Source organism: Daktulosphaira vitifoliae, unplaced genomic scaffold, assembly GCF_025091365.1.
Source record: "Daktulosphaira vitifoliae isolate Bord-2020 unplaced genomic scaffold, ASM2509136v1 Scaffold_1, whole genome shotgun sequence".
Taxonomy (NCBI): Eukaryota; Metazoa; Arthropoda; class Insecta; order Hemiptera; family Phylloxeridae; genus Daktulosphaira; species Daktulosphaira vitifoliae.
Window position 1 is genome coordinate 49685602 of NW_026099572.1, and position 57355 is coordinate 49742956.

The 57355-nt window shown below is 27.4% G+C and overlaps 2 protein-coding genes across 3 annotated transcripts; one reads left to right on the forward strand and one right to left on the reverse strand.

The window, feature by feature from the left end:
* The first annotated feature begins 382 nt into the window (after positions 1-382).
* Positions 383-18189, forward strand: LOC126895705 (protein gone early-like). The gene is made up of 13 exons (XM_050667885.1): positions 383-983; positions 13311-13446; positions 13546-13856; positions 13925-13987; positions 14063-14263; positions 14329-14456; positions 14522-14846; positions 14942-15123; positions 15179-15295; positions 15361-15613; positions 15680-15775; positions 16807-16883; positions 17291-18189. The coding sequence occupies exons 1-13, from the start codon at positions 603-605 to the stop codon at positions 17379-17381; spliced, it is 2361 nt and encodes a 786-aa protein (XP_050523842.1). The 5' UTR covers positions 383-602; the 3' UTR covers positions 17382-18189.
* A 1179-nt stretch (positions 18190-19368) lies between these two features.
* LOC126894768 (uncharacterized) lies at positions 19369-50464 on the reverse strand. 2 transcript variants are annotated; one of them, XM_050666014.1, is made up of 7 exons: positions 50289-50464; positions 21527-21924; positions 21275-21472; positions 20420-20481; positions 19976-20252; positions 19539-19737; positions 19369-19481 (listed from the first exon to the last, which is right to left on the reverse strand). In XM_050666014.1, exons 2-6 carry the CDS (start codon positions 21645-21647, stop codon positions 19547-19549), a joined length of 849 nt encoding a protein of 282 aa, XP_050521971.1. In that variant the 5' UTR covers positions 21648-21924; positions 50289-50464; the 3' UTR covers positions 19369-19481; positions 19539-19546. The 2 variants fall into 2 exon arrangements, with proteins under 2 accessions (XP_050521971.1, XP_050521972.1); XM_050666015.1 differs by lacking the exon at positions 50289-50464 and adding an exon at positions 29930-30014.
* Positions 50465-57355: the final 6891 nt, after the last annotated feature.

Below are 57355 nucleotides of genomic sequence, written 5' to 3' on the forward strand. Positions count from 1 at the left end.
ATTATTAGTTTTCAAGACTAGTTTTACTATTTTATTTTTTATTAAAAAAAAAAGGAAAAACTCTAAGTATTCCAGGTAAAGAAACAGTTTTTAGGTTTCTATCATAAATATTAAATAAGTTGTGAGTTATAGAACTTTAAAAATAACAAACGAAAATAATAAGTCACCCTAAATTACTGTACTGATTAATATTCAGTAATTACATTTTTTGCTGAGCTCTATTCTGCACTAAAACAAAATGATAATAAGTAAACTGGTAAACATTCTCATACTATAAACTATTATGAAGACGTTAATAAAACCGAATCAGGTTGGTAGCACTGCCGTTCCCGCCAAACTATGGAAGAGGTACCTTCTCTTAGAGTAACGCTGCAAATCCACCGGCCACTGCGTTCCATTAGTATCGTTCCGATCATCCGAACTAGTGTTGTGGCCACCTGCTGTCCTAATATACCGTACGTTCGTTGCTTTTGAATTATTTATTTCCAACTTGAAATCAAAACTGATCCCTTTTTAGGCTATTATATTTTTTTTAATTAGTTGCTATCAGTTTCGTTAACGCGCTTTTGTTTACAAATGTGATCGGGTGTCGTCGTCACGTGATGGCAAACGGAAAAGAGCAAAACGTAGAAATGCAAGATAAAACGGACGGGTGTTTGACACCGGTAGACGAAGAACGAGAACCATGTTTGAAGGATGCCGAACCGAAGAACAACGGGGTGGCATCCAAAGTGAAGTCAACCGCTGACAATAATAATAGCAACGGTGGCGGCAAGTTCCTAACGTTCACGGCCACCAACCTCGAACAAAAGCTTCGGGACAAGACCGGGTTTTCCAGGACTGGTTTGCTGGTGACAGCTTTGACATTGTTCCTGTGTGTTATTCTGTTTATCACGTTAATAGTCCTTTTGTTTATGTGGCCTCGTCCTCCCAGCGTTTTCCCAGTTTGTCGGCGAGCATCTTGTCTCCGAGCTTCAGCAGAGGTGAGTTTTATTATTTTTTTGTAGTAATTTGTAAATGATATTTAAAAATAAACAAATTTTATTTGAACTCTCATATAATTTTATATTTGTACGCGGGGGCGTTAGAACTATCATAATTTCTAGCAAATAAAATGATAACAAAACGTTGACGAGTTTATCGTTCGTCGTACTCGATAGATCTTCGTGAGAAACCGCAGTTTTATCAGTCTAACTCGAACATAACGCCGAATTCAATCCTACAGGAAATATGTAATATATTTTTTATTACGCGATTTATTGTGTAAAGCATATGGCAAATGTAAAATATTAAAATGTCGAATTGGGTTTTGTCGTTTGGCCACAATAGATGTTTTTGGTATTTTTTAACAATAAAGTGTAGTAAACACACTAAAAATGCAAATCCTATATTAATCGTGCAAGGTTCACTGACGTCGTTGGTTGCCTGTAGTGCTTTTCTGACCGGTTCCACCTGTACCTACATTTTTTATTCAAAGAATATTAAAACATTTTCAAACCGAGTAAAATTGATATTAGGTTGATTTTTAGATGCTTCTAGGTTTTTGGCTTTCAGACTACAATATATTCACTACTACTGACGAAGTTATACGTATCTCTGTTATTCGTCAGGCTCTATCAGTGTACCTGTTAATTGATATTTTCGTTATATTTAACGAATATAAAAATTTACTTATCTGTATTAATTTCTACGTTTTGCAAATATTTAATGCTTATACTAGGAAGTATTTAAAAATGTGGTTTGGAGATTTAGTGGTATTATAGTGGAATTATATTAGAGGATCGTAAACAAATTCAACACAGGAAATTGATCGATTATAAGGAAATCGTCCGAGAGACATTTTTTAGGGTCTTTCGTGTGTTATGAGGGTATTGCCGAAACGTTGAGCCGTTTCACTGGTGTTGTGAGAAAGGAGACCCCTCTCGGCGGCGGAACATGTGGACAAAAGACATTCAAGTCTGCCATTATTCCCAAAACGACCCGGCACAACGTACAGGTACAAAATGTAAAAAAGGACGTACGTTTTACGATTAGAACAGTGTGGTCGTAAAATTTACCACCTTCGACTGTCGTCCTGAAAAGTAACGCTTTCTCATAAGTAGTATGTATTCCTACTGGACTTGATACACGTGAAAATAATCGGTCTCAATTTTTACGGTGTACATAACCACAGCAATTAAACTCGTACGTTTCCAGGCCCTACGCACACTTTAATTCAAAGTGCATATCAAATAATGAATATACTTCATTATAGTTACAATACAATATCGTTTCCCTTCCGGCGAATCCTTATTAATAGCATTTTTTTACCGTTCAACTGTTAGTCTGATTTTTTATCGTGTAATTCGATGTGGTCCGTTGACCACTCGAACTTCTAAACACATTGTCCGTTAAAATTATATAACCTACCCCTACTCATTTTTTGTAATCCTCACACGCAGGTGTTGAACTAAAATTGACAAATACTAATGTCAGTTAATATCATCCCGCACCATAAAGAAATGTTCATCGAATAAAAAAAATTGAAAGAAATGCCAAGTTTTTATCGAAAACAAGAACATAAATTGAATGTGCTTTGTTCGTTAAAAAATCTCGTTAATTTTGAATTCTGAAACAAACTTAAATACATAGCTAATTACAGTGACTTTTCATATAATAAACGGACTCGATCGAGTTAAATTATATATATTTTTTATTACACCTTTATGATGGACGTCTGAGATTTACCATTATTTGATCTAGTTGTATTAAATATTGACGTTGTGCTAAGTATAATAAATACTTTGAATTTTCAGTGTTATATGTCACTTTAATATTGAAACGTATGGAAAAAAATGGATTAATTAGAACGCGTAATGTTTATTCATCGTTTGTATCAACTACACTGTTTGTAACCCATATAAGAAGTAAATATTATAGGTCAATTCGACGATTGACCGTATTGTAATTTTATTTTTAGATTCAATTACGACAAAAAACATTTTGGTTTGTTGTTGTTTTGATAGTATTTATGGTTATAATTTCCACTGACATTTCTCTAAAATTCATATAAATTTCAAAACACTTAAACAGTGGGTACTTCTTTATGGATGGCATTTTGCGAGAGTGTTTTGGTGGTCGTACAGAGTGAATTTTTCAGTGACTCTGATTAAAAATTCCTTCTAATGGTTGTATTGTATGTATGATTAAGTTATAGATTTACGTATAATTTTCGATGCGCGTCAATTGACCGTAACAACCATCAAACCGCAGAATAAAAAATAATGTATTGATTGTCATTTGATATTTCGACTAGGCGCCGATCGCGTACAATACGATAGGAGTTTGCTTAATACTTTGTATACGCCTGAGATATTAATATGATTATATTTGTTGAGTAGGTGTAGATTCGTCAATGTATTGAGTAGACCTGGAGCGATTTTGGCGTCCGAGTATAATTATCGTTGTTTTGAAATCGAACAATTCCAGTAATAATTGTTGTACGATATTAATCTAAAAACATCAATAGAGAGTAGGTGTGTAATGCAATTTATCTACTTGGAGTAACCGGATCTGTTTATTTCAAAGCTAATGAAAAATGGCGTAGAATTTTAAATATATGTGTTTGCTTGCTTAACGGGTTGTTTTCAATTTTTAATAGCTAATTACATTTATTTTGCACATGTCAGCTATTATTTGAAGTGCACTGTTAATCATATTATGATTTACTTTTTGAATAATAATGACAATACGGGTTTAAAAATATCAGCGAAAAATGTCACTGATCTGTACCTACGTAACGACAAAGTTCGAATTTGTCAAATATTTATACCACGTGTAAATTACATCGGTTTGTGAAATTATAATTATTCACAAGTTCTTAGTCATTGATTGCGAATCGGAACTCATAATAGTTTAAAATTAAATTTTAGTTTCCGTTTCATTGATATCCTCAATGTAATAATTTAAGTGACGCATACACATAATTACAATAATATTTTCAGTATATTAGAATATATTTGGTATTCCAATGTATTCTTTCAATCGCACCTGCAAAAAAAAAATGTGTGTCACTTATTTACTTGTTCAGTAGACACGCTCAATATTACCGCGAGTCAAATGTGAGTAAATACGTTTTAATCGATAAAAAAATTATGCAGCGCCAACGCGATAGTTCGTGGGGGAGGGGCTTAAGAATGTTGTTGTAATGCATTTCAATAAATACAAATAATCGGCTCTTTAAAATTTGATTTTTTTTACAGTATTTTCGTAACACTTTCTCAAAATTCAGACTGGATCAAATAGAATTATGAGATGATTATGGAGATTTCCATGCTCAGTTCTCGTTAATATCATATTGCTAAGTCTATAAAATTGTTTAGCATAAATAACGGTTCTATTTCTTTCGAATTTCTTCTCGGCATCGGTTTTTGTTTATCAATATTTTGAAATCTGTTAGCTAAACAGTTTTTGGCTCGTGTTAACAAAGCGCTTTGACATTTGTGTAGGTACTTATTCTTTGTTATTCAAATACGCCAATAGATGTGCGATATGCGTATAAGCTTACACTAATCTATTGTATTGAGAAAACAATAGAATGTTATTAACGACCAAAAGAGTTGTCTTTATGATCTATCAATGTTAATAAATAGCTCTTAAGGGAAGCGTCGTCATGTGTGTAATTTGAAACTTGGAACAACAAATATTGCGTTGTAAACGGAAGAAGTTGAGCCAAACGTTTTTAACTGAAGTGCAGTTAAGGATTGATCTTCAGTTAGTGTTGTATATTTTTTTATTCAGGAAATCATTTGTACTTGTTTAGTTGCCGTGTTCGTGCGTCTAGCTAAAGTATTGTTTTTTTCTTCACTTCCAGAAGTAATATGACCGTGAGAAGAATAGGCGTGAAAATATATAATGATAAAGATATTGTAGCCATGTGGCATAGTACATAGTGAAATAATTATTTAAAAAACCATTCGTCTAGCACGGATTTTTTTTTAAATGTCAGGCTCTCAACAAGAATGTTCGAGTATTGTAAGATTATAGTAAACGCAGATTTTTGTTTAGGACAGGAGAGGTCTAAAGTTGAAACTAAAAAGTATCGGCTATCTATGATTTGGTCAACGTATAATGAAGTTATTGACCTCCATACTGTAGTTAATAATGAAAAACTAACAAATATCTTGACGATACTATTTATTATGAGAAATTACACATCGTCAAATATATACGGGCAATGATACTGCATAGCTCTTTTATGTATGCAAGTTCATTAGCTTGAATAAATGTTTAACTTGAATTAGTTGCCTTATGTTAAAACAGCACAATATTAAAAATATGCCATTTACACTCGGTCTTTGTTACAAAATATACTTTAGTGTGATCCTTCAGCCGTACTTATTATATATATATATATGTAGTCAAGGCCTATCATAATTTTGTCTTCTGCCTTTGATTAATGCTTTTTGTAATTATTTTTAATTGGTATTTGAACAAATGTTGCATAATTTTAGTATTGACTTTTTGTTTCTAAACAGAACTCGAATTGCATTACTGAAAAACTTTGCCAACGAAAAAGCTTATGGATTATTTGATGTATGTAATATACTGGCTGTTCAGTATAAAGGAAAATGATTTGTATTGTTTGTAACAATTGATCTTTTTAAAAACTTCTGTACATTTTGTTTCACGGTATTGTAGTTTTTATAGAAAAAGTGTTTAATAAATAAAACTATCGACTAGTAATAATTTCTCGCAAGACTTAAAAAACCGCTACTTTGTTATTTACCGTGATGATCGAATGTTGAGAACGAAACGTATTGAGCTTGTATGTAAACGTAGCCCAAGTTACGCATTGGTCGGGTTCGTGGGTATAACGTAGAAACGCGAAAAAATGTGCTCGAAACCAGTTTTAAGAAGAAAACCACCAGAGCAAACGAGGAGTGACTGAAACATTGTTAAGGCTGTGTCCCAAAACTATTTTTTTAAAACTGACTAATTACGTTGAAGTTGTGAATCACCGTCGTCGCTAATAATTTCACGGTTATTGTACATCCGTTGGCATGACGCCATTTTATTTAATATACATGTGATAATGTAACATAGTAAACGGCTCAGAACCTGTCAAGGTTAAGGTTTCGCCTTGTTATACTGCCAGGATTATCGAAAACGAATACTCCGATGCACCCACAGTTATAAATCTCAGAGGACTTGCAGCAATTTAGTTGCTCGGAGACTTCAATTGTGACCACTGTTTTCGAGTATTTTTAGAATTAATTGTAGTGCCTAACACGTGGCCTCTTAGCTTCTGAAGTGTTCGCATCTTCTCCGTCCTTTCGTTTGTCTCCGAACGATTAATAGGCGGCACGTGGTCGTTTTTTTCGGAGACAATGTGCGTTTCCTAAAACTATACTGTTCTCTTCTCGTGCCCAGTCGGTATTTTTATGATTATTCGACCATAAAAGCGGTCACCTAACCCGCGGTAACTACGCGGTGAGTTTCAATGGTTTTCAAATAGTATCTTAAAGATCAGAAGCGCCGCTTTTTTTACTTTTACTACTTTTTCTAGAATCATAAAGATTTCTTTACAGTAATCTATAAACGAACGGAAAAACCACGTGGATGTAAATTACAATTCGTTGAAACACATACGTTGACTTACTATCGACATATTTTTGTTTTAGAGAAGTATTTCATTGAAAACAAATTTTAAATAACATTTGAATTCATCGCATTAAATTTTAATAATATTACATGAATAATTTTTAAGAATTGATCGTAATAATAATAAGACGTTTTAAGGAAATTGTTTTAGTATTTAATTAAAAAAAAACTGATTTGTTTAATTCAGCTAATGAAAAATACAAGAGAAAAAAATAAAAAAACATACGATTTGTGGNTTGTTTTAGTATTTAATTTAAAAAAAACTGATTTGTTTAATTCAGCTAATGAAAAATACAAGAGAAAAAAATAAAAAAACATACGATTTGTGGAAAAAATTTATTGCTGACTATCTGATTTCACTTTTTACTATTAATATTTTTAGTATAAATCGGATTGCACTTAAAGAAACATGTTTTATCGTTTATTTACATAAATGCAATTGCTTAGTCAAAACTGAGAGTAAATAAATACTTTTTTTTTTTATCAAATAAAACTATGTATAATTTTTGCTATCATAATAAAAATGTATATATTTAACCAGATGTTTATTGTAGACAGCTAATCTGTTATTTGAAAGTCCATCAAAGTACATATGCTTTTCTTAGGGTTTTCATTAACAATTTAAGTTTTTTTTTTTATGAATATAATTTTATTTATCAGTGCTTGAAAGTTTTTCATTTGGAAATCAATCGTAGTTTTAAATAATTAAATTTAATAAATTGCTATCAAATTTTAACATGTACATAAGATATTTAAAAATAATTTATTTAGGGAACATAGTAAGCTATTTAGGATTAAATTTTTTAATGTTTCAAAGATTCTCAATATTTTTGTACTCTTAGCCGCGCACAATATTTTTTCTGGCACAGATCAATGTATAAATGTATATGCTATAGTTGTGTTTATATCGGCTATTAGAAAAGTACTTCTAAGCTATTTCGCTAACGTTTTAATGTTTTATTGCCCCCCAACACTTATGATGTATTTGTGTATTCATTATATGAACGTTTATAATTGAGAAAACGAAAATATTTTGGCATGAAATTGACAATTAATAGTGTGTGCATGAAATTGAAATAATAAAAATAACCAGTATTTATGCAAACTAGCCGTGAAAAATTGCGGTTGCGTTTGAGACTTCTGTTTCAAAAATAGCTTATGTTTATCGTCATTATGAATCTTGAGATTTTATTGAATTATAATGACTTTTTATCATGACTATTTTTAAGTGTTACGATGCACTTCAACTTTTTGTTGTTTCAATTAATAATCCGGACTTAGTTTTTAAACTATAGCTCATCATTGTAACATTTTTGAATTAAGGTATAATTTTTCAATGATATTTTTAACTTGGTCACGTATAAAAAACATCTATTGCGCTCTGTCCTTATATTGTCGCAAAAAACTTTTCTTTGTTTCCGTCTCTTGATTCGTTTATAGGGCAAGTGTGGCAGAATATGGTCGACATTGGGTACCCGCTCAGAATGATTTATAATCCAGTGCATTGGCGGCGGCCGTGAACAGTCGCTTTCTGAGGACCTCGTTTCCTTCCCGATTTGCTCTTAGCATTCCAAAACCACTGACTGGATACTTCGTCTCTTTAGAAAAGGTATGTGGTCGCACGGAATAGACGTCTATAACGGTACACAATCACATGTTTCTTACATTGAATACGATTACTTTTTGCATCCCACGCACCTTAGAATTTTGTATTTGTTTTCGATCCAGGTGGGTCGAACTCCAATATACTTGGATTCATTAATTTCCCTGCACTGTTCTTTTACTAATGCGTTTGTTTACATCAAGATGAAATTTTATATATTTTGATATATCAATTTTATATTAATGTAAAAAAAAAAAAGTGCAATTCAAGCTATAACACTGAAAAACAAAGATTTGGTTTCTGTTCACTTGTAACCAGACTTATATTCTCCGTAAGTTTAACGGTAAATTCAAAATAAAGTAATCAATTCGATATCATAGACACTACTATCTGCTTGTAGATAAATGACTTCGTGTGTTGGATCGAGAAGTAAATAAAAATGAAACGTGACTCGAATACCAACTCACCACTAACATTTGCAGTGACTTTTTAGTCGAATCGGGTCATCGTTGTATAGTTTTTAAAATACAAAAATATAAACATTTCCGATTTTTATTTACTGTTTTTTTATTATTATTTTATATACTGCCAATCGTAAAAATATTGAAATGTTCAAATATTAAGACGTTTATTTCAAGTTGTTTGCGCTACTTTTGATTGGTACACGTATGGTATGTCATTTACAATGTTGGCACAACGTGATTTGTCGTCTCTGGTGGTTTAAACTTTTATCTAGAACACTCTTGAGACAAATGTTTTAATTTCTTACTTATCTTTCAGACTTAACGGAATACATACACGATAACCCTACCTAAAAAACACCTAACATTGGAAATTAAATTTATTCCAGACTATGAAAGTTGTTTGATCACTTTTTATAAAATATATCAACCACATTCGATAAACACCGCCTTGGAAGACTATTAAGTCTTGTTATTATTGAAGTATAAATTAAACGCACTTTGGAAAATTTTACACGCACACTTTCAATGAAGATTATTTCGAATTTTCTTACTTGCTCAACTGAATTAAGTCATCATTATTGATCATTTTCTAAAATCCACACAACAGTAAATTTTCTAGTTGTTTATATGACATATTTTTTTAATTGCTGCATATATTATTTGTCGAAATCCGTAGTAATTTGATTATCTGTTTTTGTCTAGTAGTCAACACGAATATTATTATTGTATTCGATAAGTTTCGCGCTCGAATATATCATTTACATTTGCCAAATACTCGTGTACAATATTATTTGACACAGTAAAACTGCGTCATTTAAAGCGAAAAGAATATTCGTCATAGACTGAATCGAGTCGATATTAAAATACAATGAATCATGAAAAAATGTCAGTTCGTGAAGCTAATGACGTTTCAATATTATAGTCTTGCTTGGTCAAAACCATTCGAAGAAAGCCAATTTGTCGATCTGCATAATATTGTAATTCATCGTTTGCATCTCATAGTTGAGGTTTGTAACCGGTCGAGTATTAACGAAATGCAGTTTTCATTGTTTTATTTTAACAACAAGATAACAGCATACGTACATAAAGTGTTTACTTGTCTGTAAAGCTCGCTACGATTATCTTTTTTTATTATTTAGATTTACAATACCATGACGATGTTCACGAACTCGACGTCGTTTCAGTACATTATTAAACTGTTTTATACTGTTGTGAACATATTTCGTAACACATGTTGCTTATAATATACATATATATGTATGCACGTGCACTTGTATGTATTCATTCGTTTCTAAATACCAATTACCTACGCACTCCTTAAATTCAACAAGTACTGCGATATTATATTTTTCTGCCATCAGATTAAATGAAATAAGATGTCTTCCACAAAATAATCAAATGATTTGTTCAGCATCTATAAACATTGATGTATTATTACATTTGGATACCAGATAGTTCAACCGATATAAGACTCAACAGCGGTACTTTTTCACCGTCCAGAAATACCTTCTTTAGTTACGATTCGCTTTGTAAACACTTAAATGGTTATATAAATGCATTTGTAATACTATATCAATATTAAAGTTACAAATGTGTTTTATATACACAATATTGATGTATTTTTGTAAAACGTGAGAAAACATATTAACTCCCCCAAAAAAAAATGTTTGTCCAATTATTTTTGTTTTTAAACCATGCGACTTTAAATGTATTTTATGGTTCTGATCCTACAACTACGATATGTAATGTGTAATTTCCCCGACCATATATTTTATTGTGTTGGCAAAACTATATATTATATAATTATGTAAATTACTTAGGCGTTATTATACCAACATGGTGAATCGAGATTGTTAATTTTATACTGGATTATGTGTTTTGACACTTCATTTAACATAAAGATTAAAAATATATTTTATTCTAAATGACCGAAATCGCCACTTAAAGCAAATGCTTATTAAATGTGCATTGGCCTGTTAGTAACCGAATTTTAGAGGAGTTTTTTTTAGTCAATGGCTCTGCCAATTACATCTGAATGACACAAATATTCACTCAGTTTGTATTTTAATTATATTTTCTAAATTTCCAAAAAGTTTTTCGTTTGTGGTCAATTTTATAACTCGTTTTAGGATTGACTTGCCGCAAAATCGAATATCCCAATGTAACCTGGTGGTCCGGTTTGATACAAGCGTATTGCATCTAGTCTTAGGGTCATCTACCTCCTGTCAAACTGATTATGGTATACCTACTCGCACGCTGAAACCATTGTTACATGGCCAGCACGCGTATAATAATTATTGCTTTCCAAGTTATTATTTTTATTTTTGAACGGTCGCCGCTGCTATAATCTCCTTTGATATATCTTAACAGTGTGCACGCATAAAAGTACACCGGCATACATACTCTCGTATATAATCTTTCGTATCAGTGTACAGCCGGTATAGTTCGCAAGGACACGACGTGCCATGAGACTGTGCCGGCAGTTTTTTAGGTTGCTTGTGAAGAAAAATATGATGTAGCACAAAAGCGATCAGTTTTTCTCGGCTGTTACTCTCCTCGTTGTCCTCGTTGAAATCATATACCTTTCTAGACTGTCTGTACTTAAAAACGGATTCTTATAATACTATTTAGTTTTTTATATTTTCAACCGAAAAACATAAGTGTAGTCATGTTTATTATGTTCCAGTTTTTAACTTTACTCGACATATAATATTCATATAAACATATATTTGATCAATGAGTGACTGATGCATTGATAGTCCAATTTAATGAAATATAGGTTCAGTATATGCTTATGATTCGCTAGTGAATATTTTATTTGAATATATAAATACGTGTTATCAATGTTTCAAGAAAAAAACCAAAAATATTTTGGTTTATTTTAGTCCTATTTGATCATTATTGTTTTAATTATCATTGAAACTGCCAGATGTTAAGAAATAGGTCAAGCAAAAAGAGTTGGAATTCATTTGAGAAAACTTTAGCTGGGAAAGATTTATTTGATTTTTCTGTTAGACCAGATGTCCTGTTTGTATTACATGTCTCGTTCGTCTAAAAAATATTTCTAGGTAAATTTTATGATAATTTGAAGATGAAATATTTTGCTAGAGTCAGTAGACGTTATATGTAAGAAATTTATGTTTTTAGTGTCCATAGACCATGACGAATTTAATTAAACATTTCATGTCCTTAACATTGCCTATTGTTACTTAGCGGTAATGACCTCTAAGGGAAAGTGTTAGATTAAGTTTTTTTAGGAGTGAATTAAAAAGGAAAAATACATTTACACATGCGCTACAGGAGTCGACACTCCTATACAATAAAAAAATTCTGGTTGCATTAAATCAAGGGCGAGGCTTCGGCGTCGGCGGTATGTATAGTAACATCAAAACGCCTAGCCCAATCCGATACAACACAACAACACGGTTCATTACTCTTTTACAGGGTTTACGCATTGAGATTTTCGGGGTAAAAAAATAAGTATGTAATGTATAATGATAAAATAAAACCGGGTACAAACAGTACGCTGGCGGCAATGATGCAGCATTAAAAAAATTCTATGACGGCGGTCATTTGATGGGTGGACCGGAACGCCTCTCATCCGTTTCCAAAACCCCCTGAATAATATATGTGTTTCTGTAATCATGCAATGCGACCAACGGAAGCCCCGACTGTTTATAAACTAGAATCGGTATTTAGCAAAGCAAATTATTTTATTTATAATTTGGTACTAGTCGCGTGTAAAATTATTTCAAATTGACTATTGCGTGTAAAAATTGTGAATGGTAGTACTGTATGGATAGACTAGTTTTAATTCACTGGCAACCAATAGGTTCATCATGATAACGACAAAGTTGTTCGTCGAATCAAAACTAGAATTTCGCTGATACTTAGTCACAACAAAGTATTTCGACTTATCTCATAATCATGATGTATCTGAATTTCAATTCAGCAATACCATATAAACATAGGTTCAAAATGTATTATTTTAATTCAGTTGTGACTGTAGTGAAATATTAAGTAGACTTTTATGTTTGTCATTAACATTAAAGTTATTAAAATCATATCAAATATTTTGTAAACTTAAACATTATAACGTGATGGATAATTATTATAATAAATTGCTTGTGCTCAGGCTGAAAAAATTAACTTTTTATTTAAGTTAGAGTTGTAATATTTGTAAAAAGACTTGTGTTGCATTAATTATTGAAATCACGTTGCCTGTTCCATAATATAACGTGATACACGACTCCACGAATATTATATTCTATTGTTTCCGACTTATTCCAGGTAGGCATAGCAAAACGTTGTTGTCTATTATTCAAATCTTATACTAAATTACATTTGACTTAGTACATAATAAAAATATAATAGTTCACTTCTTTTATTATAATTTAAAAAAAAGTGATTCTATTCATAAAAATAATCTTTGGATACTACCTTAAAATATATCTATCTACGACATTCTTCCAGAGTTCTTCAAGGTTTCAAAATCGAATTAAAGTGTGAAATTAATGACTCGTATCCAGAGTAATCTCGTAGGATGTTAGTTGTACGATTTTTCTTTCATATTTTTATTTTGTTTAAATTCATGTTTACAGATTTTGCCTAAAATCAACTTTACCTATTCGCCTTGTAAAGATTTCCGAGAATATGCTTGCGGAGGTTGGTTTCAAGCTAATGATTTACCACCTTACATGAGTTCTTGGAGTCTGAAGAAACGTATTCAACAAGACCGTGAGTTAAAATTGATACTATTATTTTAATAAATGTTGAATTTTATATTTTTAACTACTATTTGTCAATTATAAATAATAATGAAGTTTGAATTTACAGAAAAAATTAAAATTAGAAATATGGTTGTTACGCTAAGAAACGTAGCTAGTACCAATTCGCTGAACTGGAAAATGAAACACTTTTATGAATCTTGTATGAATTTGGACAATATCGAGACAGACGAAGGAAAACCGTTAAAGACAATCATTAGTACTAATTTAAATGGCTGGCATGTACTAAAAGATTTTAACGTTCATGCATGGGATGCTTCTCAGGCTCTCGTACAACTTAATGCCAAGTATAGCGTGAGCCCTTTCTTTAAAATTGACGTGGTCCCAGATGAAAAGTTCGCTGGGCGCAATATAATTCAGGTAATTAATTAAACGAAAAGCTCAAATAAATAAAAAAAAACACTGTGCTAATATAATTACATTTTTAGATATCGCCTGCTGGTCTTGGATTACCAGATCGGAGGTACTACTACAGACAACAGAGTTCCAAGGTAAATGCTTCTATTATTATTACTCAAATTATTAAATTAAATTGCCAAAAATGAGCCAGTTCAATTTGTTTATAGATAGTTACTGCTTATAAACAATATTTAGTTGATGTCACTCAACTTTTGGGAGCTACTAGTGGTGATGCATCTACTTTCAGTGATGACATGTTTCATTATGAAAAACGTATTGCAGAAATTACACCAGCAGTAAAACAAGAAGATCCATTTTCATCTCATCACAGATTTAAACTTTCAAAATTCAAGGAACTTGCTGGAATGGTGAGTGTACAAAAAAATAAAATAATAATCTTAGAATATTAATTTCATAATGTTTGAATATTTAGATACCACTTCTAGATATCTTACAAGCAAAGTTTCCAGAAAGTGACATTAATGATGATACATACGTATCAGTGGTTTCACCAACATATTTTGGTAATTTATCGAACCTAATATCATCATCTGAACGGAGGTAAGTAATCAAAAAAAAAAAAAATATGTACTTTACTTATAGTATTTATTATTTTGTTAAATCAGTGGACTTAACGATTACTTTATGTGGAAATTAGCTGAGGCATATGTACCTTATCTTTCCGTCAAATTTAGAGAAGTTGTAAAAATTTATACAGCTGAACTTATTGGAGAAAAAGATTCTTCACCTAGATGGGAAACATGTGTATCAATTTTACAAAAGTATATGGGATTTGGTATATCAGCAACATTAGAACCTACAATTGAAAACAAAGCTGAAATAGTAGCTGTTGTTAAAGAAATATTTGAAAATATTAAAGATACAATTAAATCTAACGTAGAAAAAGCTCAAGGTTTGGAACCTGAATTACAAGCACATGTTTTGGACAAAGTAAAGAATTAAAAATTAATTATTATTTGATTTTTTTGATAGATTAATATCAGTCAAAAATATATTTCTAAAACATAAACATGTTTTCTTTTTAGTTAAATTCGTTAACTGTTCAAGTGGGTTTGCCAGATCATACACTTCAAGAAACTTATATTAATCAATTTTATAATCCATTCCCTATTCAAAAACTTGATTACTTCCAAAATATCAAGCACGCTATATCTTTCCTCAAAGATTATTCTCAAACAAAACTTAAATCAAAAAAAGAAGAATATGGGTTTGTATAAGCTCTAGTGTTATCTTGCTCTTTGTTTTAATTTTTTGATTCTTAGGTGGTTTGATGATCTAGTATCAGATGATCCAAAGGTTACATATAATATTGCAAGCAACAAGGTGATTGTACCATTGTCTATAATTGCACCACCGTATTTTGAGACAGGATATCCAGAGTATGTTAAAAGAAATAAATTAATTAATTAATGTATTTAAATCTTAATATTCCATAATATTACAGGGCTTTGTTGTATGGAGGTATTGGTGTTGAATTAAGTTCTGCTATCCTATCTAGTGTTTATCCATCAGGTGTAGCATATACAAAAGAAGGTATCCTTCTAGATAACACTGTGGTAGTAAACAAAAGTATATCTGCTACAATTGAAACGAGAAATTGTTTTGGACAGTCTTTCAAAGACCAACAAGTTGAAGTTGTGAATAATACAGCACTTTCTGCTATGTTATCAGTATCAAGTGTGCGATATGCATTACAAGTAAATATTAGATAAATAATTTTTATTGGTATATGTATAGTTTATTTAAAATTAAATATATTACAGAGCTTAGCAAAAATAACTAACATAGGCCCACATTTTCATCAACCAGCAATGGAAAATTATGAATTTGATGCACTTTTCTTTTTGGCGTATGCTCAAGTAAGTAAAATTAATTTTAATATTTCATATATTGCCAAACTGCAATTTATAAAATTACATTATTTTAAGAAGCATTTTTTTTTTTTTATATATATATATATATTTTATTATGAGTAATTATACATGTGATCAATTTTATGAGTTCTTTTTAAATAGTGTTAACAAATTATTTATTCTATTATCTTTGCAATATTTTGTAATTATACTAAATTTGTTAATATGAATTTTTTATATAAATATTTTCATTATGTCTTAACTAGTAATTTTGCTAGTAAGTTTTTTTTTTTTTTTTTTATGAAACAAGTACATTTTCTATAGATAACAATTACATAATATTGTCGTTTATACTACTACAGTGCATATCTCAGTTTTTTTAAGTTTTAAAGATGATCAATAATAAAATTTGAGTTATACCTGTATTAAAACAAGTGTTGGTTTTATTTCCATTACTTAAAAAAAACATATATACTAATATTTAGAAACACTTATTTTTTTTATCATTGATTAAAATCTCATTTCTTCAAATTTTGGAGTGTGCACCATTTCAGTGTAAGCAATGATAAGTGTATCATATTGTTGTGTAATGTTGCATACATTTAAAAAAAAAATGTTTTAGATTTTATTGATTTATGTACTTTAATGATAATACAAAAAGTACTTTGAAAACAGTTAACGATAAATAATTATTTTTTAATCCTTTTAAAAGTTTACAAAAATGTAGTTTTAAGGTAGGGCCACAATACAGTTTTTGACATTTTACTAGCCTTTATTCATTTTTATATTGAACATATAAAGTCATTTTTAATGTTTAAAATGTTTTCCTTAAAAACTCTTAAAATTAATATAAAAATAAATAAATTATTAAATTTTTACAATCAATTTTATTGAGTCTTAAACAAGATTTTGATATAATACTACATGATTCAATTAATTTACTATATCCACTCATTTCAATATATATATTGCACAAACTATTTTTGTTTTTAAAAATATAACAGTTTTATAAATAATATTTGTTTTTATTTTTTTAGTCAATGTGCACCATAAAATCTCCACAGAAACAAGAATTAGATACAATGTACAATCTTATGTCTGATGAGTCTATATTGTAAGTTTAATTTTTTTGATTTACCTAATACTAGAAAGTAAAACACAAATATTATACTTTACATTATTTGGTGAATATTTTTTTACTGCTTATCATTGGCATTTTAGTTCTAAACTATTTTATTGTCTATTTTATTACTTCTTCCAATATATTAAATCAAAAAAAAAAAATTAATTATCTTAATGTTTATTGAAGTATCTAACATAATATAACTTAACAAATATTAAAAAGAAAAAAAAATTGAAAATAAAATGCTTATTTATAAACAATCCTGGTAGATAATAATTAATGCCAAAACCTAAGAATTTAAGTTGATATGTTTTTAGTAAAATTATATTCACAATATTATTTATTAAAATTATATTTTAGCTATTTTAAGATACTAATTAGTTTAAAATTAAATTCAGATTAAAAACTGTTGCGGACCATTTAGACTCATTTCAAAATGTGTTCCAGTGTCATGAAAGCTCAATAAAAACATGCAACTATATATATTAATTAGCATAAAAAATTATGAATTTGGTTTCCTAAAATGATAATTTATATTGTCTATAAAAATTTCATGTACGATTTGTGTTAAATTATTTGTATCTCATAATTTCATTTTAAAATTATAACTACCATGACAATTTTTTAAGTGATAAAAATACAGTTATTAATAAACTTTAAATTTATCAATTATTTTATAATAATGGTAAAGCAAAATCTGTAATTTATTTAGTTAAATAAATCTTAATTAAGTATTAATTTGATAATCTTTTAGCCATTTAATATATTAATTATAATAGTAGGTCTAATTATTGTAAATTGTTTTCAACAACATATAAAATTATATATTTTTAAAAAATAAAAATTTTTACATTTTTATTTAATTTTGTAAATAACTATATATATTTCTGTCTTAATTGTTGTTTATTACGCATTTTAAATGTAAATAATATAATTATTTATTTTTTATTCTTGACATTTTATTTAAGTTAGTTGTAATCACATGGATATTCAAACTGTAAAATATTAATTTACATTTTTATGTATAAGACTTATGTTTTAAGGAACATTAACAATTAATTTTCTTCACTAAAAATTCAATGAAAAGTATAATTTGGGTATGCAATAATTTGTAAAACTATTATGTTTAAATTGTTAAATTAGTTGAAAAGTTCTGACTATTAATGTTTTTTTTTTTTAATGAAAAGAAACGTTATAAATAGCTATTAAAGAAATTTTTTTTTAATATATGAAAATATTACAATTTTTTATACTTTATTAATTAAAATAAATGTTAAATAAATATTAGTTAATGATATGAAGTTCTATGTTTTTAACTTATACATATTTTAATAATATTTTGGATTTTATTTCCTATGATTCATATAAGATTTACAAATTCCAAATTGTAAGTAGTCCAAACATTCTTTGCTATTAACTAATAAAATTAAAACTTCATTTATCAAATAAACCATATCTGATGCCGGGATATCATGTTACACTGAACTGAAGCAGTTAACAATAAAAGGTAGAGAACACAAATTCAACTGCAAAACTAACTAGAAGGGTTGAAAAAAATAATTAAATTAAGAGCAAACTCAAAGTATGGTGTACATGGACAGTATTCTTTTATTTTAATGTTTTTATTCAAGATATAAGATAAAAAATCAAGTTTGGTAAAAACCACTTCTGTGACGACAAAATAAATCCCGAGTTTATAAAGTGTTTTATAAAAAGTTCCTTAGAATCAATTTTTTAAACTTGCCGCTAGTTTTAAGGTGTCTCAGTAATTAAAGACTGTGGTGCCTATAATTTAAACGTCAGCACCAAAAATACCCATCTATTTTTATACATGTATCTTATTAATTTTTGTTATACTTGTAACAATAAGAACTACGAAAAAAAATAAAAGTTTAAAATATTTATTAAATAAGATAATATTTCTATTTTATGTACAGCTATTGCCAATAAGATATTAGGTATTAATTATAATTATTCAAATTATTATAATTTGCACTAAAACAATAATAAGGTCATTTTGTAATTTTACTGGATAATCAATATGAAAAAAAAATACATTTAAAATATAATTAAAATCATTTATTTTCAACAAGTTATCAAATAATAAGCAGCAAATAATTTTTTCAATTTCGTAATATTTACCAAATTTTTAATAAAAAGAGTCGAAACTATGTTTTTCATTCATTAAAATATATTACTTGAGGCCACATGAAAATCTAAATACAATTAATTTTATTAATCTAAAGTTCCTGTATCATTTTTTATGTTTAAACATCTCAACACTAATGGTTTAAAAAAGAACAATCTAGTATATAGAAAGCCATTATAATTGCACAACTATATATTAAACAAACTAAAAAAATACATTTTTTTTTAATCACATAATAAAAATTGCAAAAATTATTTCTAAATACAAATTAAGTCAACTAAGAAAATATAATTAATTTTTTTGATTATTTAATATTTTTAGAATTGCTCTTGATGATATTACATAGTTATTATTGCTAAGTTTTGAATGTATGGTACATTTATAATTATTATTATTTAGTTTACGCATATTTTTTTTATGTAAATTTGATACCTTGAAATCTAAATAAAAATAAATTGTTAGTTTTTGAACAAACAAATTAATACGGTCATAGATACCTATATACCTAGATACCTAATATGGTACATTTAACTGCCAAAGGTGGATGTTTCATAAAACACATCTCCAATCTACGTAAATCACAAGCTTTCACAGTAAATGACTCTCCCCAATCAAGTAAATGAATTACATAAATCTGTTCCCCGTTAACATTATTTTCAACAAAACTACAAATTCCTCTATACCACCTGCCAACTCCTAAAATTAAAGTAATTAATATATTACCAGGAAAATAATGACAATTTTAATTTAAGTTTTAACATGTCATTTTTTATAATAAAGACATCGTTTGATTATTCAGAGTTATGAAAAATAAAATATATTAAATAATTATTATATCAACTTATATTATAAATTGTTTAATTAGATAACTACCATAAAACTATTCAAATTGTACGTATTTTTATACTATTTTTTTAATAAAATTGTTGATTACCATATTTAGTTGCACAAAGTTCATTTTTTCGTGGTTTGTAATTGCAATTTTGAACATCAGTCTGTCTATAATATTTAGTCATTTTATTTTCCATAGACCTTATTATATGTTCATCAACAACTTTTGTCATGTAAAAATAATCTTTTCGAGAGTACAGTACTCTCATGTAATAATTATAATTATTCGTCAATTTGAGTTGAGGCATATTTTCTAACGTATAGAATTTTGGTCTGTTATCGACTTGAGTTCCGTGATGTCCATTTATAATACCATCTTGCTATAAACCAAAAAAACAGTGTTGATATACATTATTTATGGTTATACTGTTTATTTCAATCGTCTTCTCTGAAAATCTATGCTTGTGTTAGCAGTTAATAAGAGTGTGTAATCAAAATTAAAGTATTTATTATTAGTTAAATAGAAAAATATATGTTTTCTAATTACCGAGATTAACTTTGTATCTTCCAAAACAGATTTTGACCAATCTAAAGTTGATGATATATCAACTAAAACATAAATTATAAAAAAAAAGTTTTCTATTTAATTTCTAATACATGTTTTAAAGAAATTTTATATAAAATGAAGTCCCAATTCTTCACCTCTAGTTATTACTTAAAATTGTTAATAACTTCTAAAATAGTTGTTGTTTACTAGTAATTTTCTTAATAATAGCATTAAAATGATCAAATTATATATGTGTATTGCTATTTGAAAAAAAAAATTGACATTGTTATAGGATACCACAAGAGATGTACGAAAAAATTATTCATGATTAAAAAATTCAGTAAAATTTTGAGCTATAAGAGAGAGATGAAAAAAAATTATCACTATTATTCTTATTTTTCGATTAATTTAGTGATTGTTATTATCTTTCTACACATAATTTTACATATTTAATTTACAACTTCATGTTAAACATTTTTTTTTCTTATTATATGTACATTTTTTTTATAACTTATTGTTAGTTATAACAATAAGTTTTGACTTATTTTAAGTCAACTAGTTTTGAATAACTTATTGAATTAATAAATTTAAAAAATAAATCTAAACTAGTATGTGCGAATTTTTCATAAAAAAAGGTGTAAAAATTATTTTAATCAATTTTTTGACCGATTTAATCACCCAAACATCTTTTTTCTTCTTATTTAGAAGGCAAAAATAATAATGGAGGAAACGTTCACCCCTAGAACCCTCTCACTGTCCCGCCACTGCAAACAAGTAAATTCTATTTTAAAACTGAGAAAAGATAATTAATTCAAAAAGTGTTCAATGTTTGTCTTATTTTTAAAGTAAACATACCTTCTAAAGATGATTCTATAGGCATAGAAGAACAAAACTGCAAATCATAATCTCCAAATTCTTCTACTAGTGTTATTTGTTTATCTTGTTCAGACTTAATTTCTCCGATTATGTTTTCTTTCAAATCATGCGTATCATTCTCTTCTTGAAAGAGATACGATTTTTTTAGATTACTTCGTTCTTCAACGAAATCGTAATCTAAAAAAATTGCTACACATAATTAATTGTGTCTCGAGTTTAATTTAAACATACCTTCTGAAGACAATTCTTTTAAAGTGTCTAAATGAGGATCATTTGGAATAGACAAGATACAACACTGTGAAGCAGTGCTGTTCGTATAACTTTTGGTTGATGAATTTGATATATATGTCATCGATTGTATTTTTGAAATTATATCTTCTGACAATACAACAGTTTGTGTTCCGCAATTTATCAAATATATTTGTCTGTTTGTGTTTCAGACATATTAATCACAGTATTTAAGTTAGTCTGAATAAATTTTTCAGAATATAATATCGAGGTCTGAATAATAGCGTCTTTAATACTCTTAACTTGAGAAACTAAGTTATGTGATTATGGTAAACACTCTCCTTGAACCATCACATCTTCTGTCAACATAGTAGTCTGTGATTCACAGTCTACTAATGTCACTGAATAAAATATAATGTTAATAAGAATTAAGTTAACTAAAAATAAATTTATCATAAATAGAAAAAATCATATTAATAACCGTTTGAAAGTACTAAAAATTACCCTTAATATTTTTTTTTATTCCAAATTTCTTCTTGATACTTCTAATTATACGTGTTATAAATTTGGCCATTTTTGATCAATAATTTTTGATTATTACTTTACAATACTAAGAATTATTATCCGATTCGATTACTTTTCTAGTTCTGGATTCTAATTATGTTGAAAACTGATTTTAAAGGGTCAATCGTCTTTATTAATAAATGTACAAACGGTTACTATGACAAATTTTTTTTCAAACCAAGAAGCAAGAATAGTCTATTTTTTTTTTCATACACTATTACATTTTTTTAAAATTAAATTTCATGCATTGAGACTAAATTTCATATTTTTATGTACTTTTTTGAAAATATGATTATTCTGTTATGTATAAGAGGAATTATAATGTATACAAATTTCTATATGAACTTTTGATCTAACCAATATTTTAAATTACTATTTTTAAAAATAATTTTTGCAGTTTTAGATTTTGTTTAAAGTACTTTTTATTATATTGTCTCTAATAAGTAAATAAAAAGGTTAAATATTTTATTTTTATTTTGAAATGATTGTAATAAAAACTTTAATTATTATTAAAATACTCGTAACTCAATTTTGTACTTATTCTAAATTTGTTATCGACTCAACAAAATTGTTTTACTTTTAATACTATTAATTTATTAAAATACTATTAATGAGTTTTGGAAAAATAAATTATTTTAATTAATTAATTACATTTACGGGGAACGGGCACGTAGACAAAGGTGGGCCTGGCCCCCCTTAGATTTAATGTGACCCAGGGCCGGCTCCCCCAAATTTAAAATTCAATTATTTTTACGAATTATCAATAACGTACTAGGCCTTATATACATTGAAATTATTATTAATTTGTGATTACTATTGAGTAATACAGTTATTATTATGGCTGTATTTTCATTTTTATATTCATAGAAAACGTTATTTGAAAAAGATAACAATCTGGACGTAATAATAAATGGAATAGCAGTTACTCCAAACGTAGTTATAGATAAATTTTTTTTAACTATGGTCCAACAAATGATAACAAACTACCAAGTATCATTGATACTTATTGAAATATGCATTGATTAGAATCTAGTTAATTACAAAATTCGATAGAGTAATACTCTATGAAAAATTTTTTGATAAATCTTATCTTTAATCTGTTTTTTTTTTTTTATAATTTAGTAGTTATAATAAGTAATTTATTTGTTTTTGTTAATTTGTTATTTGCGTGTTCTAAATAATAGTAATGAAAATATGACTAAAAAAAGGCAGGAATTGTTTTTAATTTTAAATAAAATAAATTTTACATTGTTTATTATTTTGTATTTATTTTCAAAATTATTTATAACTTATTTGTTATTAGTATTTAGGTATAAATTATTTTTTCTTAATACCTTAAAAGTTGAAAAATTAAATCAGCTTATGTTCATATCATTATTTTATTGGCTTCCATGCAATGCTGAGTAGGTATTGGTTTTACTATGATGTGTTTTTTTCTGTGTCTGTTACAACTTTTTCTCAGCTTTCACCAAACCGATATCTTTCAATGATACGTCAAAAGATCACAAATCGTATCTAGTCGAAGACATTACCCTCAAAAATTGAAAAAAATTCCCTCGTTCCCCGTAAATGAGGGAAACCTCCAAAAAAATTACAAATTTAAAAATCGCTAATTTTCGAAATTTTTTCAATTTTTTTTACTTAAAATTGCTATAACTATTTTAAAAATTACCAAATCAATATAATTTTTTTTTTATATAGATGCATGATATCATTACCTTTCATTTGGTATATTTTTTTTTATATCTGACCCTTAACCTGCCCACAGGGGGGGATTTAAAATGACAACTTTTTCACAAATAATTAACTTTTTCAACTTAACTTTTGAAAATGTTCCGGAAGGTCTCACACTTTTATATATATATTAAATTAAAGCTAATGTAATGTACTTTATTATGGAAAAAAAAATTTCGGACTTGCGAATTGAGCTAAAAGTTATGGTAATAAATTTATTTATTTATTTTTTTTAATATAAACTTTCACTTTAAAGGACAAAAAAAAGTAGGTTAAAAATTATTACTTTTAACATATTAAAAATCAATAATAACTTGAAAACAATTAATTATAAAAAATATATAATATATAATTAAAAAAGAATTAATAATCTGGATATATATAAGGAAGTAGAAGTTGTTATTGCTTTTGTAATTATCCACCAATTTTTTAGAATTAAACACCATCTACAGATTTGCATCGAAGCATTTCTTATGATAGTGATTTTAATCACTGTCAGATTAAATCTATACTGGACCCAACTATGCCACATCCCCACTGTGCCACGACCTCACTGTGGTGGGTTTTTTTTATATTTATCTGTTCATTACCATCAGTCATACTCAATGACTGTCTGAAAAAATCATCTATTGTTTTTTTTATTATAAACTTTCGGAAAAATCAACCATAAAGGATTAACAAAATAGGTTAAATATGTCATTTTTCATACTTTTAACATATTAATAATTAAAATCAGTATTAATTTAAAACAATTTTTTTTTATGTCAATACTTATTTTAATAATAAGTAATTCTATCAAAACTTAGAAGTGATAGAAAAAGTCTAATTAGAGATTTAAAGAGAGCGTGAAAAGTTGAAAAAGAAAACTATATTTTTGTTTATTATAATTTCTTTGCAGAATAATGGTAATTAGTATAAACCAATAGTACTTAGTATTAAGGGTGTAATAAATTAGTAGTAATATGTATTTAGGGAGCAGAATAATAATAATTGGTAATAAAGGGATAGAAAAATAGTATCTAAGGGTAATTAATAATTATGTGTGAATAACAAAGAGGAATTAGGGTTTATACTAAAAGTTAGGGAATTGGTAATTAAGGGGTGTAGTAAAAGAGAAAGTAGGGGGAGTTAATAATTAAGGGGTGTGGTAAATGAGAAAGTTAGGGGGAGTTAATAATTAGGAGGTGTAGTAAATGAGAAAGTTAGGGGGAGTTAATAATTAAGGGGTATACTAAAAGAGAGAGTTAGGAGGAGTTAGTAATTAAGGGGGTATTTTTATTAATTTTTAGATTCTGTAAATTTAATTAAAAGAAACCCCAGCACAGGGGGGTCGCGGCACAGTGGTGACGTGGCATAGTTGGATCAAGTATAATGATATCTGACAGTGATTAAAATCACTATCAAAAATAAACGCTTCGATGCAAATCTTTAGATAGTGTTTAATTTTAAAAAAATTGGTGTTTTATTCCAAAAGCTACTTGATCTGCTGGTTCCTTATTAATATCTCGATTAAGATAAAGTATGTCAAATGAAAAAGGGTTTATTAAAAAATATTATTTCTCATAAAAAAATTGTGTGGATCCATAAACTTTTCAATAAGTTATAGCATTATAAAGTTAAATATAATTTAAATAATAAAATCGAGAATTTTCACACGAAAATAGCATTTGGTAGCCATTTTCGCCGTGGAGACAAGTCCAGAGGTCAAATTTTTTTTTTTCATAATAAAGTACATTACATTAGGTTTAATTTAAGATATATATAAAAGTGTCAGACCTTCCGGAACACTTTCAAAAGTTAAGTTGAAAAAGTTAATTTTTTGTGAAAAAGTTGTCATTTTAAATCCCCCCCCTGTGGGCAAGTAAAGGGTCACATATAAAAAAAAAATATACCAAATAATAGGTAAAGACATCAAGCATTTTTAAAAAAAAAAACTATATTTTTGAAAAAGTTACGGCACATTTTAGTAAAAAAAATTTCGAAAATTTCAAAAATTAGCGATTTTTAAATTTGTAATTTTTTTATGAGGTTTCCCCCATTTACGGGGAACGGGGGAATTTTTTTCAATTTTTAAGGGTAATGTCTTCGACTAGATACGATTTGTGATCTTTTGACGTATCGTTGAAAGAAATCCGTTCGGTGAGAGCTGAGAAAAAGTGGTAACAAACACAAAAAAAAAACACATCATAGTAAAACCAATACCTTCTCGCTTCGCATCGAAGCTAAAATATATAGTGTTCTATGACTACATTTTTTTGTATCTGTGAATGCTCAATCTCAGCTCTCGCTGGATTGATTTTGATGAACATAACATCAAAAGATATCAAATCGCATCTAGTATGACATTATCTTCAAAAATTGAAAACGTTTCTCTCGTACCCTGTAAATGAGGGAAATCCTCCAAAAAATTACAAATGTAAAAATCGCTAATTTTTGACATTTTTTATTTTTTTTTTACTTAAAACTGCATTAAATTTCTAAAAATGGCCAAATCTATATACATTTTTTTATAGATGCATGATGTCTTTACCTTTTATTTAGTATATTTTTTTTTATAAATCTGACTTTTTACCTGCCCACAGGGGGGGATTCAAAATGACAAGTTTTTCACAAAAAATTTACTTTTTCAACTTAAACTTTGAAAGTGTTCCGGAAAATTTGACACTTTTATATATATCTTAAATTAAAGCTAATACAATTTACTTTATTATGCAAAAAAAAAATGTCGTACTTTATTTTGTCTTCACGGTGAAAATAGCTACCAAATGCTATTATTGTGTGAAAATTCTCGATTTTATTTTTTACATTTTTAACGTTATAATGCTATAACTTATTGAAAAGCGTATGGATCATTACAATTTTTCTATGAGAAATACTATTTTTTAATAATCCTTTTTTCATTCGACATACTTTATCTTAATCAGGATACTAATAAGGAACTAGCAGATTATGTAGCTTTTGGAATAATCCACTAATTTTTTAAAATTAAACACTATCTAAAGATTTGCATCGAAGCGTTTTTTTTTTGATAGTGATTTTAATCACTGTCAGATATCATTATACTTGATCCAACTATGCCACGTCACCACTGTGCTGCGACCCCCCTGTGAGGGTTTTTTTATAATACTGTAATAAATTTTTTGTTATATTTTTAATTGAATATATTAATTTAGTAGTTATTACTTTTAACATCATCGTTTATAATTGATAGGGGTGCCAATTTAATTTGTTTATGTGGTTATGTATATTTTTAAGTAGCTAGTTTATAATAGTGTAAATGATCTAATTAAGAAAACGACTTATGGGCCAGTTTTTTGTAAGTTATGGTGATTTTTAAATATAGATTGGTAGGAGGTATGGGTATGACTGTTAAAAAATAGCACTTACTGCTACTTCACACAGTTATTCAAGAAATATCGTTAAAATTCTCTGTTAATAATGTATAAATTATATTATCATTATTTATAAATAATTTAAATCTTATAAAATTCTGTTTTTATAATTATTATCGATTACTATTATTCATAAACTAAATTAAAATTAACTGGACACGACAAGGTCAGCTGGAACAGCGAGTGCTTCCGGTTTTGTTATAAAATTTTCGTTGAAGGGGAAACATTCGGCTAACATTGAGTTTTAACGACAAACATTTTTTCAGAATACAAAATGTTTAAAACGCAGGGGGAAAATATTCATAAAATAGTAGATAGCGCTGTTACTTCAAAATTCTCCATTTTACGAGAAACTTGTAATAAAACCATATCGCCTGATAAGGCCTCGTGTTCAGATCATTTTATCTCGTGCTATCATACTTCTAATACTATCATATTATTTCTAAATAGTGATCAGATTGTCATAGATGAATTGTAATTGTGTATTATTCTTATGGTCCTATTTTATGTAATGCTTTTTTAAATTTATAGTAATTTTTCATTATAATTTTTACTATTATATCAATTCTGCTGCGTGGTACCCTTTGTTTATTTCTATTTTTTGTGTTTTCAATTGGGTTTGAGAGAAATACTGAGAATTTAGATTTCTAAAAAAAATTAGTAGAAAGTAGCAATCATCGTTATTTCCACAATGATTTTTTTAATCACATTACCACTTTTACACTGTGATCAAAAATATCCATAGAATAAAAACTCTGAGAAATGTTTAATGTTATAAATAATCATACTGTGACTACATTATTAGATATTTATCAGCCGCACTCCTCTACACGTCCAGGTATAAAAATATTAATGATTACCAAATTCTGATCCAAAAGTAGCTATCGACACGTTTATATTATAGGTCCTTCTAAACGTACTGAATTTAGCTGCATTTTAATAAACTAACATGAATTTTCATTCAACAGATTAAATAACGATTATTTACTGTTATAAAATATCTGGCTCAAGATGTCAAAAGTCGGAAATGTACTAATATAATCAGGAAGTCAGTCGAGGTGGTAAGTCATCAGTAAGAATTTTGTTTAATAAGACATATGCTTATTACGACTATAATACTTAAAAAAAAATGTCAACCTTAAATAAGTTAACGCTTTAAAAAGGTAAAATCTTTTTTTTATTTATTAAGTTTACTTTCTAACAGATAGCAGCAGCTACATTCGAAATATTGTGTAAGGAAAAACCTAAAGATGTAAAAAATTACAATGAAAGATCAAATTACTTTATTTTATTTTGTCAATAAAAACATTTCTAAAAATATATTAATAACTACAAATTAATAAATTATAAAATTATGAAGATGGGTCCACAAAAAACTAAAGTTTGTTTAAATGATTTAACGATATGAATTATTTGCCAATTTAATATATATCTTAAAAATGTTAATTTTAAGGATTTAAATTTTCCCCCTAATTCCTACCAAAATGTTTTGGTTTTGTATTATTCTAAATTTAATAACTAGAATGTATTCATAGTTCTTAATCACGTGAAGTATAACAAGATTATTATTTCCTCATCACGTTAATAAAGTAAAATAATTTACATAGTTAAGAGAATGTTGTATTGACTACGTATAAATTCGTTGAAAATAATTACAAAATATTTAGGATATTGAAATAAATTTGCCCCGGAGGTTCCATTGTTCTTTGTTCAGAAAAAAATATATCACTACTTTGATTGTATAGATATCAAGTCAAACAAAAAAAAAGTTAATATACCATTAAGTTGTTAGTTTAATAAATGTCTGTTTAAAGATAATATGAATAAAATATATTGAAATAATTTAAATATTGAATAACAAAATGTAAGTGGAATGTATTTTGAATATAAAATTATTGTTATGTATTATTGAAGTTAGTCTAGCAAAATTTTAACTTTACAAGTATAAATAATTTTTTTTGAGTGAAGACTATACTTAACTCACCTGGATACGTCACTATCTCATTTAATCATCAAACTATTAAGGATTTATTGATCTTTAAAATTATATAACAGATGTATTATTATGAATTAGCTACTAATATTTGAATATAAAATTAATAGTTTATCATTTACTCTTAAATTAAAATATTTTTAGTAATATCGAATTAAAAAAAAAAAAATTGGTCCAATGAGAGCTAGGAAAAAGTGGCGACAGAAACATAAAAAAACACATCGCAATAATATCTTCTCAGCTTCGCATCGAAACTAACAAATCTATATTCCATAATCTAGATTGAATTTAAGTTAAAAAAACTAGCACCGTGGAGTCGCGGCATAGTTGGGACAAGTATAGATGATATGATATGCAGTACCACAAAAAACCATTTGATGCAAATCTATACAAATTTTATAATTTGTATATATGTAATTTTACAATCTCTATAATTTAAAATTCAATCAAATATTATATGCTTGTTAAATTAAATGTTTAATTGATAATAACGTAATTATTTGTAAAAATTGCAAATTTTTTGGCTTTGACGACCGATTTTTATCTAATTTTGATATTGTAGACTATAATTTTTATTTTAATATTGTAATACAATTTATTAATTTTAATTTAATATTGGTTAAAAGTTGTTAAACATACTTCATATTAAATGTATTATGCATATTTTTAGTAAACTAGGTTACTTATATATCATAAATAAGTCATTTGAAATAATATACATACGATCGCCTATTTTGATTCATATTATTGAAGCAGTTTCTATGTATCGTATAATTTTTTTAATATTAGAAAACAAATCACACTTGATGTTAAACCATAAACTGCATTACCAGTTCTACAACATTCGCATAAATATAAGCTCTTAGAGAAATTTATAACATATATCACATTTACGTTTTACCGCATTCGATTAAACTTGTCCTCGAATGAAATTTTAGTGTTTACGTTGGTCAATAATCACTTTTTGTAGTATAAATAATAATTATATCATCTAGAAAACAACTATTGAAAAGCCAAATTTCGTTTATACATTTCTAAATTTCTTTACTTGGACACAAAGAGGCTATTGAGGGCAAAACACGTACGGAAACATTGATTCACAAGCATATAACCTCCCTAGCACTTGTATTTTCCCCAGGGTATAGTATTTCCATTTTGCATCTGCCTTTAAGCCTACAATAACGATCAACGCCTAAAACTGTTGGTCGTGTGCCCTATACAACAGCATCTGTCTAGTTTTTGGGTTCTATATGGTACGTCTATAAAAACCCAATATTTTTGTAAAATTTCTAACGTACAGTTTTATTTTTATTTCGGTTTATTATACACCTGGTTTGTGGGGTTGATTTGTGATTTTAGGGATAACATTGCAATACAGGAAAAAGTACTCACAAAAATTCATAAAATCGGTTTTCAAAATTATCAATCAACAATGTATTGTTGAGACAGAGTTAAAGAGTTAATTTCCCCAGATATAATTCATTATGCCACCTTTGTGTGATTTGTATACATTGTAAACGAATTATTCTGAGACAAACTTTTAAAATTTTAAAAATTCATTAGATTTAACACGTTTGAATTTTGCCAAATAGTCGATCCACATTTAATTTATTTCATTTTATAAATAATTTATCTCAACGTACTAAGATCCATTTCAATACTTATATTATTACTATGCTTCGAGACTCTATGCATTTATTAAATTTGTGTTTGACTACTTCTGAGACACTTAATTCCATACAATTCTATCATAGTTATACAGTATCACTGGAACTCTTTTTATTCTAGGAGTGATCCCCATGTCACCTCCCAAAACTAAAATCCTAACTAATATGCATAGNACTATGCTTCGAGACTCTATGCATTTATTAAATTTGTGTTTGACTACTTCTGAGACACTTAATTCCATACAATTCTATCATAGGTATACAGTATCACTGGAACTCTTTTTATTCTAGGAGTGATCCCCATGTCACCTCCCAAAACTAAAATCCTAACTAATATCTATGCATATTAGTTATAAAAGATATTAAGATAAAAAAAAAACGAATATCTATATATCATTGACGTACTTGGGATGACTAAAATAAACTTTATAAATGCATAAAGTCTCAACCCTTATAAATTACTATTCTTAAAAAAGAAATCTCAATACCTTAATAAAAATAATACGCTTGGGTATAATTTTTGAGTTCTTAATGCTTTTATATAAAACTACTATTGCGAATATGATTTCCACTGTATCAGCTAACAAAGGGTGATTATACTCACAGATGTCACATCTAGCAGTTGTCCCAAGGGATAGATCTTATATATTTCACCCTCTGTGATTATACTTCAATAGTTATAATAGATATTCCCTTTTTTCTAAAATCTGCAGAATACATTTTTACATTTATATGAGGGTGCTCCCTTTACTTATTTAACGCATAGTATAAGTTATATTATAGTAATAATAAGGGTAAATTGTGCACGTTGATTGTAAATAATTGCTATAAATTCACAAAATAAGATTTTTCGAAATTTTCAAGATTTAATGAATTTATTGAAAGTGTAAATCTTAAGTTTATACAACTATTATTTTAAGGTTAATTGCTGCATTGCAGCTTGGTGATTTCAGTGACCAGATATTTGTGATCAAAAACAAAATTTGAAATTTCGAAATACAATAAAAATCTATGCACGCACATCTGGCTTATAGAGAGTTATGTATATTTCCCTTCTTTTTATCGGTTCTCACATTAATCGGCTGAGATGAAAGAAAACCGACTATGTGTTTACAAACAGTTGTTTGTAATTAATTATCCCAATCAAAAAGTTAAAAAAAGATACTAATAAAGAGTAAAATGTATATAAATAGCGTACGGTTAGGAATACGTTCCGGCAATTGGATGGCGGGAAAAGAGTAGGCTACTATAAATAAAAGTACTCCATCGTAATATTTTAATGCTGTAATAATAAATTAATGGTGGCTGTAGGGAAGTTGATGAAGCAATTGCAATAACGACAAGTAACGACTGACAGTGTACATATTATACTCGGGTAATGATAACAGATGAGATCTCGATATCGACCTCACGCTTGCCGAACACGTTCTTTTTGTACCCGAGTCCGTATAAATCATGGCATGGAAAATACTTAACTCGTTAACCCGTTTCTTCCCTGTTCAATAATAATAAGTCTTCGAGTGGATACGCTGGACGGTTTATATGTATCGTTTAAAGACGAAAAAAAATATGCCTTGATAATTTATATAAATAACAACCCGCGCCTTATGTAATGCGCACGATACGTGTGGCTCTAAGTGAAAGTCCCACACGACCGTTTAACGAGGCGTTTATACACCTCTATGCGCTGTATTTGTTGGCCGTTTTGGGCGACGACTAGGGTACATAGCAGTGTAATTACACCGGACGAAAGGCGGAGGAGAAGGCACAAATTTTGAACATGATAGTTTTAAGTAATTAATTCAACGTACGGGACAGTCTCACGCGTGTTTAACAATGTGTTATGCGTGAACAAGTTTTTGTAAATATATAAAAAAAAAATCCATATTATCAGCTAACAAAAAATTAAAGTGTCAAGTTTTTTCAACATCTCGTGTGCTTAATTTCAGGTGTAAGATATCATATTGGTAGATTTTTAAATTCGCACATTTTTCAATATCAACGGTTAAATGGCCAATTGTCATATTAAGTCAAAGCTAATATTGTCAAAATATGAATAAAAAAACAACAAAAGAGAACACGAAAAAGACTTATACTATTTGCAAATGTTTTGTGTGGTAATAATAACTACTTTGGAGTATTTTATTTTGTTTTTCAAGATCATCAAATAGCATAATTGTGAGCTACGTCAAAATTATTAAATTTTAGAGTGCATAAATCAGTTTTGCATCTAATATTGACAACTGTTTAACTTCTTAAGAAATATGTGTTCATTTTCATTAGACACTATTTGTTTTACATAATAAAAATTGCATGGATGATTTTTAGTGTTAAACATAGGTGTAAATTCAGGAAGGACTAGAGATGTTTAAACTCTTCAAAATTTGTCCTAGCCTCCCAAAAAATAATATAGAAATTGTATGAGCTGCTAAATAATAGTACATACATTTATAAACAATTTTGGAAGGCGAAATTTAATGAGTTTAGGTTGCTCATATGTGTATAAAATTATGTGAATACCAAAAATAAAATACGTATCATAATGTGCCTGACTAATAGTACCAACTAATATAATCAAGATTTTTAACAAGCTTCGAAAAACAATTGAATTGATTTGAATTACATCAATAATATGCATTCTTACATATGCAGGAACACAAATAAATACAATTTATTTCACGGTGTCGTCATTAAAACAATAGCAAGTCACTGCTATACATGTTTAAATTTGAATAGTGAATGCATTGATCACAATGAACAATGTATATCTATTATAACAATAATCTAACCATTAACAAATCCTGAGCTCATGATTCGGTTCATTTTTAGTGAACAACTTCAGTGAAATTAACTGTTATTTATAAATGTTTTAACTATGAATAAATATTTCCAATTGAAATGCTCGGACGCTAATATTTAATTATAATTGAGAGATTCATTGTTATTATTTTTTCTTTTTAAATTAATTTTACAATTTATTTAGAGGGATTATAACTTTTTTTTATAGATTGCTGTGTTTAACTATATTTTACACCGTGAATTCGTAATAACAAAAAAAAATTCAAACAAATCAACCTAAGCAGTTCAGTTTCTATTGAAAGTACATAATTATTGTACTACAGAATTTTGCAATACGCAGTGATACTTAAAATCAAACATGACGATTTGCAATGTATAATAAGTAAAGATTTTCTAGAATCTTGAACAACAAATATCAGTAAATAGTGTATTTTAATTATGCATCACTGCAATACTATCTATATAACTAGAATCTAAGAACTCGTTAGACAGATTTCCATAACTTCTATGTTGTAAAAAACATATTTCTAGTGTTCCGCGTTAAAGGATTATTGGTCGGTATGTTAATCGAAACCGAATTATTAGTTTATTTGTAGTCTTTCTGTCGAGGAATGCGCGACCGCGATTTCATAACTATTTGGCGCCACAAAACTACTATTCGGAAGATTACAATTAGCCACTCGAAAAATGATTTTCTCGATTTGCTAATATTTAATGTACGTGGAAAAAAACAAAATATAGAGCAAAAAGGCGTGCGCAAGGTCGTTTTCACGTGACGGATTTTTAATTAAATCGTGATCCGTCAACACATTCACTGTCTGTAGTCAGACACCGCACAGATTGATAACTGACGATGAGGTCGAACATGCTACAAGTCGCTATCAAAAGAAATTCCTGTGAGATTATGAGCGCGCCTACACTTTGATTTTTATTATTATTTTATTCCAATAACTATGACTGCATTTTAAAGTAACACACAAGTAGGTAGTTACAACGTGTCGTACGCTGTAAACAAAGGTACCTAACTGTTGTATGTGTACGTTTGTGTTTCTATTTTTGTAATTAGAATTGTTACGTGGGATTCAATTAGCCCATCGTATTGTTCATGAACACACCTCTTCCTTTAATTAAACAAAAGAACGATGTTTTGAAAAAAGTATTTGTCGTTATACTCGAGAACATAGTATATCTATTACAACTTCACGTGTACTATATGCTGTTGAAATAAATTTTAAAAATATATAAGTTACTATCTTAAAACTGTTTGATTATACTTAATTGATATCACTGGAAATATTTAATCGTGACTATCAGAATGATAGATTTTAAAACATATTTTAAATACAAATTTTTTCACGTATCAAAAAACAAACATTTACTGAAAACAAAAAAAAATTGAGAAGAAATAAAATTTATAAAAGCCAACGAACATTTTCCTTTCAGGCTGAGCTTCTGATCTTAATTAATATAAGATGTTGAGTGTGACATAATCATAAATAATATTAACTTAGAGTATTTTTTCATTTTATTATTAGTTTTTATTTTTTTCAACTCACACTGGTTTGTTTTTTATCAACTAAAATAATTTGATTTTTAAAACTCAATAAAATTATTTTATGTATAAAATAAACTTTCAAATATTTATTTCATGTATTCAAAACTAATACCATAAATTAAAAGGATATTATTAAGCGATTGTGTGTATTATTTCATTGGAGTCTTTATTTTTGACATTTAAATATTATTAATATAAAAACAAAGAAATGATAAGGTTGATAAGCTCTTTAATTGTACACGAATTTCCTATATTTTACATAAATTGTTTTTATATTAAGAGATCTAAATCAAATATTTAAAATTATGTAAAATGTTTGTAGCTATAATTATAATATTTTGTGAATACCTAAGTATTTATTACTTCTGAAAATGGCTAAAGTTTTTCTTTTGTTATATTCGTTTCAAAAAAATATCAACTTTTTTCAATATAGTCTTTAAATTGAAAAATAGTATAAATTTAAGAATTGTTATCAAATAACATTTGCGTTAAAAAGTTTAACTGATAAATATATTATGTAGTGTTGGTATACAATACATTTAAAAATTAGGCATTAATATTTTTAAATTGTATAAATTTACAGAAACTTCAATATCATTAACACTTATGAGTAAGTTGCGCGTAAATGAAAAGGCTATTTAAAAATTTAGTCAGTTTTTAAAAGAATTAAGTCTGGAGTTCTATGTGATCAAATTTATAAGCAATTAAAGTATTGAACAAAAATCATCCTAGAAATTTTTCATTTGAATAAACAATGAAAATGGGTAAGGTAAAATTACTATTTAAATTATCTATGCAAAAAAAAAACAATTTACAAATGAAACAAAAAAGCTTAAATAATAAAATAAAAAATATATTTTAAATGCATTTCACTAATTTCAATTATTATTCGTAAAAAATAAAAATATTAATATTAAATAATACTGAAAATAATGGTTAGTCAGTAAGTACTAGAAAGAAAATAGCAAAATTAATCTACGCACAATATTTTAATATTGGACTAATATTATTAATTTCGAATTTTCAATTGCAATGCATATTGGTGTTATCATTGTTATGTAAATTTCGTTGCATCAGTGCGCTCGTATCATCGACCTTCAATTACGATTTCTTGGTCGTGCAGCAGTTATGTTAATTGCTACAAATTACTCGTGTCTGCGTGTGCTATTATCAGTTTACAGAGTTATGGACGAAACTATAGGTGCGTTGAAAAGTCTCCATGGAAGAACATACGCAGGACACTCGACTTGCAGCCGTTAACAGCTGTACAAAAACAACAACTACGCAACCACCGAGTATAACGAAACTTGCGGCCTCCCGGGGCATGAACGTGCATAGATGTTCTTCACCGTATGACTTAATGTTTCTTACTATGACTTGCTGCACATCAACGAAGGAGCAACAGAAACTTATCAGTTGAAGCACGAAGAGCGTGCCGGTAACAAATTAGTGGAATATAAATTATCCAGTAGACACATTTATGGTGTTTTCTTGTTTGTTTTATTTGTGCCACCCACGTGTTGATGTAGTTTTGTTGTGTCATTCCGATATTAATTTCATACGTATATGCGTAAACGAAATTCCTACAGCTCGAAATCATATATATATATATAAGCACCGAGTAATTATATAAAAAAAAATGTTTAATTTGTAGTTTAGGATGCAAAATATTCATATATTTTAATTTGTTGTGCAATCGTGGAAAGTAAATCACTGAACTTATTTTTTCAATAATAAATTTATGAACGAGGAAACATAAATAATTATGCAAATTGTTTAGTTGGAATAATAATGTACGAGATACGGACATTATTAATCATAAATTAAAAGAACGTACTCGAACTTCAAGAGTAGTTAAACATCCCCGTTTACTACTTGAGCACGTTTAGTTATTTTTATTTTAATTATTTTCGTATGCAATTAATTTTTTTAACAAAAACGTGTGCGTAGTTATAATGACTTGCGCTGCGATTCAAATTCTGCTCTTGAGTCACACCTAAGAACTTGTTGTCCAAGTGGTAAGTTTTACGTAAGCAAAATCATTATTTTTTCTATGAATAATTTAGTATTCATATGTTTCGCAGCGAATCGGCATCAACAGCGGTGACCTATTAGTCCTTTTTTTATTTTTTCATGTAAACAATGCCTTCTATATTCTACGATATAATGTGCTCCTTTCCTTAACTCTAATATTTGTTGACTAAATAAAAAAGGTTTTGCAGTGAATTTACGCCAGCTCAGATCTAATCTGACCTTATATCATTATAACATACACTTCAGAACAATGGGCAGATTTGTTATGTGATTAGGTATGACCAACAACATGAGTATGCAGCACTGCAGTTTGCGCAACTTGTCCAATGCTATTGTCTCTCTTTAAACTGTACGTTTACACGTTCATAGTAAACGGAGTTGCGGCTGTGGGCGGTAAACCGGAGAAAAGTTTTAAGTCCATAACGGGAATAATAAAGCGACCTCTGATGAAGAATAGAAAACAAATAGATCTGTAATGTTATTAGTGTATACTTATCGAAGACATATGAATGTATTGTCGTATATTTGATGCAGGATTGCGAAAAAAATGGTTTTTTTTTTTATAAAACCAAAGAAATATTTATATTTTTTTAATTGTTTTTTTTTTACCGTTAAAAATGTTATGTTTTATACATAATTTTTTTTTTTTTTTGATATTAAATAACAGTACATTAAATAGAATAATGTTAAGCAAACTAATAACACTTAAGATCTTTAACACTGATCATTCGTCTTCAACACCTAATTAATAAAATCAAATTCAGATATCAACTAAATTAAATATCTTCATTATCATAGAAGTTATTATATTTTATATATATAGTTGTTGTATAAATATATTTTCTATAGTTTATTCATAGTTCTATCTATATTTATTATAGCTATGCAAGTTTTGTTGTTAAACTGGATTAATTTAATAAAAAATAATGGAAAATAGAAAATGTAAACAATAATGTTAACAAGCAGTACAAATAATACTTTTATTCAGTTAAAATAAATATTTTTGTAATATCATTTATTAACTTATCATAAAAATATTATATTTAAATATCGTTGAACTTGTGTTATTAAGGTTAATAGTCTTATAATGTAACTTAGGAACTTTATAAATACCATTAGATTTAAAATAAATATTCTCTTCTTAAATTTTTAAAATTAAAAAAAAAGTATAACAAATAATTAAGTAAGAAAACGAAAAATGTTGTTATAACACAAAACAAACATAAAACATGATATTGAACATTATATCAAAATATTCACTTTTTACAAATATATCACTAAAATGACTTTAAGTTATTATGAACAACTAAAAAAATTATTAACTTTTAAATTAACCATTTAAAGTTTATAAGTTTATTCAATATTGCGAAAAAATTTCAAATTCAATAGCTATTTATAAATTGTAAAAACAAATGCTCATAGATAGAGCTACAAATGGCTCCAATGGAAAAATGGAAACGTTTTTATTAATTTCTCGAAAAAAAAATATAAGTTATTGATCTCTTGACTTTGACATGCCTCAATTCTTGATAAAATTTTTAATTATAAGTTTTTAAGTTTTTATATGAAGATGAGATTTTAAAGTGACGTGTTTTTTTTTGTTTGTGCCACTTCTATTTAGTTTCTACTGATCTGCTTTCTTCCAACAGTATGTCTAAAGTGGATGATTATAATTATATATAGTTGAAGATATTTCCCTGAAAATTGAAAAATTCACTCTTTCCTTTGAATGAGGTAATTTCCTACAAAAATGGCGATTTTTGAAATAGGTTAATTTCAACATTTATAGTGTTTTATTTGAAACTGCAATAACATTTTGAAAATTAATGAATCAAGACAAAAAATTGTTTTGATTACCTTATCTATATCACTTTCGCTTAGAATATTTTTTGAAAATCGGACCTTGCAACTGTCCATATAGCAAAGATAACAATTTTTGAATAAAACGTTAACTTTTGAAAATGTTTTGGAAAACCTAATATCTTTAAATATATCTTAAATTATAGCTATGTATATTTTGAAAAAAATTGTATATTGTATCTATTTTTATATAAAACTTTCCAATTTATTCTTATAAATTTTAAATTTTCTATTGCTATAACTTTTTGAAAAATGTATTGATTAATTTAGAAGTTTTTTAATGATTACCTTAAGTATCTTTTTAATCAATATTTTTTTTTAATAATATAATTCATTCTCCCAGTCAACTTGACTTTTGAAAATGTTTCTTAAAACTTTGCAAAAAAAATTAGATCTGTGGCAGTGTCAAGTGATCCAAGTACCGAAAATTCAAAAACAATTTTTAATACATCAAACTAATCTGTATTGGATATACAGATGTAAACTAACTTGCAGTAGTGTACTACAAACGATTTCATCAAAATTTATTAACACATAGAAACCCATTAATTAATAAAATGTCAACAAACACTCTACCCTCAAATCCTCCTCGCAGATTAAAACGACTATGGAATAGAGATCTTCTAAATAACTAATGACTAACTACTATTCGTAACTAAAATAAATAAAGAACATGCTAGAGGTGTGACTAATGAGTCATCTCCTTTTCATTATAATTCATGTCATTCTTAAAATCATTTTTTTTTAAACATCAAATTTACTTATTGTACCAATTTGTAGTATAGATTGTAAATATTCATAATAAATAAAAAAAAAAATTACAATTTTTTTCTATGTGTGTTATATTAATACGAAAACATAAATTGATTTTATTATATATATTGCAGTAAAAATGTACAGACATTACAGTTTCAAAAACTTATAAAAAAGTTTTGTACCTTCGATTTACTTTCGAATAATTAAAAATGCATTTAATTCGGTTGATACTTGTTGTTATACAAATTTATGTTTATTGTTTTGTTGCCATTAAATAAGCAGTTTCGTTATTTCTGCCCGTCCAGAGTATTTTAGTATTTCCCTTCAATTTTCTGGTTTTCATTCAGCTTTGTTTCTCCTTCCTTATTAATTGAATCTTCAATGACAATACTATAACAAAAATAAATTTGCATAACAACAAGTATCGACCGAATTAAATGCATTTTTAATTATTCGAAAGTAAATCAAAGGTACAAGACTTTTTTATAACTTTTAAGTCTTTGAAACTTTAATAACTGTACATTTTTACCACAATATATACAGTAAAATCGATTTATGTGTTCGTATTAATATAAAGTATTTTTGATTATTCTAATGTAACTATAAAATCAAAATGTGTTAAATATATTTAATAATTTTTTTTACCAGAATTACGAATTTTATCAATTAAGAAATTTGATTTTAATAGAAATGTTTCCTAGTTTAAGGTAAATTTAATGATATAAAAAAGATAATTCTTTTTGAAATTTTAATCACATAGATTTAAATAATTAGTTTTAAAAAAGTCATTTGAGGCAGAATGAATGTATAAAATTCATTATGTCCCATAAAATAATTATAAAGTTTAGTATAACTAATATTTTAATTTTAATTTTTTACATTTATATGTGAAGCTATTACAATAAAAAATTAAAATTAAAACTATGATTATTACAAATGCTTCAGATGTGAACGAATTAAAAAATAATTTACCAGTCAAAAAAAAAATGTTTGTTCAGATATTAAATGAAGATAATTTAAAATAAAATACAAGAATATAAACCCAAATTAATTTCATGATCTAAAGATAAACCAATAATTTAAAATGAATAACCAGATAGTAACAATAATTAAAAAAACTGAAGAAAAATGCAAAATATATAACCAAAAACTTAAAATATTGTACTGCCAAAATATCAGTAAAAAATACCAAAATGTTAAAAATCATTAATATTAATTTAGGACCTATTTTGTTTTAATCTTAGTCAAAAGTAATTTACTATCTTAACTAAATATTTTATTAAAATTATTGTTTATATAATAAACATTATTAACAATTTAAAGACCAACTAATTATGTTTCAAAATATTATTGTTTTATTATGATTATTGATATTATAATTTTATTCTATTATAATGTATACACATTACAAGAATTTAATTAGTATTTGTTTTAAATACTTTTAGTAACATTAGTTATATTACATTGAAGAAACAAAGTAAAAATGTGGTGTTTTGTATTCGAATTTCTTTTTGCCTTAACTATAGGGCTAATATGTGTCTTACATATTTAAATAATTCTTTGCTTAAATATTGCTATTTTATTGCTTTTGTAATCAATAATAAATTTGAAAACATAGAATTGTCGTGAACTGCACCCTCTAATATCATGATATTATTTCAATGGATGGGGTTTGGGTTTTATTTCTTTTCCATTCTGTCAGTATGTCAATGTGGAAGAAAATTTAACAAGAACAATAAATTTAAATCATGCCGTAAAAATTTTTTGTAAATATCAAGATATGAGATGTTTTGCATGAAAGATTTGAAATGTTCGTGTTAATTTTCTTAGGTGAAAAATACAATAGCAGTCATTTACTACACGGATGTAGATTCTTCCTTTTTTTTTTTATTGCTCGATTGTGTTTTAATATTTTCTTCCTTTGTTATCCATCGACCTTGGCCTTATTCCATGGTAAATAACTGTTCATCTTTACGTTTGTGATGGCGAGTGTATTCACACATGAGAAATATCGCTAGGTAAAAGCCTTTTACAACTATGAATAAATAATAAATTGTAATTATAATGGAAGTTATTTGCCAAACCAATAAGCCGAATCCGTAAAATCCATTACCGGATCACTTACTTATTGACCACTAATACTCTTAATAATGTACTTGTGTAGTAACGTAGTAGTGTATAACAGTGTTAACGGTTTTTTGCATTATGTTGTGGACTGAAAACTGTGTGCCAAAGATCGTGCACTGACCTGGAGAGGGTGAACACAATTGTCGGTGTCGTTCGTGCTATTGTAATAGTGTCCGAATATATTATTTACCCACAGGAACACCAGCGTTAAAACAGTCACCGGGTAAAATAAGTAATGCATTATGAAATATGGGTCAAAGTCGTGACGATCTTAAGTTTTTTAATCCTTTTAATTTTTGCAGCTCGACGGGAATACAACTATAGTGCACCAACGGCAGGCCAAGATGTCGTGAGGTGCACACAAAAGAAACGCATTTGGCGGGGGCGATTCGATTTCCCTTAGTAATGCCAAGGACATTAACAAAGCCCATTAAGATAATTATTTGCTCGAGCCCCGTTTTAACTTAGTAGTTAACTGTTTTATTCCACTGTCACCAGCTCACCACTGTCGCCAACTGATATTTACAGCTATATTACTGCACATAAGTGTACAATCGAGTACCTTTTCTTCTTCTTTTTCTCCCTAGCCTTTATACCAACTACTTGGGGTCGACCACCCATATCTTAAATCTCCACTTAACACGATATACCACATCATCTAAACACACACCAGTAGTTCTCGTAACGTCCCCACATACAACTACCTATTTTTTGGTCTTCCTATTCTTCCTTTAACGATCATTTCCATAACTGTTCTTACAGCTTCTGATTTATCTCTCCTCGTAATATGCCCGAACTATCCTATGCTTCCTCTTACATATTATTAAAATCACTATCATAAAACGCTTTAATGCGATTATGCTTAAAGAAAATTCGATTATTCGGATAAAATTATTTTCAGAAAGGGGGTGACTCCTAAAACTTTCTTTAATCGATTTTCTGGATAAACATTAATATTTTGCAAAGCCTTTTCTTCAAAAGAATTTATATTTAACAACATTAAAATTGTATTATATTTTTATAAATACACGATGATTTATTACACAAAAATAACATTTTTTGTTGAACTTCGGGGACTGTTTATATACAGATGAATACATATATTTTTTGACTTGTAATAACTTGTACAAGTTTTTAGGATCCACCTAGCTGATATAATAATCGACTATTAATTATTTAACACAAACATTTACAAAATATAACTTTATAATCATTAAAATACAATTTGTTATTATTGTGTTATTTGTTTTTTCTATTTAAGTATCATAAAATGTAGAGAACATATTGCAATGTGTAGACTTGAAACCGTATCCTAACAAAAACTATGCTCGTGAACAAGAAATTTGAGAGCGGTGCTGTTTCATATTTAAGGTGTTCCTAAAAGAGTGTCATTTTGATATATTTATCGAAACAAGTTATTGTAGTTTTAATTAAAAAATGTTGAAGTTTATAGATTTTAAAAATTAAAACTTTTTGGAAATATTTTTCCTATTTCTAGGAAACAAAGAATATGTATAATGTCTGTAAATAGATATGATGTGTTTTCAAGAAATTCTAACTATTTTTAGAAAGAATTTTTTATGATTGATTTTAACTTGACTTTATTTTATAATTAATTTCTGAAGGATGGTTTGTACAAATTATAAATACATTATGTTATTATGTAGGAAAATTAGATTAATTAACAGTTATTTAGTAAATGTGTGTGATTATATACTAAATTTTAATTGTAATTTGGATCTTGTTAAAGAATAACTGAGCATATTGGTACTTTTATTGATTACTTGAATTTTGTTGCATAATATCGTTGTATAATAAATAGTAATTTGATAATACTTCTAAATAATAATTAGGTTCGACTTATGAGATGGGTTACATGCGCAATAGCTAAGGGTAGCAATTTAAATTTTTTTTGGTGTTACCCAAAATATGAGTTACGAGAAAATAAAAAATTTAATTTCTCTAAATATTAAAAAGCTGTATACGATAATTTTAAAGGCAGCAGAATAATTTGAATTTTTTTAAGAAATAAAGTAAAATATTTATTAGAAACTCGCATAAGAATAATTAACTGTATTATAGAACGTAAAATATGAAATAAATAAAAGTAACACATTGAAAAATAAATTTATCACAGATAGGAAATGGCATGAATTTATAATGTAAATACTTTTTCTAAAACAATTCTTGTACTATACCGAGTTTAAAAGTTATGATAACATATTTAAAAGATTGGTAAATCATTTAGCATCGTTCACCACAATATTGAAGATACTTGTTCTGAATGACTCATGTTTATTTAAACGATTCAGAACTCATACCATTAATCACATCAATATACAGTCTGAAATTAATCATAAACGCCCGTGGTATAGTATTGACATGTAGTGGCTGTGTTAATATAACAACTAGTTTGATACTAACAAAACGTGCAAATTTCAACTAATATTTTTGTAACTTAAAAAACTCTGAGCAATTGGACGAAGCAAATTTTCTACAAGTCACAATGGCCCGTCTCATTATAAAATTAATATTCCATTAAATTGTAAGCGACGTGACGTCATGTCCAGACTCATCTGCTAGCCTATAATAGAATGATAATGCTCATTCCAATGAACATAATGTCATAGTTAATCTCAACATGAGTAGGTCTTATGAAGAAATATCAATTGACAGACTTCGTCAAGAAATAAACGCTGACAATTGATAATAGTCAATTGAAAGTGTTACGCTTATTACTGCTAATGGATATGTTAATGCGGATATCATGTGAATTGTTTGAGTTTGGACCACTCAATATTATTATCCATTTAACTGTTTAGTCAAATACGTTGAAAGATATATTTTGCTTTTAAATTAAATAAAACAATTAAATTGTTGAATTTGAAACTTATTAGGACAAGTTAAATCGTTAAGTTCATTCGTTCTTTATTAATATATGTTATAGCGTTTAATTTGAAATCATTATTTTTAACATTTAGTTTAATTAATATGCCGCGAGAAAAATATCAATAAATAAAAAGCAAATTAAATAATTAATATCATTAATGTTTTACATATTAAATAAATGTGTAATTTTATTAATTAATATTGAAATCGTGTAACATAATTATATTACAAAGTATAACTTCGAGTTGAATTTTTCGCTGGTATTTATTATTTGTACGTTATAAATAAAGACTCGGTTAGGATTTTCCAAATGAATCATTCAAAACAACACAAAATATTTAAAAATAATTTACTTTTCGTCTCTTATTGGTTGCAATAAATCTCTCACATGATGCAATTTACAATGTTTAATCTTAAGTCTAATAATATACTATTATATTGAATTGATAGAATTAGATAATATTAATTATAAACCACTGAATCATATTAGTAATACTAAAATATTAGCGCCCTATAAAAAGCTTGCATATGTACATCCTGACATAGACTAATAATATTTTTATTGATTTTTATTCTATAAACAAAACATATGGAAAGAGGTCAGATTCATTTTTTTTTTAATATTATACGTTTGTAAAGTTAATGTTAAAACAGTACGCATACTATACATTTAAAATATATTCTAAATAGCTGAAGAAACGTATAATATAATATTTTACACCTCGGGACATAATCATATTTGTTTAATTAAAATAACTTTGTAAAAGTTTTTTAATACTATTAAATTTGATTAAATAGTATAACATTTTCTCGTATTAATTGACAATTAGTTATTAAATTTTAACATCCATTTCTAAAAACTAAAAATAGTGAAATGGGCCATCTGCATTTTTATACCACAAATATTTTACATATTTTTCCATTAGATATTATAATTTAAACTGCTTTAAGTAAATGAAATATTTGTTACTATTAAAATAATATTAACAAAGTCGCATAAAACCATATACTATTCGCACTTTGATTTTCTTGGACCAGGGCTATTAACATTTTTAAAGCCGATTTTTATGATATATAGCTCTAAAGAATTTTATTTAATCATCAGTTTGCAATTTGGCCAAAAAAAATTTCTCTAGAACGCTTAATAAAATAAAAAAAATTAAGTCACCCCCTTTTAAAATAAGTTTTAAATACCCTCCTAGAGTAATTCACACAAGAAATACATTATAGATTGTATGTTAATGTACGTAGTGAGTAGATCTATGAGTCCTATCTATTGTTAATCTTTTGTTTCTTATTTATTTTCATTATGGTTTATTGCCTAAAAATCTGTGGTAGATCCTCTCTGATATAATATTTATTAAATGATAACATTCAAAAAACGCCACACTATGGCAGTTATAGGTGTGCTTAGATTTATTCTCACAAAACTATTAAACATAAATATTTGTACATTATTCCGCCACAGACATTTTTTATGGAAGAATATTTGCATTTCACGCGTTGTTATATAACACTACAAGATTGACTGAAGATCAACAACAGATCTTATCGACTTGGACTACTTGTTTTAACGGCCGATTACATTTATATAGCAAACACTTACTAGTCATATATATATATATATATATATACTTAGGCATGAAATAGTAAGGCGTATCGTAATTATTTGGCATAAAATATAAATTTATGAGACTCAAAAACATAACGAATATTAAAAAGACCTAAAATTTCTTTTGCCAGGGACAGTTCTGTTAGTCATCGACTGATGTCGTCGTCGTGGTTCGATAAAATATTATATGGGTTAACGTTGTCACTGTCGACTTTGGCCTGGTAACATTCAAATTTGGTAACCAGTTGACCTACATTGGAAGTCGTGAATCACTTGTTCAGAATAGTTATTGCACATGGTTAATGACAATGATGCGCAATCGGACAACACCCATGAAATGTTAATACACAGTCATTATTTAAAACGGTCAATTAATTAACGGGAGACATTGTGGCCGTTGTATTATTCAGTGAATTTTTTTGTTTGTCTTCGGTAAATTGTAAAAACTGTTTTGATAGATACAGATTCTAAACGGATTTTTGATTAAATTTTTATTTATTTTTCGACATCTTACAAACACGAGCAATTATAAATGTTAAGATATCGATTCTTCAATGAAAGTTTTTAAATATGTATCTCCTGGAGGCTACACATTTTTGTTAAAAAATTAAACACACGTCAGTGAAACTATGAACTAATATTCCATCTGCGTTAATTATTTATTTATTTTTAATTACTTTTTCTGCGATCGCGTTTCCTTACTTTTACCTGTCAGCTATCATTCTACATGATATCTAGAAAACCAATAAACCATTAATATGAATTTATACTATTTTTTTTAGTCACAATGATATTAGAAAAAAATAATAATCAAAATCGGCAAAACATTTTTACCAAGTTAATTAATCTGTTTATTTTTTGTTTCACTTTCTTTGTACTAGTTCACAGATACTGAAGCGAGTGGGATTTATTTCTATTTCAAATTTTGTTTTAGATATTTTCAAATTTGAATATCGCATTTATAATGTTCAAACAATAAAAAGTAGCCTTCGCATGTTCTTTGAGGTCTTTAGTTACACAATTGTAGTATTAAAATAAACAATACTGTTTAATATGAAATTTTATAGTCTCATTTTATTACATAATGTAAAATAGTCTTTATTTCATCTCCATAATAGATAAAAAACCCATCAAAGTTTACTTATTATAAATTATAGCTGTATATGTATAGATTTTATTTTAGTTTTATGTTTTTTTGTTTTACGAGTGATTCATCTCGCAGTTTGAACGAGACAGATTTCTTCTAAATTTAACTGTTTCCATAATTCTACAAGTTATCTACATTTATTTAATGCTTTTTATTTTATTTACTGTATATTCCTTGGGAGCTATAAAAATAAATTATAATCCAGGTATAAATTATCCAAAATACATTATTAGTTTAATATTAGAGAAGTACATTTTGCTATGGTTTTAAGTTGAAACAAAAGCGGTTATTGAGTAGGTCTACTAAATTTAAATCATTGAAGTGTAACATTTTTAAATCGGACATAGAAAATATAACTCATATATTATATTAAAGTAGTGAAATATATTCAATTTATAGTATTTTAATATATCTACGCTGTTTATCTTTTTGTGTACTGTGATTATTTTGAATTTCCGTTCATTTCTTAAAACGTTACGCATGTTATAATAAAAAGTGAATTTTTTTAATAGATATAATTATTACACAAACTGTCCAAAAAATTCTTTAGTTTAGATGCCCGTTGTATAATTATTGACTTTAAACATAGTACATTTTTTGTTAAGAACTCACTCCGTGTAGCAATTTTTTACGGTCGCCGATAAATTAATGTTATTAATTGAGTAGATACCTGTAATTTTTTAAATTATGAAAGTCTAATATTAAATTGCGTCAACAATTAAAATGGCTACAGCACAAAAACCAATAAAATAATGAAAGTAACGTGGAGTTTATCGAAAACAATAAGAAAAGTTCAGCTGTTTCAAATGGTAAACAACGATAAACGTCAAGCCGGTTGTTTGTCACTAATTTAATATGAAATTTTGCAATAGGTCAAATAGAATATAAGTAGCAGTGTTCTTCATGCAAAAATTATCATTCTGTGGAATTATATTCTTTCATATAGATTGACGCCATTTAAAACTATTATAGTCATAATCTTAAAGTTAAGGCGCGAGTTGATTTAGTATACAATAAATTACTTAAATTTATAACTAAAAATAAGACCATCGGCATGTAATAAAAACTGTATTACTATAATTTTTATTCAATGCATAAATGTGAATTTTTATGTGTTTTTCAATATTTTAGTCTTGTTATGATATTTATTATAATATGAATAGATTATCTTCTTGGATTTTAAAAAATAAAGTAATGTTAGCGAATTTTTTATTGAAATATATTAACTAAACAATGAAAAAATTTTCGAAAATGTTAGTTTTAAATCGTATTTATAATTTTTTTGCTAGAATGATATAATATTGTTGTTTTACAAAGTAAGTTTTGACTCGAGCGTAATTTAAAAAATAAGAATTTAAAATAAAACATGACAATTATTTAATTGTAATAACTAAAATAAAACAACATTAATTAAAAGTATCTAAAATGTTATGTCTAATTTAAATTAGTGGAATACTAAAAGGGTCCCTGAATAAAAATGGAACGAGGAAAGTTGATTTTTTTCGTTATGAAATTTTTATATATAATATAATTTGCTTATAATTAAATAAACTATTTTAGTTACTAGTAAAAATAAACCTAATAACTATCCAAGAGCATATCTTAATATAAGATTTTACCTTTTAAATATTTTTTTAAGTACTTAGTAGACTAATAAAAATATTGTTTAATACATCTAAGATATCTTAAGAGGACAGGAGGTGACTCTCTCTTAATTAGTGAATACGTATATAAGAGTTTTTTTAGAATTTATTTTAAAACTTAATATTAATATTACGTTTAATTATAATTTTTTTTTTCTATTCGTTTTCCGTTAAAAAAAAATTCCCGTTTTTAACATTATTATAACGTTTATAAACACTGTTTTTATGATATACTTTCTCTAAATATCAAATTAATGTGACTGCTTTGACATTTATAGTCTGAAGAAGTCATACTAATAGGTTAAAAACGACTTTCAAATGTAATCGCATTAAAATGATTTCGTCTATATTATTTTATGGCATAGACAATATTTTTTACACGGAATATTTTGGTTTACCTATTCGAAAATTTCATACTGAGCAATGCGATTAATCGGATCAAATCCATGACAGATTTATTTTCATGACCCTTATACGTTTTTAAAAACATTGCAAAGTGTTTGATGAGCTTAAAAATCCAGTGGAAAAATAGCTGTAGTTTGACACTTAAATTTTAATGATTTCTCATAATTCAACGCCTAAATACATCAATAGCCTCAATAAGTAATTGCGTGTTAAGATAATTTTACGCATAAAAAACTGTTTTGTATATTTTACACAACAGTCAAATGCAGATTATCATTTAAAGTGCAGTTGAACATTAGTGTGCAGTTGGGAAAATTTTATTGCTTAGTTGATATAAACACTTTGGGCGTTAGTAAATTACTAAAATTATAAATAATGGCAAGATATAAAAACACTTTTTAAAAATATTAGTATTTTAATTAAATTTTTTGTTATGCTATTATCATAATGGTGTGATCTCAAAAGCAAAAAATAAAACAATGAATGTAGAGTAGAAAACCGGGTAATTAAAATCATAGGAATGTGGGGACGGGACCACTTTGTTGGCTAATTTAGATTTTTAATCGCGTACCTTAAAAAAATACTTACATTATACTTTGGTCTAATGATTGGCGGTTAACATTTTAACATAGGTCAACATCCAAATGTATGCTATAGAAATAGTAGAACTGAAACCGTGTCATAATTGTTTTCTCAATTTCGAAATAATTTATGTTTTTTATGTTTTTGCGAACGTAATAATATTTAGTTTTCCCGAAATAAATCGAACAAAACCAATAAGTCGCAGCGATATCGACAAATTAGTTATTCACTAAATCTGAAATCATGGACCATAAAAAAAAATCTCAAAGTCACGGGACATAATGTTTTACGGTCGACGTCAGGTTAGTGATACAAACTTGAACCCATCACACCTCCCTTGGCTTGACGAACACCTTTGGCCAGTCATCACGATAGTAAACGACCGTGGCTGTGCGATGTGTGCGTAATTACCGACATAACTTAAGAACTTATTGTTCTACGCACGTGGTCGATCGGTTGTTTTTTATTTACAGTTATAACGACTTATGTATTGTGAATTGCGCTTCTATTATATTGTGTACCGGCGAAAAATTTGCAAGGCAGTGGACGTGTTCACGATTGCCTAGGGCGGCGCTAGTGACATGATGAAAAACGACTGCGACTTTAGCCTCCGTGTGTCTTGACTTGGCCACGACTTGCCGATAGATCGTGTTACGACCAAAGATAATAAATATTAACCCGATTGCGATTTTTATCCGTTTCCTGAGTTTGCCGACTGTAAATTGTTTGGTTCGCACACTGGTCTTCTCTATTGTTCGGACAAAATACTTAAATTTCACAAGTTGTTTGCGTTCGATCCTTAGACAAATGTTATCCGCAACGAATCGATGTCATCATTTTTTACTGCGCACTGGTCGGTTCTTACTAAAGATGTTTTTCTGTTTAAAAGTTCACGTGAACATTTCATCATGTTGATGTTGTCCAAATTAAATTCTAGAATAACAAATTTACGTTAAGAAATGCGTTTTTATTTTATAGATACATGAGAATGTATAAATACAAATACGTTCAGGTAATTTATAAATATTTCAAATTTTTACTCATTACAATTCTTATTAGAGTTTTTTTTCCCCGAAAATAACACGACACCTTATTTTAATAATTAAAATTGTACTATTAAATGATTTAATCGTTGTTTAAACTTAATTACAATTGAAATGTATCTGAAGTCGGTTAATGTATTGTATTAGAATCTGATTCTAATAGAATTAATTATAAAAAAAATCAACAAAATTTCATAAAATTTTCTCTTTAACTACATTAAAAGTATATATTGCAACTTTTTCAGAACTGTATTAGTCATGCACTATGAAAACAAACAGTAGTATAATCGGGATTTTGCCTTCGAGTAAAAATTAATTTTATGAGGTCATCAGACTACTATGTCTACAGTGATTTCTTAATGTTATTACCTCGAATATAATTTTATAATGTACAAACTAATGATTAATAATAATTACTTATAGCATGTCCTTAAATTAAATGTATGTGCACCCAACAATGTCTATGTTTTACTAAATTAGATAATTAACACCTTTGTCTTAAGTTTAAGGCTAAATTTTCACTGAACTCTTAATGAGAATTTTTTTCTTAAAATTGAATTTTCATTTCAAATTTTGAATCGAAGACTGAAAATTTGCAGTTGATCTCGTATTCATTTTTTTCTCAAATGCTTCCTGTTGNACTGAAAATTTGCAGTTGATCTCGTATTCATTTTTTTCTCAAATGCTTCCTTGTCATGAATTACATACATTTGTTTTAATAATCCAATACTAGTTCTTTACGATCTTTTCCAAAGATAAATGAATACAGAGATTGAAGTAATTGATAATGCTAAATAGTAATATGTTTGTAGAATGTAATGCTATACAATTCTTCATGTACACAATGTTCAAAATTTCATTTATAAAAGTACAAACTTTACTGTATCCCAAAAATTAAAAGACATCGTAATTTCTTTGTGGCTTTGTTACAAGTGTCATAACTATTTCATAAAAACTTTAGTTTGACAATAATACTGAAACTTGTATTATGAGAAGCCGTCCAAAAATATAGGGAAATATAATAAACAAAAGATGTTAATAGTTATAATTCGTTGTCCGGTTTTTTTTTCTAACAGGTCTATCTATTATTATTTAGTGAAAATATTAAAACATAATTATTGTAACCAGTAACGTACATTCTGAAATGTTTTCGAAAACTCGAAAGATCCTTTTAATTTATTTCTGCGGCACACCTTTCTTTCGTGCAATTCCAAATCAGTCGATTACAAATAAAACCTTAGTAATACCATTGCGAGAAGTAAAATCGATTTGAAAAACGTTATTTTTATTATCATACTAATAGGTTAACACGTGCACTATTTTATAATTTATTATATTTTAACGCCTTCACTTTCAAAACTTTCAACGAAATTTTAGTTATATAATTTGAATTATTATCTTATTTTTATAAAGATCTCTAATCTTTAGGAAATGTACGTATGTTTAAGGTGTATATGCGAATTGGATTTATAAACGCTGCTTTTATTAGAAAAGCTTGTTTTATTAAAAAAATAAATGTGAACTGAATATCACTTGAATACTTTGATTCCAATGATGCTGTTCATTTATCACTGGATCTTGATCGGGAACACATTTACTACGTATTGATGTTGGGAAGTATGAAAAATATTTTTTATAATTTTCAGTAGCGGAATATCTAAATATATGTACATAGTTTACATTTGGTCCCGTTTTATGTTTATATGAGAATTTTGAGTTATTTTTAAAATTTAATGAATTTCATTTTATTCGAATAACGAACGAATCAAAATGTTCACTATTAAAAAATAGGTATCACAATTTTTAATATTATTCACATGTGATGTTTATTTTAAATTGACTCTTTTAGCAATTTACTTTGATTTTATGTAATTTCCATATGAATTATGTTTAACTCGATACGAGTCCATTAAAAAGTGTTTACGTGTTGTAGGTGGTTTTATGTATACATATGCGATTAAAATATATAAAATCAGTTTGTCTAATGATTTCTTATTCGTGTTTATTTATTAAAAAGGAAATGCTTTAGCGGTTTCTGTGATCATTATTTAGGAAAAATATTGTTTTAACATTGTTGCCGTTGAAATAAATTATTTTAAATTCATCCAAAACGTCATCTGGTGCTCTCGACAACGTTTTTGGTATTAACATAACTCTATTTATTTTCTACACAATGTATTTATACGGAATGCGAACATTCGACGTATTTCATAAATTTCAACTAATGCCTACACTCTCCTGTTTTCAGGTGGGACTTAATTTCCACATACCAATATGGTCACCAAAATATATTAAACAAATATAGGTACGTTAGATACACGCAAATGACTGATGTGACATCTGCTGAGTATTCCATGGCGTCATGGAGCTTTATCGGTGATCTTTCGTAAAGATGGCATCAATAATTATTGTTGGCCTTCCTCATAATGGGCTCATAACTTTATTCTTTACATATTATTACATATTTTAATACGACGTGCCGTCGGAATTACATTGTGTCTTGGTAGTATTGTAGTCCAAAGTTTAATCGAAAATAATTCTCTAAATCGTTTAATCTTTAGACAAACATTCAACTTAACTATAGAAACATTTTGTATAGTCATAACATTTACCAATCACCTACAGGAGAAACTTCATTAATTTATTATTGATGAGATCTAAGTAATAGATAAATTTAGCTTGATAGATACGAAATTCGAGTAAATAATAATAAATTACAACTTTTGAAATCACAATCAATTCGCTCCGTTTTACTTAACGTTCTCCTTTCATTTTATAACCATGTAATAGTAAATTTTGTTATTATAACGATTTAAAAAATCTAAATTCAGTTCGTAATCTATGGTGCCATTTCACTTGTATATGTCTTACAATTTTATTTTTCATAAAATTTGAGTTTAGTATTTAAAAGTTTCTTATGACGAGTTTAATCGATATTATTATCACTTCATAACTTAACCAAAAAATGTTAGTCATGAACTTTTTCTTTCGTATCAATTTATTACATTTGTGTAGTTTATACTACACATGAAAGGCTATCGTTGCTTTTATGTGGAACATTTACTGGAGATATTTTTTATGATGATACTAAAAATTCATAACATTGAAGTCAAGTCATTGGAATTATTATTTAATTTCTATACCAAAGTGTAATTTTTAATAAATCATGATATAATTCTATGTCTATGAAAAAAAAACTACAAGTAATAAATAATATATTATTGAAAAATATGATTTAAGTCGTGATTTGTTTTAACTATTAACCAAGAGAAGTCATTTGGAAGTGTTGTGATTATATAACTTTCTTTTCTCAAAAACTCAAACATCTTAACTTTTTTTTCTATTTAAATTTTTTAATTATTTGTATTTTTCAAGCAATGAGGAATACAATTTTTGAAAATATTTTACTATACAGTATATATTGAAAATATATTTGTTGTAAAATATTTTAGTTATTATACAACACTTCTTATAAAAAGAGTCGGAAAAAGATATTTTTATTATAATTTATTTAGTTTTTATGAACAATTCTCAGTTAATTTTACATACTATCAGATTTTAGCAGATTAATAATAACTAAGTCATCGTATTTTTAGCTCTAAATATTTATTACCATATAGTTTACGATTTACAAGAATTCTGAACTAACCTTTTCAAAATACCGTAATGTACATTAACATTCAAAGCTTTGAACAATATTGTTAAAACTATTATTATTGCGGTTGCATAATATGTATAAACTGCATTGGCCTGTTAGTATTAAACGGACGCTGTGTATACTTGACTTCGGGGGGTCCAAGCGGGATGTCAGTTAATATGTAATTTGAAACTTACATTATGTACTATAATAATTGTAATTGGGTATCATTAATAATAATTTCTATCATTCGTCAGACAATGTTTGATAATAGTATAATATCATTACATTCCAATTAGAATAATCATAATAATACTGATGTTTACATATAGGAATAAACTTAAATTCGGAAGGTCATTTGGCTACGATCACCTAATCTGCGACCTAACTTAAATATAAAAAACTATTATATACGACAATTAAATAATAAACACAACATACACATGTATATATAAGTACATATATGATATTGGAAGTGCGTTAGTGTTATAACTTGAAATTTGTCCATTTAAAATATATCATGAAAATGATATATTTTATAGAAAAAAATATTTTAGCATTCTTTTTACATCACACATTTGTACTCAATATTACTAATAATATAATATCGACATTTCAAATAGTTTTGAATCATGGAACTAAGAACCGAAATCTAAAAACCAGTTTTGAAACCCTATTGAAATTGTAAAACCTATAATTAACCTAAAAAAATCTTTAAGACCCGTAACTTTAACCAAAACTTAAAGAAGCCATAAAAGTTCTCAAATTTTAGAGAAACCATAAAAATGTACAAAATTTAAGAAGCCATAAAAATGCTCAACTTCTAGAAAAGCCATTGAAATGTTCAAAATTTTGGAGAAGCCGTATAAATGTATAGGTTTTGAAGAGGCCATAGAAATATACAAAAGCCATAAAAGAAGCCATCAATATGTCCAAATTTTAGGGAAGCTATTGGAATGTATATATAATGATCATTATTATTTATACTAAATTTTAAAACTATTAACTTATAAATCGAAAAAACTGTTTCATTGAGAGCTAGGAGTTTAAAAAAAGTTGAATCAAGTTAACTAAGCTAGTTCATTAATAACCAAGGACGAAATTTTCATATTTTTCATGCAATTATAATTATACGATGTAAAGACTATATTTTATTCCAAATAATTTAGGAAATTTTTATGATAAATTAATTTTATTCAAGGAATAATTTTTAATTTCACTATTTATTGTAATATAATATATTGTACAATATAAATACTTCAATACGTATATAATTTTTCATAAGATCTTTTGTTGGACAGTTGTAATGCAACAATACAATTATTAGTCACTTAAAAGCGATCGTGAGGTTTTAAGGGTTCGATTGTTTTCAATTGCGCAATGGTTTAATTCACTTTCAATGCGGTTTATCAAAAACAATTGTGTAAGCTAGATAATGCCGTGTTTCTTTATGGTTTTCACGAGTTCAATACGGTAGTAGTTGTGTTTATGTTATGATTTTTTGAACCCGGATACTCGATAATCGTTTCTTATTTCGTTTTTTACGGCAGCCCGACTTCGGGCTCGCTCGTATGTAGTACTAAGTGCACAATATGAGCATCAATCACCAAAGCAACAAAATGTCGTTGTCCGTGACTTCTTTTGACCGGACATTGCAGTGGATCCTTTTGGATCTTGGTTCTCGATGAATACGCATCGATAATGTGTACCACCCACTGGGAGCAGCAGACTTTCCATAGAGCCTATGTCGTGTGCATCGATGTATGAGCGCTGGTAATTTTTTAATCGACCAGACAGTGCACCACGCGACAAGAGAAAACAATAACGATAATAAATGAAAATAAAACGAGACTTGAACACGATCCAATTACTTGTCCGGGATCCGTTTGAGCGACCGGGTGTTTTTCCTTTTATTATAGTTCTTTGTCAGTGTATCAAGGACAATACGATCAATGGTGATGCTGCAGTGGAATTCTGTCCAGTCCGTTTATCGTCTTGGCTGATCCGACCAGGTTTCTCTTTCTCTGTGCTGTCTTCGATGTACGTCCGGGTTTGCTGCAAGTCGCGAAGAAGATAAACCTGGACGGTTAACGTGCAGATTTTTTTTCTGTTTTAAATCATCAATTAAAGTTCCACAACAAAAAGGATATTTTTCATAAAAACTCCATGTAGAATAAGATGCCGCATTGAAGTTTTGGTGAATAAATCGAAACACTAAATGCATTTTTTATTAGTAATGGTCATTGGTGTACTAATATAACAGTTTGCTCAAAAATAATATATTTTATATCGATGAAATATGTTTGATTTTTATAGTCATTAGTTTTTTTTCTGACACGGACAAGTTTTGTTTCAATTAAATTATTTAAAAATATCAATTATTGAATTTTTTT

What these genes read in the sequence shown, in the direction of transcription:
- LOC126895705 (XM_050667885.1), top strand. Translation starts at nt 603, where the DNA reads ATGGCAAACGGAAAAGAGCAAAACGTAGAAATGCAAGATAAAACGGAC. An exon ending in TCAAGGAACTTGCTGGAATG is followed by an intron (nt 14,264 to 14,328) that starts GTGAGTGTACAA and finishes TTGAATATTTAG; the next exon opens with ATACCACTTCTAGATATCTT. An exon ending in GTGTGCGATATGCATTACAA is followed by an intron (nt 15,614 to 15,679) that starts GTAAATATTAGA and finishes AATATATTACAG; the next exon opens with AGCTTAGCAAAAATAACTAA.
- LOC126894768 (XM_050666014.1), bottom strand. Translation starts at nt 21,647, where the DNA reads ATGACATATATATCAAATTCATCAACCAAAAGTTATACGAACAGCACT. An exon ending in AAAAGAATTGTCTTCAGAAG is followed by an intron (nt 21,473 to 21,526) that starts GTATGTTTAAAT and finishes CAATTTTTTTAG; the next exon opens with ATTACGATTTCGTTGAAGAA. An exon ending in TATAGAATCATCTTTAGAAG is followed by an intron (nt 20,482 to 21,274) that starts GTATGTTTACTT and finishes TTTATGTTTTAG; the next exon opens with TTGATATATCATCAACTTTA.